The sequence below is a fragment of the Acinonyx jubatus genome, chromosome A1 (genome assembly GCF_027475565.1).
Source record: "Acinonyx jubatus isolate Ajub_Pintada_27869175 chromosome A1, VMU_Ajub_asm_v1.0, whole genome shotgun sequence".
In the NCBI taxonomy this organism is placed as follows: Eukaryota; Metazoa; Chordata; class Mammalia; order Carnivora; family Felidae; genus Acinonyx; species Acinonyx jubatus.
In genome coordinates, this window is record NC_069380.1 from 169968154 (window position 1) to 170029101 (window position 60948).

Genomic DNA, 60948 nt, shown 5'->3' on the forward strand with positions numbered 1-60948 from the left:
TTAAGAACTGTTATAGAGATTATATTTCTGATTTTTAAACATTAAGAAATTATTTACTTGAAAAAAAGAAATATCCTGAAACAATTTTCTTTTTCCTGATTTGTTCCTCATGCAAAAGAAGGTTATTTACCAGTGGATTAAGTTTTCTCATTTGGGTCTGAGAACTTCATTCCCTGTCCCTGCCCTTTCAGCTGCCTTCTTCCATTCTGGGCAAACCTGTCAAAGCATGGAGGTTAGACATGACAGAGGAGCAGGAAGGGGAGGGCGAAAGAAAAGGAAGAGGTTCTAAAGTTCTAGAGTGTAGAATTCTTTTATATATACATTTGCACGCAATATGTTTATACTTAACATACATAGTTACATATGACATGTATTTACATTATTTATATTTATTACATTATTATACATTGTATTATATACATTATATATGGTTATATACTATATTTTACATAGATAGGCAAATAGAGCAAGTAAGCTCTGTATTAATCAGGACTCTTTAATGAGAGTAACAAAAACCCATCTAAGCTAGAATGAGTTCATCTTTTCCAACAGCAGATTTACTTTGTTTAAAAAGAGATTCACACTCATAATAGGATTTTGCATCCCATCACTTCCTCCTCCTCGGTAACCTTGGCATATATGTGGTGATAACTTACTCGTTGGCCTAGACATCAGTTAGCAAATCTTTATAGAGTGCCCATCACACAAGGACACTCTAGGCACTGGGGATTCAATGCATAACTTAGAGAAAAGATCCCTGCTTTCTTGTAACTTACACTATAGTAAGGGAGAGGGAAAAAATGGATTGAGAAAATTTCAGATTGAGGAAGCTATTTAGATGAGTGGTCTGAGAAGAATTTCTGAAGAGGTGATGTTTAAGCTGTAGAGACAGCACAAAAAGGAGGGTATTGCAGAGGGGGTGGGCAGCATTCCAGGCAGAAGGAATGGTCTGTAGAAAGAGCTTGGAGTATGTAATGGATTGCAGGGAGACTACTGTGGCTCAAATGTAGTGAGAGATGAAGATGGGATGTGAAAGGAAGGTAGAGTGAGTGACGGGCAGGTGCCCCATCATGTAAAGTCTCTCAAGCCATGGCACACAAATTGGATTCTACACTGAGGGTCATGAAGATTTTCAAGTTAATGTTTTGAGATGATCACTCTTGCTGCTTGGTGGAGGATGGATTGCCACAGGGACAGGAGACATTTAGGAGCCTGTGGAAGTAGTCCAGCTGAGCTTGAGATGGCTTGGATTAAGGTGGGGAAAGCTGAGATGGAGAAGAGGGAATGGGTCTTGGAGGTAGACTGGCCAGGACTCATCAGTGGTTTGCATGTGTGCCTGTGTGAGAAAGATAGGAATTAAAGTTCACTCTTAGATTTCTGGTTGGAGCCACTGGATGCCTAGTGGAACATGTCAATTGAAATGATTTGGGCCAGGGGCACCTGGGTGGCTCAGTCGGTTAAGCATCTACTCTTGATTTCAGCTCAGGTCATAATTTCATGAACCATGGGATGGAGCCCTGCATTAGGCTTTGCACTGACAGTGTGGAGCCTCCTTGGGATTCTGTCTCTCAAAATAAATAAACAGTAGGGCACCTAGGTGGCTCAGTCTGTTAAGTGTCCAACTTTGGCTCAGGTCATGATCTCTCGGTTCATGAGTTTGAGCCCTACATCAGGCTCTCTGCTGACAGCACAGATCCTCTGTCTCCCTCTCTGTCTGCCCCTCCCTCTCTCTCCCTCTCAAAAATAAACACTTAAAAATAAATAAATGAATGAATGAATAAATAAATAAATAAATACAAATTGTTTTTTAAAAAAAGGAAAGACATGATTTGGACCAAAGTAAAAGAAAGCTTTGGCTGAAACAAAAAGACTCATAAGGGTTCATGTAAGTTCAGAGGTTGGACAGGCTTCAGGGTTCATTGTCTGGCTCCCGGTTAGAGATCTAGGTGTGACTTTTCAGGCCTAACTGTAGGCAAACACAAAAGCTCTACTTGACAAGTCTCCCAGGGAATGGCTGCCCTCCCCACGCAGACTTGGTGGGCAGCCAGTGCACTGCAGTCTCTAGGGGGCGCTGCAGTCAGGGACTCGGGCCCCTCTGACTCCCGTGCCATGAACATCTGCATTCCTAGCCCTGGGGCCTCCACTCCTATCTCTTTAGCTGAGGCCTTGGCGGAGGTCTTCTTTGGTCTCCTCTGCTGACGCCACCTTCTGGGGGAAGGAGGAGTACTTTCCCACTCCTAGCCCTTCCCCTCCCTCTCTGCCCAGGGTCCACAAAACTGCCAGAGCCTTTTGTTCAGTGAGACCACCCCCCTGAGCCTTGACCTCCACCTGACCCTTGACTCTGTTCCATGGGAGAGTGAAGCCGAAGGAGTCACTGCTTTCTCTGGTTTTAGCCATCCAGGTAAGTGATTAAAGGCTTCACTCTTTCATTTTTGGCTTGTTGATTTAATTGGCTACTCTGACACCTGACAACTCTGGCCCCCACCTGGAGCCAGGTGCTTGAACAAGCGCTCTCTCTCTCTCTTTCTCTCACTCTCTCTCTCACTCTCTCTTTCTCTCTCTCTGTCTCTCTCATTCCTCCCCCACACCTACCCCCAGGCCAGGTCAACTGAGCTCTTGACCGCTCTGCCTCCTTTTCTCTTCAGGTCTTTCAGCTTTGCCCTCCTCCTTGTGTCAGCTTTATCCTCAGGATGACGGTCACCAGCTAGACCCAACACCCGACCTGTACCGCTCACCCGCTTGTACCCACCAACCTTCGTTCCACATTTTTCCTTAAGTTCTTCTTTCCAGCTTATCTCGTAACACAGGCAAAAGACCTGAGGGCATAGCATCCCTGAAAGAAACTAAAGCCACTCTTCAAACAATGACTGCCTGCAAGAAGAGTGCCGCTGGCCCAGCATTATTATACTAAAATCTCCACCCAAGGAGAAGCACAAGCCTCATTGTCATAACCTGCAATGTATGTATAGATAGGCATGTTTCCTTAGGGTGTGTGTAGGACGCCCACCTCTACATATGGTGACAAGGCTCCCCTTCCTGACTATTCATCCTAACCCTAAATAAAAGGAGCCCATTCAGACTTGCTCCAGGAGTCATGGCTTTGGAAGTTATTCCCATGATCTCCTTACTTGCTGCAAATATAGTTTACTCTGTGTGACAACTCCACCTGCTGTAGTTTCTATGACTCACCAAGGAGTGAACTCACATGAGTTTGGGTACAGTTCCACATATCATATCCTGACTCGATGACGTTTCATTAAAAAAGAGAGACTTTTGGGGCGCCTGGGTGGCGCAGTAGGTTAAGTGTCCGACTTCAGCCAGGTCACGATCTTGCGGTCCGTGAGTTCGAGCCCCGCGTCAGGCTCTGGGCTGATGGCTCAGAGCCTGGAGCCTGTCTCCCTCCAATTCTGTGTCTCCCTCTCTCTCTGCCCCTCCCCCGTTCATGCTCTGTCTCTCTCTGTCCCAAAAATAAATAAACGTTGAAAAAAAATTTAAAAAAAAAAAGAGAGACTTTTACATCTTAAGGATGTAAGCAGGAGTCCTAAGATTCACAGAATGGTTGCTAACAAGGGATGTAATCTGATGATTCACTGAGACCAACCAGAGCCAAATCCTGGAGCCAAGAGTGCGCTGGTTTTCTGCACAGCCACACATGCTCCATGTGAAACTGAGGACTGCATGTCTGAATCATGATTCTGTTCAGAAAGATTAAGAGGTGAATTCAAACACAGACTGATACATAATTTGCCATGTGCCCCTCATGAAAATATGGACTTCCTTATTCAAAAGGCAGGAAAAAAAGTGTCACTGAAAGTACTAAATTATAAAACCTTTTCCTTTTCTCTATGGTCTTTCAATTTGCCATGGTGTTTTTATTTGATATTCATTGTCATCCTAAGTAAAGGACAACTAAAATTGTAAATTGTTACAATATCACCATTCATCTTTATATTGTGCGTTGCCAACTTTAAATGCAGATATAAGAACATTTAACTCACATAGAATCACCAAAATTATACAACTCACATTTCATAGCTGGTACATGCATGATGTATTTTATTCTTACAAAAACGGTGGAAACATTGCACAAAATTAACCCGTCTGTGTTCCTGTCACTTCTTGATGTACACACATTCTACCATACTCTCTACATTTGGCTTATGATGAATGAGGTGAAAGGAACTAGGGAAGAGTGTCTTTCACTTTCCTTCAGTGTCACCATTTTTAGCATAAGTGGTTGGTTAATATAGGGAATTAATAGGAAAGTAACATGACAGGGTTCCTTGGTTCTTTGTGTTTCTGAGACTGCCACTGTCTTCTTTTTGCATCTGAAACAAGTTCTGATTTATAGGAAGATCTCAGGGCTCACAGTGATCCCACTTACTCAGTTTAACATGGTTACCTTGTCTCACTTTCAATCTTGTTGAACTTCCATGAATCATGGGCTCACGGAAATTCTGTTCTCATGGGATATTTAAAATGCTATATGCAAAGGGGGCAGCAAAGAGTGAGTACACACACATTATTACATGTATCTCCTCTGCTTAAGTGCACACTCCTTTGTCTTACCAATTTCATTCACAGAACACAACTTCAAAAATGAGATCAGTGAGAATTTTAAGACGGTGGGCACCTGGGAGGCTCAGTCGGTTGAGTGTCTGACTTCGGCTCAGGTCATGATCTCCCAGTTCATGAGTTCCAGCCCTGCATGGAGCTTGCTGCTGTCAGTGCAGAGCCCACTTCGGATCCTCTGTCCCCTTCTCCCTGCCCCTCCCCCCACTCACTCTCTTTCTCAAAAATAAACAAACATTAAAAAAATTAAAGATGGTGACGGGAGAACATTAAACCAAGCATGGGGCTTTTCTGAGTACAGGGCCTTGTGTGTCACACATGCACAGGCCACACACGCACCAAGAAGCAGGCCTTGGTGAATGAGTGCTGGGTAAACAAGCAAGAATGTCCACTACAAGACACATTTACTGAAACGAGAAAGATTGACTATGGAGAATAGTTTGTGTGTAAAAAATCAAGATCCTTTATATACATAGCAAACGTTTATTTCTTGCTCAGGCAGAACCTGAAGCAGATATTCTGCTGTAGCTCCTCTCCAGGTCAAAAATTTAGAAACCTGTACTCCTCCCACAGTTTCAAGCGTCTTGTGCTTCCAGGTGGGAAGAGAAGGAAAGAAAGAATATAAAAATTACATGGGACATTGCAGGAATTGTGCTTAGAAGTTGGATGTATCACTTTTATCTTCATTTCATTGGCTAGAACTCAGTTATCTGCTTCCACCTAAATGCGAGGGGGCCTGTGAATCCCAGAAGAGGAAATGGGATTGCTCAGCATCTAGTAAGACTCCGATAGAGATCAATGAAGGTTTTGTTTTTTTGTTAGATGTGACTAAAGCATTTTATATGCTATGGGAAATGATCCAGCGTTAGTGGGGCTGACAGAAAGGGCAAATATGTGTTGTTCTGTAAATGCTGACTTGAATCATTAGATATTTGTTGGTCGAAGGGTACACACTTTGTTATAAGACGCATAAATTCTAGAGACCTACTGTACAGCATGCTGACTAGAGCTAATAATGTTGTAATGTGTACTTGAAATTTGCTCAGAGTACATCCTAAGTGTTCTTACCACACACACAGAAAAGGTAAGTATGTGAGAGGATGGATGTTCATTAGGTTGAGTGTGGTAATCATTACATAATATCAAAACATCATGTTATATCTGCTATGGTCTGAATGTTTGTGTCCCCACCCCCCCCCACCCCCCGACCCATAAGTTCAACTCCTAGTGCCTAGTGTGATAGTATTAGGAGGTGAGGGCTTTGTGAAATGCTTAAGTCATGAATGTAGAGCCCTCATGAATGGAATTAGTGCCCTTATTAAAGAGAGCCCGGAAGGCTAGCTTGCCCCTTCCCACCATGCAAGGTTACAACCAGAAAGCACAGTCTATAAACTAGGAAATAGGTTCTCACCAGACACCAAATCTGCTAGTGCCATGATCTCAAACTTCCCAGCCTCCAGAATTATGAGAAATAAATGTGTGTTGTTTATCATCCACGCAATTGATGGCATTTTTGTCATAGTAGCCTGAATGGACGAGGACAACACTTAAATATGTACAATTTTTATTTGTCAATCACACCTCAATATAGCTGGAAAATAAATTAAAAAAAAAACTTTGAAGGGATGTGAAAAGGCTTTGACAGACTTAATTTAATCTCATTTAATTAATTAATTTTTAATTTAATTTTTTATTTTTAAAATTTACATCCAAATTAGTTAGCATATAGTGCAACAATGATTTCAGGAGTAGATTCCTTAGTGCCCCTTACCCATTTAGCCCATCTCCCCTTCCACAACCCCTCCAGTAACCCTCAGTTTGTTCTCCATGAGTCTCTGCTGTTTTGTCCCCCTCCCTGTTTTTATATTATTTTTGTTTCCCTTCCCTTATGTTCATCTGTTTTGTCTCTTAAAGTCCTCATATGAGTGACATCATATGATTTTTGTCTTTCTCTGACTAATTTCACTTAGCATAATACTCTCCAGTTCCATCCACGTAGTTGCAAATGGCAAGATTTCATTCTTTTTGATTGCTGAGTAGTACTCCATTGTATGTATGTATATATATATATATATATATATATATATATATATATATATACAACTTCTTTATCCATTCAATGTATCCATACATACATTGTATGTATATCCATTCAATGTATCCATACATACATTGTATGTATATAATATATATATACATACAACTTCTTTATCCATTCATCCATTGATGGACATTTGGGCTCTTTCCATACTTTGGCTATTGTTGATAGTGCTGTTATAAATATGGGAGTGCATATGTCCCTTCAAAACAGCACACCTGTATCCCATGGATAAATGCCTAGTAGTGTAATTAGGGTAGTTTTATTTTTAGTTTTTTGAGGAACCTCCATACTGTTTTCCAGAGTGGCTGCACCAGCGTGCATTCCCAACTTAATCTCATTTAATTTAAAAGAAGGTCAGTAAGCATATTACATATTTTTTAAAAGAATTTGATGACAACTTGTTTTGTTGTAAGGATTATTGCATTTAAAAAAATATTATACTATAACATGCTGCAGAGACATTAATAGTAATTATTATTGTGTCATTCTCCCTAAAGCAGAATTCCTGAGTTCAGAAGAACTGAATTCTAGTCCTGGCTCCATTTCATACTGTCATTTAATCATTTAATCTCTATAAGCCTCATTAATCTCTTTGCCTATCCCATGTAGTTAGACTAAATGAGATAGCATATTTTAAAACCGTAAAGGTTTTGATTGGCTCAATTATTTTAAAATTGTATCAGTATTATAACATAAGAACCCCAGCATCTCCCTTTGTCTTAATTCCAAACTCCACTTTATCTGCCTTTCTCAAGCGACGGGCTGCTGGGCCTGTGGATGGTTGGGTTTGAATGAGGCCTTGAATTCTTCGGAAGTCACGGCTCAGGGGACTGCCATAAGGGCTGCTCTGCTGTGCACCCGTCCGGCTCCTAGATGTGTGTGTGGGTGAGGAAGCAGGGGTGGGATGGTGAATGGACAGGAAAGTAGCTTGGAAGATGCCCCCAGACATCTGTGGAATTCTCGGTGGGGAGATTGGCTTAGCACTATTTGGAAGTTTGGGGACTTGCAAGCCCCTCAGAGCTTAAAAAAAAATAGAGTTGCATATCTGCCCCTGAGCTGAGACTTCAAAGAAATAAGGGAGCAGGAAGGCTTCCTCCAGGTCCTTTAGCAAGTGCCCAGTAGCCTGCTTCTTTGGATCTTTAACATTGACCCCTGGGGAAAAAACATCACTTGGTCTTCCACTATTGCTTCACTGCCATCATTTAGTGTAGTCTAAAAACCAGACTTGAGCTTCAAATGACACCTAAGAAAAACAGCCACTAAGATACCCCCTACATAGAAAAGAAGTTCAGTTAGGACATACAGAATGCATATCCAGCAAAATAGAACTATTGAAAAAGCTCCCCCTTCCCCTTAGCAATCCATTACACCATGCTGCCTGGACTTCCATCAGCTATCATCTGCATTTCTTTTGCCGGAGGGCTTTTTCTGGCCACCAGAGGCTGCCTTGCTGTGCATGTGGCAGGCTGGCGTACAGGCTCCAGGAGCATGCCTTAACCAAGGACTGACGAAAGTTAGTATATAAATATCCCATCTTCCTCATCCCTTGGGTAGGATAACTCCGCAGCATGTGTTTTACCCTGGCCTCCAGAATTCTCCAGCAGGATCAGATCCAGTTACACACAGGGCTAACTTCCTTGATAATCCATTTTTTTGGCTTTCTTTGCCTCCTGACTCACTTTCCTACTCTACTACCATTCTTTCCTGGATCATCTCCCACATAAACTACTTGCACTCAAATCCTTGTCCCGGGGTCTGCTTCTTAGGAAACCCAAACTAAGATGTGTAGTGTGCCAAGGGGATTGAATAAAGCAAATAGAATACTTCTGTCTGTGCTCCCCTATTTGACTCCCAGAACACTTTCAGCTTGGTCTGGAAGGATTTTCTCTTTAGAGAATTTGATCAGCTGGAAAGAATGACCTACAGATGCTGATGCCATGTGCTCCCAGCTAACAGCCCAGCCAGATCACCCCACGGTGAAGCTCTCAGGAAACAAGTTCCATCTACATTATAGCACTTAACTCTGGTTTTTTAGACTTAACTCTGGTATGCTTAAGTATGAGTGAATAGTTGAGGACCACCAGGAAACTTCCAATATGATAGATGGAGACCAAATTAATAGCAAAAAGCAGCTGAGAGGAATAAGAGGCTATTCAGGAAGAAGAAAACTTTAAAAATGTACTGTTAGGGGCACTTGGGTGGCTCAGTTGGTTAAGCGTCTGATTTTGGCTCAGGTCATGATCTCATGGTTCCTGGGTCTGAGCCCTGCGTCCGCCTCTGTTCTGCCAGCTCAGAGCCTGGGGCCTGATTTGGATTCTGTGTCTCCCTCTCTCTCTGTCCCTCCCCCACTCGCACTCTGTCTCAAAAATAATCATTAAAAAAAATTTAAAAATGTATTGTTAGTATCCTCATAGGGATAAGAAATCGATAAATCAGGCTATGACACCATAATGAAGAGACAGTTGAAGAACAAAAGAGAACTATAGAAAAGTGAAAATGGTATAGGCCACTGGAAGATAAATTTGAGTTCTCCAATAAGGAGCAAAAAGACAGATGGAAAACAGCAGAGTAAAATAGGTGGTAACAGGGCTCTTAAGTCAAGTTTGGCCTTGGGTATATATCAGAAGCTGAGTAGGAGAGCTATTAGAAGATAATAGTGTTGGAACAAAAGAAAATTAAACGTGGGCAGTTGTGCAGGCCAAGAATGGAGGCAGACGTACTGGTTAGGTAGTTCTTGCACTAGTGAGGAGAAATAATGGGCACCTGATATAAAGAGTGGGCATTTGGACAGAAATTAAGAAAAAGATAAGAGATTAAATGGTAGAACTGATGGGGTTTTGGGGTGACGGTGTGGTTCAGAGCTGATGGCCAGGAAAGAATTCTTGAAGATGTCCTTGGTGCAAAAAGGTGATTTCATTAAAGCATGGGGACAGGACCCATGGACAGAAAGAGCTGCACTGGGGTTGTGAAGAGTGACTGGTAATATATCTTCAGGTTAGGAGGGGGTTAGGGACAGCATAAGTTTCTAAGGAATTTTGGAAGTAAGGTTTGTTTCCAGGACTTTGAGGAGCTAGCTCTTGTTAGAAAAACATCATTTATTACTGTTTAGTAAAACATCAGTCATGAAACCCTTCAGATGTATATCAGGGGGCCATAAGCCTGGAGCATGATTGCCAGCATATATCTTGCGGGGGGGGGGGGGGGGGGGAGGGGGGAATGGGGGTAAAGATAAAGGAAGTTTCCAAAGGAATTTTTACGTGTTTAAGGAGACTCACAGGATCCTCAAGGGGTTAGGACAATGTTAAGCCAAGATTCCCTTTCGGCCCTAGCAAAGTGTCATCATCGAAGCAGCTGAGCTCCTCGAGGAAGGTCACTCTGCCTGTTTCAAGGATTTGTCATCGGGCTGTAGGCAGTAAGGGAATTTAATTTTTCATTTGCCCTTGTTTCCCACATCGCCATGGTAAGCACTTAAACCCCCCTACATCTTTTCTTAAATTATTTATTTATTTATTTTGAGAGAGCACCACGGGGAGGGGCAGAGAGAGAGGGAGACAAGGAATCTGAAGCAGGCTCCAGGCTCTGAGCTGTCAGCACAGGGCCCAACACAGGGCTTGAACTTACAAACCCAGAGATCATGACCTGAGCCGAAGTCGGATGCTTGAGTGACTGAACTGCCCAGGCATCCCAAAGCCCCTTACATCTTGATGAGGGTGATATTAGGGCTCCAGGAAACAGAATCTATAGGTTTCTGGAGATTAGGCTATGAATAAGATTGCCTTTTTCTTGGAGTTTACTAAGTTATCTGTAAACTTAAGGAGACTCCTGTCCTGCATGACTGTGATCTCTACCAGTCAGCCATTTGCTTTCTTTCCTTTTCCCTGTTCTTGGGCAGGCAGGAGTGTCTGAGAATATCACGCATATCCCACCTCCAGGGTTGGGGGGTGCTCTGCTGTTAGCCTGACTTGGCCCTCAGCTTGCCCCATGCTCCCTCATCAGAATGAATTAAAGTTGTGACTGAGGGGTGCGTTTGTGTGGCTGTGAGTCTGATGTAAAAGGAGGAAGTTAAAGAATGATGAATCTAGATTTTTTTCTGCAAGATCCTAAATGGATTGGGCTCTATTAAGTAAGATGAGGAATCAGTGAGGGCTAGGAGATGGGAGTATGTGTAGGAGGTAGAATGAAGATTCCCAAGTTCAGGTTCAATCAATATTTTCTCAGATCTCACTAGGTGTCAGATAGTAGGATAAAGTTCTGTCTGGGTCCTTTGAGGAAAGGCAGAGGTAAGCCACCACACACACAAAAGACAACCGGTGTTTGTAGTTAAGAGGCACAGCCCTTGGCCTGGAGGCGATGGGACGACAATGAGTGTGCAGGATACTTGGTGACAGGAATTCCAAGTGCACACTTGCGCAGGATGCGCCGTCGGCGTCTGCCCTGAAGAGGTACGAGCGCCTGCTTGGTCACCAAGAGGACATTTACACCACGCCAAACCCTAGGATGTAGTCTCCGAGTCTACCAGCAAGACCTGAATACTCTGGCCTTTCTATAGTGCAAAGGAGGCATGGTGCGCATGCGCGTAGCCACCCCAGTGCTCAATCACAGGCGGCGGGAAGTTGGTTTTCTGAGTAGCAACTGAGCAGCTTGAAGACGGATTGGAGACGACAGACCAATAAACAAACATTTCATTGGCTTAGCTTGCTCAGCCTCCCAATTCTACAGCTTCCCATTGGACATTTCAAGCAGAGCAGGGGCGTGACTCCCGGGGCTCCGCCCCGCGCTCTGGCCCAGGCTCGGGGTTCTGGGCTGAGGGAGCGGGACGGAAGTGAGCGGGTCCCGCCCCTTCCCCCTCTCTTTGCTGGAGCCGCTGCCGCCGCCGCTGCCCGCTTTCCGGCGAGCCGGAGTCTCCGTGCCGTACCCTTGGTCCCCGGCCGCGCGGAGCCGGGATGCACTGCTCCTGCTGTGGGTTCTCATCATGGAGACCAAACGGGTGGAGATTCCCGGCAGCGTCCTGGACGATCTCTGCAGGTACCACGTCGCCCCTTGCTGCCACGGCCCCCAGAGTCCCCTCCTCGTTTTCTGTCACGTTGGTCGACCCCGGAGGCCTCCGCGCCCCCTCCCCCCCGGCCGCATCCTTGTTCTCGCTTTCCGGTCCCGCCGCTGCTCGCTTTCCCGGGTCGACCCTTCTCTCCCACGACACCACCCGGTCTTTCACCCGCAGCCTCCCGGTTTCTCACGGCCCCTCCGTCCTTCTTGCGGAGCACCGGAATTTCCTCATTTTCTTAGTTCCTAACTCTTTTGCTTTCCTGAAAGTGAAGCCGCTGCGCCAAAGTCTGGGTCTTGAGCGTTTTTCGGCTGCCTCTTCCCCCTCCCATTGTTTTTTTCTGCCTCTGACTTTTATAGAACCGCTCCCCCCGACCCCCTCTGTCTTATTCCTGAATTCTGTGGAAAGACCCCAAAGTTTTGAATCTTCGTCCCACGCCCCCGGACCTACGCAGGGAGCAGTTTCAAACTTACCCTTTCGCTCGTGTGTTCTTCCACGTCCCTGGCATTTTCTAAATTGCTCTAAAGAATTACTCCCTTGTTTATCCCCAAACTTACCGTTAGAAGGGGGAAAAAGTCTAGAGTTGCTTTTCTTTTCATTCTTCAATTTTCCTTGAAGGAGATTCTCAGCTGCAGGATTTTAACTCGTATACTTTTACAAGAGAAATTTTTTTGCATTCTTCCTGTTGTTAGCTATAATTTCAGATAGCGAAAATTGTAAAATGGACTTAAAATATTTTCTTTTCCCGAAGTAAAATTTTTCGTACAGTAACACCCTGGGTTGTCGCCGGCTAAGTGGATTGTGAGATAACTTAAATTACAAGTGAGTAAAAGGCTCTGATAAAAAACAAAACATCTTTTCAAGTGTGTTTACTGTATTTATGTCTAGAATTTAAAAAAAAATTTTTCTTTTCAACGTTTATTTATTTTTGGGACAGAGAGAGAGACAGAGCATGAACGGGGGAGGGGCAGAGAGAGAGGGAGACACAGAATCTGAAACAGGCTCCAGGCTCTGAGCCATCAGCCCAGAGCCTGACGCGGGGCTCGAACTCCCGGACCGCGAGATCGTGACCTGGCTGAAGTCGGACGCTTAACCGACTGCGCCACCCAGGCGCCCCTAGAATTCTGACTTTTAATAGCTGTGTCACATTCACGCTTTTTTTCCTTCTTCTTTTTGTTTTTGTTTTTTTTTTTTAAATGGGAAAGAAAGAACACACTTGTGGAGGTACTGTTGTGTGCCAGGCACTGGGTGCTCCTTTCTCATCTATCATTTTATTTAATCCTGGAAACAACTCTGGTAGGTGCAGTTCTTTACATTTTCATCTGACAAACAGACTCGGTTTGTAATCTACACAAGGTCACGTTTCTTGTAATTCAGAAAATCAGGATTTGAAACCTAGATCTTTTTCTCTACAATCAATGCCTGTACTGTTTCTCCTATGCCAGGTAGGCCTTACAGAAAATCAAGTCTAACATTTTAAACCTCACAAAAGTACGCGTAGATAAGTAAATAGACTAATTTTGCAACTAATAAGAATGTCACTGTACTTCTTTGGTGATGGTATGATTATAATTTTTGGAATATGATCGCTTCAAATGAACCACTTAAAATGTGCTTATTTTCTGTGATCCCAAATTTCATAAGAAAAAAAGAGATTTGAGGGGCGCCTGGGTGGCTCAGGTCATGATCTCTTGGTTCATGGATTCGAGCCCCATGTCAGGCTCTGTGCTGACAGCTCAGAGCCTGGAGCCTGCTTCGGATTCTCTGTTTCCCTCTCTCCCTTTTTCCCCCACTCATGGTCTCTCTCTCAAAAATAAATAGACATTAAAAAAATTAAAAATATTTGATGTATATGTGTGTGGATAAATGGATGAACATGTACAAGAAGTGAGAGTATGATTTTTCTTGTTGTTTCCAAGATTTTTTAAAAGGATGTGTGTTTTCTAGTTAGAAAAAAAAGTAAAATGAGTACGTATTTGAAAAGATGAGCAAGAATTATGTAGGGTTAATAGGGATACACATTAAAGAAAAAGATGGGTAATCTTATACATTTTAATAAAGTAATCTTTCTACTAGTATGGGTTTATTTTGGATACTACGGAGGATTAAATATAATAACAAATAATTGTTGTGTCTTGTAAACAATACGTTAAACATCTGATGAATGTTAAAGATTCTTACTAGGTTTTCCAGTGAGTGTATTTAAGCAATTTTATACAGATTTTTTTTGGAATAGAGTAACTTTTTTTTTCTTCAAGAAATGAGAGTAACTTTTTTGCAATTACTGTGTTTTGGTTATATAAATGAGGATTGTATGTTTAAAAACTAGGGCTAACTACGTGACAAACTAATAAACCAAATAACCATTTCTTAAAACTCTGAGTTTTAAAATAATGACATTTTAATGTTAATATTTTAATGTTTTTGTTGATTAAAGATGTTTAATGTTAACAATTCAGGTTTTTTTGATTTGGGGCTTTTTTAGAGACAAATTTATACTTAGAATTTATGTTTAATTTCTTTAAACATAAAGCTTAAGTGGAAAAAGGTTAATTTTTCTGACTCCTTTGCTGTTTTAAGTACATCTTGATTTATGAGTTTGGTCTTGACCCTTTTTGTTTTTACTCCCTTTTATGTTTTCCCCATTTATAGTGTTTAGTATTGTATTTAAGAGGTTTTGTTTGTTTTGTGTTGTCAATTTTTGATAAGTTACATATTCTTGCAAATCTTGCCTACTTCAGTCATTGACCATATATTAGTAACTTTTGGAGAAATGTATAGATTGATTTTGATGTGAAAAATTAGAGCAGGAGACTTACATTTTCAAGATACGACTTTGTAACCATTAGGCTGCTTATAACCTAGGACATGGAATGTTATTTTTGCAATGATTTCATATGCAACATTTCATTTACTGGGATACTGTGCAGCCATTAGAAATTCCTAAGGTAAACAGTAAGCTGAGGGAAAATATTTGTATCTTGAAATGATGTATGCAGTATACTATTGAGCATAACACTTAGTCATTTGATATCCTTTTTTAAAAGAAATGTTTTAATGTCTTATGTATATTTGTGTGTGTGTGTGCGCGTGCGCACACACACAAGAAGTCTGGGAAAATCAATCAAACTGATAACACTGGTTATTTCTAGGTAGAATGAAATTAGAAGAGAGGAAGGAAAGACTTGTCTAAGTGTTCTAGTGAACATTCTAGTAAACGTGTATGTAAAAAGTAGATCTGCCCCATTTTGTGGTGACATTTGCCTCTTGCACCATTAAAAGTGCATTTGACATTAAAAGTCAAAGAATTTTTCAATACCATTTAAATTAGCTACTAAAGGCTTGAAGAGCATGTTTTTCAAGTAAAAACTGAAATCTACAGCTTAAGTTGTTTCTGTTTTAAAGAAATGCTTGGAGTTTTTTTTAGAGCCCCTTTAAGAATTAAATGGTGAGGCCACTCCAGTGTTAAAAGGAGAAAGGTATTTTCTGGCAACTAATGTTGCTGCTATTTTGGTGATTGTGTAAGCTAATCAAATACTTCATGCTCATCTTCAGCTTGCCATTTTAGTGTTCAATTCTACTGCAACAGTTTTGTACTAATTGTAGTCCTGCTGATGTTCCATTTGTAGGAAAATTGAAAAGATGACATTTTGTGAGGTCCCATAATTACTGTGGAAAGCATTTTATTTCAGCTTTTACTATATATTGTAGTATACTGTATACTAGGTATATATAACATATTTTTATTTTATTTTTATTTTACTTTATTATTTTTTTAGTAATCTCTACATCCACATGTAGAACTCATGACCCCAAGATCAAGAGTCACATGCTCCTCCCACTGACCCAGCCAGGTGCCCCTGCACACACTTTTAAATCTTTAAAACAGGAAAACCATGTACAGGATGAAATTATGAAAGTGTAATTTTCATGTATTAAAGTTTCCTTTGTCTTACAAAGTTTCTTTTTAAGAAAAAAAAATTTATTTTGAGAGAGAGAACCAGTTGGGGAGAGAGGCAGAGAGAGGGAGAGAGAGAATCCCAAGCAGGCATTGTACTGTCAGCATGCGACCGATGTGGGACTCAAGCCTACAAACCATGAGATCGTGACCTGAGCAGGATTGAGAGTTGGACGCTTAACCCACTGAGCCACCCAGGTGCCCCTAAAGTTTCTTAAAGAAGTTAGCTTTTAGCTATTAAAAAGATGTGCTCATGAGTAAGGTTAAAAAAAAAAAAATTGAAGAGTACAGGTGAAGTTATGAAAGAAATGCAACAGCCTCCTTCCCGGCCCCTTTTTATCTCACTCCTGCTCCCTGGGTTTTTACCTGTTTTGTGGTAAATTCTTCTGATAGATACTTCAGTATTTTAAAATATACTTGCACCAGTTTGTTTTATCAACATCGTATGTTAAATTGAGGATTTAGTGCACCTTGGTAGATATTAGGTGATAAGGGTTGAGAGCATCACACAATATTTACATTCCATTTTGTAACCTTGCGAGGGCTGTTACACGTTTTACTGTTGGTTGATTGCAAAAGCTGAACAAGAATAATAGCATTTGTTATATGGAATTGCTATGTACGTATTTTTCACAGTAGAGGCAGGTTTACAATGGCTAGGATTTTGTTTTTTTCCCTCTAGCCATAGTCAGGATCCTTTTGTAAGGGTGTTGAAAGGGAATGCCAGAATGAATTCTCCTTTCTTACATCCTACTAATTGGTCAAAATGCTGCCTTTTACAGTTTTGTCTTTTGGAGAAAGAAGCATGTGCTTTCTTCATAATTCTCTCATTTCTGGCTATTCCTTATTTATTTGTTTATTTAAGATTTTATTTTTGAGTAATCTCTACACCCAACTTATAAATGGGTCTTGAATTTATAATCCCTAGATCAGGAGTCACATGCTGCACTGACTGAACCAGGCAGGTGCCCTTCTGGCATTTCTTGAAGTCCTTCTTTTTTCTTTTTGATTGTCTTTTTATTCTACTTTCGGCTTTTTGCTTCATACTTGGATTATGATTCTCTTGTACATTTTCCTTTCTTCCCCAGCACAACCAGAATAGCTTCCTCCTCTCCATTCTTGTCTGCTCCTTTATTACAGCCTTGGTCTTTCCCTCAGTCATACTGTCTATTCTACAAAATTCTTTTTTCCTGGAGAGTGCCCTCTTGGAGACCTCCACCCTTCTAGCCCAATCTAAACTGGTTGTTCCCTAGATTTGCCAAACTACTGGCCTACTAGAATTCCTTTCAAAGCTCTCCCAGGTTGCATTTATTATCTCTTAAATTGCATGTTTTATGCTTTCTTGGTTTTCATTATTTTGCTGGTGCACGTTGAAAAGTAATTTCCTTTGAGAGGATCATTAGGAAGTAAACTTCTGAGTCCTTATAGGACTAAAATGCCTGTTTCTCTTCTCACACGTATGCTCCCAGGTGGTCCGGGGTCCACACTTTGAGTACCTAGGTTGTAGGAGATAACTTCAACTTCTGGGCCTTTTTTTTTGTTTTAAAGTAGGCTTCACACCCAGGGTGGAGCCCAATGCGTGGCCTGAACTCATGACCTTGAGATTGAGACCTGAGCTAAGGTCAAGAGTCTGACCCTTAACTGACTGAGCCACTTAGGTGCCTCCAGGGCCAGTTTTTTAATACATGTTTTTCTTTGTCATGCGCCAGATTTTCCTTAGATGTTGGCTGATTTTTGTTGCTGTTTCATATTTAAGATGAGGGTATATAGGAGCTTATTTATTGACAGGCTTCTCTTTTATGTGAGTAGATAGGGTGCTAGCTCTTACATTGGGCATCGTTAAACCAGTGTGTGGGAGTTTTGCTTTGGGGTGCCATCACCCAAACCTATCTGCTGAAGTTAGGAAAGAGCCTTGGGTATTCTTCCCCCTTCCCCCACTCTTTTGTAGGAGAAACTCCCGACTCCTTTAAAGGAGTGAAAGAAGAGTAGACATTCTTCTATTACGTAAGTAGACCTTGCTGTTCCCTTCTCCCTTTTTAAAAATTGAAGTATATGACATAAGGTTACATTAATTTCAAATGTACAACGTAAGTGATTTGGCAGCTCTGTTATGCTATGCTCCCAAGTCTAGCCACCATCTGTCACCATACAATGCTATTAAAATACCATTGACCATATTTCCTATGCCATACCTTTTGTCTCTGTGATTGACTCTTTCTAAATTGGAGGCGTGTATCTCCCTCTCCTTTCACCCATTTTGCCCATCCCTGTAATCCCCTCTTCTCTGACAAGCATCAGTTTATTCTCTGTATTTATGGGTCTGTTTCTGTTTTGTTGGCTCATTTGTTTTGTTTGTTTTTAGATACCAGACATGAGTGAAATCATTCGGTATGTGTCTTTCTCTCACTTCACTTGGTGTAATACTCTCTAGGTGCATCCATGTTTTCTCAAATGGCAAGTTCTCATTCTTTTTTATGACTCAGTGATACTCCACTGTGTATATATGCATATATATGTATCTATATCTATCTATCTATCTATCTATGTATCTTTATCCATTCATTTATTGATGGACACTTAGGTTTCTTCTGTATCTTGGCTATTGTAAATAATGCTGCAATAAACATAGGGGTGCGTATATCTTCTTGAATTAGTGTTTTTGTTTTCTTTCGGTTAATACCCAGTAGTGGAATTAACAGATCATATCGTATTTCTGTTTTTTAATTTTTTGAGAACTCTTAATATTGTTTTCCACAGTGGCTGCACCAATGTAAATTCTCACCAACAATCACGTGGGTTTCTTTTTCTTCTTGCCAACAGTTGTTATTTCTTATCCTTTGGGTATGGCCATTGTGAGATCTCATACTATCTCAGGTATGAGATGATATCTCATGGTTTTGATTTGCATTTCCCTGGTAATTTAGTGATGTTGAGCATCTTTTCATGTGTCTCTTTGCCATCTGTATGTCTATGGAAAAATACCTATTCAAGTCCTCTGCTGTTTTTAATTGGATTATTTGTTTTTTGATGTTGTGTAAGTTCTTTATATATTTTGGCTATTAACCCTTTATTGGATATATCATTTGGGAATATCTTCTTCCATTTAATAGGTTGCATTGTTGTTTTGTTGATGGTTTCCTTTGCTGTGCTAAAGCTTTTTATTTTGGTGTAGTCCCAATGGTTTATTTTTTGCTTCTGTTTTCTTTCCTGAACAGACATACCCAGAAAAATGTTGCTAAGTTGGATGTCAAAGAAATTACTGCCTGTGTTTTCTTCCGGGAGTTTTATGGTTTCATGTTTTACATTTAGATCTTTAGTCCATTTTGAGTTTATTTATGTGTGTGGTGTTAGAAAGTGGTCCAGTTTCATTCTTTTGCAGTTGGATGTCCAGTTTTACCTGCACCATTTATTGAAGAGACGATCTTTTCCCTATATGTGTTCTTGGATCCTTTGTTGTAGACTAATTGGCCACAGAAATGTGGGTTTATTTCTGGGCTCTCTGTTCCATTGATCTGCATGTCTATTTTTGTGTAGTACCATAGTGCGAGTGGGGGAGAGGGACAGAGGACAGAGAGAATTCCACTCAGTGTGGAGCCCATAACCCTGGGATCATGACGTGAACTGAAATCACGAGTAAGATTCTCAACCAAATGAGCCACCCAGACACCCCAGTCCTGTACTATTTTGATTATAGCTTTGTGGTATATCTTGAAATCTGGGATTGTGATACCTCTGTCTGTATTCTTTATCAAGAAAGCTTTAGCTATTTGGGGTCTTTCGTAGTTCCATACAAATGTTAGAATTATTTGTTCTACTTCTGTGAAAAATGCTATTGGTATTTTGGTAGGAGTTGCGTTAAATCTGTAGATTGCTTTGGGTAGTATGGACATTTTAACAATATTCTTGTAATCCATGAGCATGGAATGTCTTTCCATTTGTGTTGTCTTCAATTTTTTTCATCAGTGTTTTATAGTTTTCAGATTATAGGTCTTTTACCTCCTTGGTTAAGTTTATTCCTAGATAATTTATTCTTTTTTGGTGCAGTTGTAAATGAGCTTGTTTTGTTATTCTACTTCATTATTGGTGTATAGAAATGCAATAGATTACTGTATATTAATTTTGTATCCTGTAACTTTGCTGAATTCATTCATTATTTCTAATAGTCTTTTTTTGTGTGGAATTTTTAGTTTTTTGTGTATAGTATCGTATCTGCACACAGTGACAGTTTTACTTCTTTCTTAGCAATTTTGATGCCTTTTTATTTCTTTTTCTTATCTGCTGCAGCTAAGCCTTTCAGTACTATGTTGAGTAAGTGGCAAGAATGGACATATCCTTGTCTTGTGTGCCTGATACTAGAAGAAAAGCTGTCAGTTTTTCACCATTGAGTATGATGTTAGCTGTGGGTTTGTTACATGTGGTCTTTATTATGTTGAGGTATGCTTTTTCTAAACCCACTATTTTGAGATTTTTTTTTTTAATTTTTAATGTTTATTTTTGAGAGAGAGAGAGAGACAGAGTGTGAGCAGGGGAGGAGCAGAGAGAGAGGGAGACACAGAATCTGAAGCAGCCTCCAGGCTCTGAGCTGTCAGCACAGAGCCCAACATGGGGCTCGAATTCACGAACCACGAGATTATAACCTGAGCCGAAGTTGGTCGCTTAACCAACTCAGCCACCCAGGTGCCCCTGTTTTGAGAGTTTTTATCATGATCGGATGTTGAATTTTGCCAATTTTTTTTTTTTTGTATCTGTTGAGATGCTCATATGATTTTTATTCTTCATTATATTAATGCAGTGTATCTTGATTGATTTGTGTATATTGACCCATCTTAGCATCCCAGGAATAAATCTCAATTGATAGTAGTGACTGATCCTTTTAATATATTGTCGCATGCAGTTTGCTCATGTTTTGTTGAGGTTTTTTACATCAGTGTTTATCAGGGATATTGGCCTGTAGTTTTCTTCTTTTGTAGTGTCTTTGTCTAGTTTTGGTATCAGTGTAATGCTGGCCTTGGAGAATGTACTTGGAAGTTTTGTTTCCTGTTGCACTTTTTGGAATGGTTTGAGGCGAATAGGTATTAACTCTTTAAATGTTTGGTGGCATTCACTTGTGAATCCATCTGGTCCTGGACTTTTGTTTGTTGGGAGTTTTTTTGATTACCGATTCAGTTTTGTTACTAGGAATCAAGTCTATTCAGATTTTCTGTTTCTTCCTGATTCACTTTTAGAAAATTGTATGTTTCTAGGAATTTATCCATTTCTTCTAGGTTGTCCAATTTGTTGGCATATAATTTTTTATAGTAGTCTCTTATAATCATTTGTATTTCTGTGGTGTCCATTCTTCTCTTTCATTTCTGATTTATTTTACTTGGGTCTTTTTTCTTTTTCTCTTGACGAGTCTAGCTAAAGGTTTATCATTGTTTATCTTTTCAAAGAACCAGCTCTTGGTTTCATTGATCTTTTCTGTGTTTTTTTTTTTTTTTGTTTTGTTTTTTTTTAGGTTCTATATCATTTATTACTGCTCTGATCTTTATTATTTCCTTTTTCTACTAACTCTGGCCTGTTCTTTTTTTAGTTTCTTTAGGTGTAAGATTGTTTGAGATTTTTCTTGTTTCTTAAGGCAGACCTGTATTGCTATAAATTTCCTTCTTACAGCTGTTTTTGCTGCATCTCAAAGATTTTGGACTGTTGTGTTTTCACTGTCATTGGCCTCCATGTATTTTTTTTATTTTCTCTTTAATTTCATTTGCCCATTGGTTGTTTAGTAGCATGTTGTTTAGTTCCCATGTGTTTTTCTTTTTTTTTTTTTTTCTTGTAATTGAGTTCTAGTTTTATACTGTTGTGGTTGGAAAAGATGCATGATATGATGTCAGTCTTCTTCTTAAATTTACTGACACTTGTTTTGTAGCCTAATGTGTGATTCATCCCAGGGAATGTTTCATGTGTACTTGAAAAGAATGTGTATTCTGTTGTTTTAGTATAGAATATTCTGTATATATCTGTTGAGTCCATTTGGTGTAACGTGTCAGAGACATGTTTCCTTATTGATTTTCTTTGTCTGGATGATCTATCAGTTGATGTTAAAGTGGGGTGTTCAGGTCCCCTGCTGCTATTGTATTACTGTCAGTTTCTTTCTCTATGTCTGTTAATAATTGTTTTATGTATTTAGGTGCTTCAGGGTTGGGTACATAGGTATTTACAATTGCATATCCTCTTTTTTGTATTGATCGTTTTATCATTAAGTAATTCCCTTTGTCTCTTGTTACAGTATTTGTTTTGAGATCTGTTTTGTTTAATATAAGTATTGCTGCTCTGGTGGTGTTTTGTTGTTCTTGTTTCTGTTTGTTTCTTTTTTTCTTTCTTTTTTTTTTTTTTGCTGCTTCCATCTGCATGGAATATCTTTTTCCATCTCGTCACTCAGTCTGTATGTGTCTTTAAGGTCTGAGGCGAATCTTTTCTAAACGGCCTATTGCTGGGTCTTGTTTTTTGTCCATTCTGTCACCCTGTGTCTTTTGTTTGAAGCATTTAGACCATTTACATTTAAAGTAATTGTCAACAGGTGTATACTTATGCCATGATGTTACTTGTTTTCTGATTATGTAGTTCTTGTCTGTTCCTTTCTTCTTTTGCTCTTGTATTGATGAGTTTCTTTGCTGCTATACTTGGTTTGCTTTTTTATTTTTTGTGTATCTATTATAGGTTTTTGGTGTGAAGTTACCGTGAGATTAGTATATAACATCTTAAATATGTACCAGTCTATATTAAGTTGATGGTCACTTAAACTTGAACACATTCTAAAAGAATTTCATTTTTAACAACCCTCCATGTTTTATGTATATGTTGTCATATTTTACATCTTTTTGTGAGTCACCTTAACTAATTGTTTAGAAATAACTGATTTGACTGTTTCTTTCATTTAACCTTCATATTAGCTTTATAATTGCTTACTACCCTTATTGTATATTAGCTTTTATTCAAGAATTTTTTTACATTCATAATTTTCTTTTAATTACAGCTTTTTCTTTCCCACTTAATGAAGTCCCTTTAATGTTCCTTAAGGCTGGTTTAGTGGTGATGAACTCCTTTCACTTTTGTGTGGGTAACTGTTTATCTCCTCTTCAATTCTGAATAGTAATCTTGCTGGGTAGATCATTCTTCTTTGCAGTTCTTTCCTTTCAGCATTTTGAATATATCATGCCACTCCTTTCTGGCCTGCAAAATTTTTGCTGGAAAATTAGCTGATAGATTTGTGGGATATTCCTTGTACATGACTCTTTCTTTCTGCTTTTAAAACTTTTAAAATGTTTAGTCTTTGACATTTTAATTATTATGTGTCATGGTATAGAACTCTTTGGGTTCATCTTTCTCTCCTTTTGGGACTCCTTCTAATACAAATGTTTGTTCGCTTGATGTTATCCAAGAGATCTCATAACCTATCCTGTATTTTTTCTTTTTTTACTGTCCAGCTTGGGTACTTTCCATTATCCTATTTTTCAGATTGCTGCTCCTACATCTTCTAATTTTTTTAAGCTTATTTATTTATTTTGAGAGAGAATGTGCATGTGGAAGCAAGCAGGGAAGGGGCAGAGAGAGAGTGAGAGAAAATCCCAAGTAGGCTCTGTACCTGTGGGATTCTTTACTTGAGGCTTTAACCCATGAACCGTGGGGTCATGACCTCAGCTGAAATCAAGAGTTGGATGTTTAACCCTCTGAGCCACCCAGGTGCCCCTTCTAATGATTTTTGTTTTTTTAAACACTCAGGCCTTCCCCCCCCCCCCCCCCCCCCCCAGAGAGAGAGAGAGGGAGGGGAGGGAAGGAGAGGGGCAGAGGGAGAGAGAAAGAGAATCTTAAGCAGGCTTCACACTCTGTGGGATGTCCTGGTGTGTTTCTCCTTTTCTTAACTCCCTTTTCCAGTTGACCTTTCTTCACTTGGGGCTTTTCTGGGTTGGGATGGGAATTAAATTGGATTTCTTTGTGCTATGCACTTTTTGCCACATTTTAGATTGTGGTTAGTGTCTAGAAACTTTACTAGAAATGAAAATTTCTATTTAAAGATAGTAGGTTGTACATAGACATCTACTCCACTAAAAGAGTAAAGTTTAAAAATTCTTAAGTACATAAAACCACAAGAAAAGGAAGAATGGGTGAAAGGATGAGCGACAAAATTTCGGAACTATAAAGCAAAAAGGAATACTGTATATGACTTAGTAGATCTAACAGACCTGAATGAGAGTGGTGTAATAGTGTCAATCTATTCTAAAATAAGAATATTGAAAAATGGAAGAAGTGAATTTATATATCCTGTGTACATATATATACACATATATATCCTGAAAGCCCTCAGCCTTCTTCTGTTCTGCTCCTAGAATGTGGCAGCTTGTCCTTTACTCTCCCAAATCTGACACTGGAAGATTCTTTAGGTGATTTGACTAGCTCGTGAGGAAAGACTTAGTGACACTGACATTGGTTCCCCAATTAAATGGCTCAGCCTGATCACTTACCTTAAATGATGCCTTATAGTTTGATAAGCCTTCTAAATAGCTTTGTGGCCTTTCACTTAAATATGGATATCTGAAATAGGCTTCTTAACATTAAAAGGTAGAGTTTAAAGCTCAAGAAAAGAACAGCAACTGGGAGCAAGCAAACTATGCAGATAGAAGAAAATTTAAACTATATTGATCTCCTTAGAGAGGTAGATTTTTACAATCATGGAATAACAGGATAATCTATAAGAGCATAATTTAAACAAAGATAGCATTTGGAAATTAAAAATATGAGAGCAGAAACAATCTTAATAGATGGTTTGCAAGATACAGTTAATAATGTTCCTCAGAAGGTTGGGGTGGGGAGCAGAGGAAGAATCAGAGGTAGGAAATATCAGAGGAGAGTAAAGAATCATGAGGATCAGTCCATGAGGTCCTTCAGCACTGAGGGATGTGAATTTCCAAAGAAGCAAGGTCCATTCATTGGCCAGTGCAGTAGATGAAAAATAGGCAGCTGGGAAATTTCATAATACTGGGGACAGAAGGAAGAACCTAGAAGCTTCCAGACTGAAAAAAAATACATCAGACAAATCTGAAATGCTTTGTCTTCTCACCATCAAAATTGGAGGCAGGTGGGAGACAGCACTGTCTTCAAAATGATTTCCAGCCTAGAATTCTTTATCCAGCCTGTCAGCTCTGAGGATATCGATATTTTCAGATGTACAGTATCTCAGTACTTATCCCCCTTGCATCCTTCCTTCAGAAGGTTTGGGAGGGTATACTTCATGAAAAGAATAAAGAAAATTAAGGAGGAAGACAGGATATAGGAATCCTGGACTCTGTAGGATAGAGGCATGGGGAACCATAGGATGCTAGTAAGAGGACAGTGTAGTATGATAGATGTGTATCAGCTGTAGATGATAAGCAGCCGATTGGAACACATGAGAGGGCTCAGCGATAGTCTTGGAGATGAAACTGATGTGTCTGAATTAACATTTGAGAAAAAAATTTAGGAAACTAGTGGAAGGTTGAATTAGTGATAGGGATGATGTAGAGAAAATGAAGCAAATGCAATGATAAGACATTAATTATGGGAAGAACAAAGGATTGTGCAGGAAAGAAAAAGTAATCCTAGCTTACCATATGGCTTAATTGTGAATTGCATTTACAGAATCATAATAATGTAAAGACTGAGTGCTCATCTAACTCTGGTTATCACTGGGAATGATTTCCCCCCCTTTAGGGGATATTTGCATTACCTGGAGATCTTTTTAGTTGTTATATCTTGGTGGGGAGTGCTAATGAGTAGAGGCTAGGGATGCGCTGAACATCATGCAGTGTACAGGAAAGCTCTTCAAAATGTCAGTAGTGCTGAAGTTGACATCCTAACCAAAATTGTGATACAGTTTTGTTGGGTGGATGGAGAGATGAGAAGGGTGTGTAGAATGGGAGTGGGAATGGAGTTAATTCCATAATGGAAGTCAGTAGAAAATGCCCCAAACTGAGCAAATAATAAATGTCTAGAGTGTTTTAGGGATGTGTTAAGTTAAATAAAATCAGATACAAAATTAGTTTTTTGCCATGCTGTTTATCCTGTTTTACCACCCAGTGGTCATTCTTAGATGTGGGCAGTGGTCTGATATAGTTCAGTTCACAAAGTTGGTGGTTTGCTATTCGTAGTCTAATCCAAGCTTGTGCAGTTTGGGATTGAGTCTCAGTTTGTAAACAATTTCCTGGGGCCATTTTCCTGAGCTGCTTCTCTTTAGCTATTTCCCTGATACTTATTGGCTCTTTAGGTCTACCCTTTTGGTCCTTGAGTCAGAAGCCACTCTGGCACACACTTCATGTGTCTCTGCTCACGTCTGAGACCAAGTGGCTGAAGGTTAGAAGAAAAAAAACCAGTGAACATTAGCCCTACTCTCCTGGGAGCACATAGCTCTTGCGATTCAAGAGAAAGTTTCCTGTCCCTTAGAGTTTTAGCCTCTGTGGGTCTCTGTTACACACACTATTGCTGCCACCTCTAACCATGATGGCATTGCTTGTGGACTGGGGCATGGGAGAATGGAGAAAAGAAAAGGAAAACCCTACTCTCTGCAAGAGTTAGACTCCTCTCTTGACCCTTGAGGCTTGACCCTAGAGGGCTTCTGGGGCTCTCTCTTTCCCAGCTGGTGCTCACTTCTAACTCCCAGTCCGGTCAGGCAACACTAGAGGATAGAAAAATGGTAAATTCACTTCAGATACTGTCCTCCTGCGACTGTTTACTTTTTACAGTCTTCAAGTAGCTGCTGTATGCTTTTTTTGTCCAGGTTTGATAGTGACATTTTATGGGAGGGACAGAGTGTGCTTGTTCCATCCAACCAGAATAGGACCTACGTAAGCATTTAAAAGATAAATTGTAACTATCAGTATGTCATTCTCAATGTATATGTCAAACAATTTGCTAGACTATAGGAATAAAAACAAGGAAAGATAGGGTACATTATCTCAGTGAACTACTTTAGAGGAGTTTGTGGACAGTAATAGTAAACGCCAGATAATTGTAAAGGAGTTGGGAGTCTCAGAGATTATATAAATCTGTTCAGAGGAGTCTGATGTATCTACATAAGAGGGGTAATGTTTGTAAGTCATGAAGGATGAATTAGGAGTTTGCTAGGTGGACAAGGGAAAGGAAGTAGATATAGTATATAGATGACAATTTAAGACATTTCTAAGAATTTGGTATCCCTGGGTATAAAGAGCCCCTTAAAGTAATCCAAGAGGTTATGCAGGTGAGTAGGAACCAGATCTTGAATGCCATCTAGAAGAGTTTGGATTTTTTTATTTTAGATAATGCCACCGGGATTGCATGTTACACATTTTGTTCCTGGTATATGTGCAGTTTAAGCTCCTTTTCCCCATAGTTTTTCTGTATTGAAATATAGGTTAATTGTACCTACATTCGTCTTACCATTTACTTATTTATTCCCTTATTGGAATGTTACATTATTTTTATAATTTAAAAGCATGTTTTTTGAACATGAACAAAAAAGGTTGATTTGAACCTTGGAAACAAGCAAAAATATTTGCTAGTGAATAGTGTGAGTGATCAAACTGTCAATAACTAATTCTTAATTTTTAAAAATAACTTAAAAACCTTTGGATTTTGGGGTGCCTGGGTGGCTCAGTTGGTTAAGTGTCTCACTTTCGCTCAGGTCATGATCTCATGGTCCATGGGTTCAAGCCCCACATCAGGCTCTGTGCTGACAGCTTGGACCTGGAGCCTGCCTCAGATTCTGTGTCTGCATCTCTCTCTCCCCACTCACGTTCTGTCTGTCTCTCTCAAAAATAAATAAATATTAAAAAATTTAGGGGCGCCTGGGTGGCTTGGTCAGTTAAGCGTCCAACTTCGGCTTGGGTCATGATCTCACGGTCCGTGAGTTCGAGCCCCGCGTCGGGCTCTGTGCTGGCAGCTCAGAGCCTGGAGCCTGTTTCAGATTCTGTGTCTCCCTCTCTCTCTGCCCCTCCTCTGTTCATGCTCTGTCTCTCTCTGTCTCAAAAATAAATAAACGTTAAAAAAAATAAAATAATAAATTTAAAACAACCAATGGATTTCTTTTGTGTAGTTCAGTCTATCTCTCCAAGGCATTTCCAAAAAATTCTATGCAGTGGAAGAAGTAATAGGTGGTTGCTTAAGGAGTGCTGTGAATCCCATTCACTTAGATTTTTAAATTCTGACTTCTTAACAGAAAGAGGGGTTTATTGTCTCAGTCACATGTATATGTAATATAGTATATATTTATGCTGTATATATAAAATATGTCCCCACCTTTCTTCAAATGTACTTGGAAAAGATAATTTAGGATTTTAAAAAGTGAGTATACTTTAAAAAGTTATTTTAAACGTACGTTTTAAGAGGTATTTTGAGCTCCAGTTCTGCAGATGGGGGTCTTTGAGAAGTGTAGTCTGTTAATTAAACAAGAGTTGATTTCTTGTCGCTTTGTAATACTTCAAACAAGAAGATTAAGCAGCTAACATCTTACCTATTTGAATGAATTAATGTATTTGTACATTATATGCTGTGGCACCTGGGTGGCTCAGTCGGTTAGGCGTCCGACTCTTGATTTCAGGATTGTGGTTATGATCGCAGGATTGTAGGATCAAGGCCTATGTCAGGCTCTGTGCTGTCAGTGTGGAGCCTGCTTGGGACTCTCTCTCTCCCTCTCCTTTGTCCCTCCCCTGCTTGCATGCATGCTTGGGGGCTCTCTCTCTCCCTCTCTCTCTCTCTCTCTCTCTCTCTCAGCAAAAAAAAAAAAAACAATGCTTTTTTTTTTTTTTAAATGTTACCAGTCATGGGAGGAAATCCTAGTGAACGTTGTTTCCTTGCTCCCTTTATTTTGTTAACAAAGGGTAAATGGCCTCTTAAAAAAAACTCTATTATGAATGAGATAACTGTGGAAAACTATTTTTTCAGGCTTCTCTTCCTTGTGCAGCATTTGTGGTAGAGTGGTGAGCATAGCTGCCTTCCATCCAGACTCCTCTTCCCTACAGTAATGCTTCCAAATTTTCCTTCCTTGATCAGCACTTGGTCCCTTTTTTATGTTGGTGGTTAAAGCAGTTCAGTAGGTTAAATTCTTTACGGTTTGTAAATGTAATTTTAATGTTTTTTGTTTTTGACAGCCGATTTATTTTGCATATTCCCAGCGAGGAAAGAGACAATGCTATCCGAGTCTGTTTTCAGATTGAACTTGCCCATTGGTTTTACTTGGATTTCTACATGCAGAACACACCAGGATTACCTCAGTGTGGGATAAGAGACTTTGCTAAAGCTGATATCCTTTTTTTTTATTATAATGACTGTCTTTCATTATTGCTAATAAAATATTTTAGTACAGATTTCCTTTTGCTTGTCTTTGAGATTTAAAACTTACTAGATAACTATACTTGGTTTCTAAAAATTGTCAATATAAATAGTAGACACAATTTAATAGTATATTTATTTTTATCTAGAGGACGCTTTGAAATAATGCAGTGATTGTTAGAATTAAATTTGATTTTCTCTTTCAGAAATAACTACCCAGTTTCTAGAACTGACCTCTTTTTTTACTTTGTTCTTGCTGTTCCATTTAACTAGATGATCTTTAATCAAATCACTACCTTTTGGGGATAGAAATTGTTAAATAATTATTGAATATTTAATATGTTAAAAGCAATGATTTTAGTTTTGTGGCAAATACAAAGAAGTCCTTGCTTTCAAAGTTTTTTTTTTCCCATTTACAAATAAGATAGAAGCTTGTCAGTTTATTAGTTATAAAAGATACATATGAAAATTTAAGATTATAAAAGAAGCTGTTAGACGGCAAAAAAATTGGTGAATTGCTAATGGTCCCAATATTAAATGTGTTTAGAATTCAGAGATTTTTTAGGCAAAGCTATATTTGTAAGGGAATGTAGGATTTTATAAAGAGATAGGAGTGGGTAGTATGTTCCAGGTAAAGAAAAGGATTGAGCAAAATTGGAGAGTTGGAAAGAATAAGGGATACCATAGGAAGTAAATTAGTATATATTGAACAGACAATTCTTATGGGAAGATAGTAGGGAATAGGGATGGGAGGTATGTAGGGGGGATTTGTGGGTTCTTAGATCTTGAGCCAAAGTGGTTTTTATTCTGTAGGTCATTGTTTTTAACTGTAAATCATGTATTCGAATGGAATTGTAACCACAAGTTCACTGTACTGTACTAGAGTTGGAGGAAGAATGGAAATAACTCTTGTCCTCAGCTCCTAGCTATAATTCTCCTTGAGCTCCATGAAATATGGGTCAGCCCTGCCCCAGGTCTCTGCAGAAAATGGATGAAACACTTTGTTCTAGATCATTGGTAACCATAAAATTTTTTTAAATTTTTGATCAAGGCTAAGGAATGTTATGCAAATCTTTTGAAATGGTATTCAAGAAGACTTAGTTGGCAGGAGAGGTTAAACCATAGGGTGGGCTGTCACATTACTTGAGATACGGAGCATTAAGGTCTTAAACCATAGTAGAGGGACTACAAAGAAAAGACTGAAGAGACATTTCAGTGGCAGAAATGATCATGCTGTTTGACTGATTAAATAATGGAGAAGTAAATGAAGAATCAAAGGGGGATAGAACTGCTATTGAACACTATCTTTGTTAAAGACTTGGTCATAGCTTTTGTGGAGAAATTATGGAGGACTTCGCTTTTAAGAAGCTGTAATCTAGTTATAGAAACATGATCAAAACAGGCAAATCTGCTTCTGTGATCTATTTTGCATAGACTTAGGGTTCTACCAGAACAACTTTACATACTTTGGGGTTCTGGGCAAGATTTTGTGTGTGTATGCATATGAGTTTTAAACTTCCCTTGCTAATAATTAAAAAAAAAGCCCAAAACTTTGTTTTGTTATGTTTATTCAGTTGTATGGAGAAAAGCCTTTCTTGCTAATGTGATAGATTTCATTAAATAAGTGAGTGTTTACTCCATGCCAGGCATTATGTAGTGAACAAAGTGGTCTCAGTCCCTGTCTTCAAGATGAAAGGAAGTTATTAGTGCAGTATGGTAAGTTACGATAGGGTACTACTGAAGAGCATAGAGTAAAAGTTGATAGCATAAGTTCTGGAGCCAGTTTACTTGGGTTAGGGTCCCATCTTTGCCGTTTACTTGCCATGCAACCTTGGGCAAATTGTGGAGCTTTTCTGTACCTTTGTTTTCTTTTTTATAAATTGTGTATAGCCTTGGGATTTTTTTTCAGTAAGTGCTCAGCAAGGTCAGTATAGAATGGGCATCCTGGATTTTCTCCTGGGTTAAAGTTTTGCTTAGGGATCTATGTTCAGAGAACAGTGGGGCAAAGCAATTTTGGAAATTGCTAAGAGATTGATTAAAGTGATAAGCCATATTGTTTAGGGAAGAAAATAAAAGCAGGAGGAGGGTGCTAATGCAGACAAATGAATATAGTCAAGATCACTGTACAATAATGATATAATTAGAAGAATGCTGTAGAAAGTTATGGTCATGTAGAATGTTAATTAGAAGAATGCTGTAGAAAGTTATGGTCATGATGTTTTATTTCAGGCAAATTGCGGGAATAGTTTTAGTGATAGCAAGGTCCAGAATGTTGCTATGGGAATTGGTCTGAGAAGTGGGAATGGATAGGACAAGGAATACAAGGAACTGAGGCTAGAGCTTGAGAGGAGTTGTCCATGAGGAAATTTGTATCATCCAAGATAATGGCGGGATTTTGGAGGACAATTACTGTCTAAATGATGGTTATACCTAGAACAGATTTTTCATGTATTTGCGAAAATGTTAGTATAAAAAGAGTACTTAAGAAAAATTCACTAGATTATTAAAAAAAAAGATTATATGTATTCTATATTCTCTATTCTTGTAAGAATATATTACAAGTGGACATGTGCTTCAAATTTTTACTTTAATCAGTATAACCTCTTAACTACCGTTGACCCATGAACAATGTGGAGATTAGGAGTCCTGACCTCTGTGTAGTATGAAGTCTGTGTATAACTTTGACTCCCCAAAATTAACTGCTAATAGCCTACTGTTGACCAGAAGCCTTACCAGTAAAATAGCCAATAAATACGTGTTTTGCATGTGACATGTATTATATACTATATTCTCACAATAAAGTAACTAGAGGAAAGAAAACACTAGAAAGATTCTTTTCAGTGTTCTAAGTATATCTTGAGCTGGAGTTGGTTCAGTCAACTCATTTTGTGGTAGTTTTGGGGTAGAAAAAAATGAGTAAATGGAAAATGTAAATAGTAGTCAGTTGATTTATAATTTCTCTTGTTAAATCTTTATTTTTTGTTTTTTTTTTAAAAGTTGTTTAATGGGTAGAAAAGTAAGATAACACTAATTTATGGACATGGTGATGCACCTTGCAGTTATTAGGAACACTGTAGGAAGAGGAAAGAGGAAGAACTGCGTAAGTATCTTCCTCTCGGAACTATTAGGAGTTCTTTCTGCTTCGTGCATACTTTTGTTTTTCTATGGTAAAAATTTTATTGGAAGAAATAAACATTTATTTAAGATGTATACTTAAGATTCAAAAAAAAAAAACCTGTGATGACTTTAATCTTTATTTGTTTTTGACAGACAGGAGAGACAGAGCATGAGCAGGGGAGGGGCAGAGAGACAGAGACACAGAATCCGAAGCAGGCTCCTGGCTCTGAGCTGTCAGCACAGAGCCCCACGCAGGGCTTGAACTCACGAGCCATGAGATCATGACCTAAGCCGAAGTCGGATGCCCAACCGACTGAGCCACCCAGGCACCCCAAACCTGTGATGACTTTAAAACACATAAGAGGTTTTACTAAACATATAAAGCCAGACTATTATTGGGAAGTACCTTTCCAGAATGTTAGCAGGCTTGTATAGAATGAAAGGGTTAATGTTATATCCAAGCTTTGTCCTTTTTTCTCCCTTCCCCAATTAAAGGCATTTATGCTGAGATTCTATTAATAGTGAGATTATATTGTCGATTATATATTGAGGTTAACCTAGTGTCTGTCTTTTGATTACAGTGTTGTCCTAGATGGTTGACTTCTTTGGGCTCTTTGAGGGCCTCTGTAGTTTTTACTACAACTCTAAAAACCAAAACAGACTGATTGATCTATTTATTTATTTATTTATTTACTTACTTACTTACTTATTTAAATATTTGTTTACTTTTGAGAGAGAGAGAGAGAGAGACAGAGTGTGAGTGGGGGAGGGGCAGAGAGAGAGGGAGACACAGAATCCAAAGCACGTTCCATGCTCTGAGCTGTCAGCACAGAGCCTGATGCGGGGCTTGAACCCATGAACCGTGAGATCATGACCTGAGCCAAAGTCGGATACTTAACCAACTGAGCCACTCAGGTGCCCGAAAACAGATTTTTTAAATAAAAAGCTATAGAACTTATAAGATTGTTTTCATAAAATGAATTTAATACGATTTTTTTTTTAAATCAACTGTCAGTCACAGTGTGAATATAGTGCTTCTTTAGGGTATTTTGATGTGCCTGTACTAACCAGTTTTTCCACCACCTTCCTTTGCTGTATCTGTTAATGAAACCTTCCTTTCTATATTATGCTAGCTATATTCCTTTCTATATTATGCATCATTTGACCTTAATACATCATTTGTATATTAGTTTCCTCCATTTTTAGTAGACCACAGCAGTAAGTAGTACTAGTACCAATATGGTCTCTGAAATCACGTAGTACTTGATATATGTGGTCATCCAAATGATTGAAAGTATGCTCATATTACCTGTTTTTAGGTTAACATCAAAATAAAAACAATAAATGTGTTCATAAAGGACTTGAGGACCCTTAAGAATACATCCTTGGTTTGAGAAACACTGTCATAACAAATATCTTTTCCCACACTTTCCATAATTAACAGTGTTGTAGTGATGAGGCATTTGATAGAGTATTGGAAGCCTGAGCATCTACTTTACAGGTTTAGGTTTTATCTACTTAAAAAATAAAAAATATTTTACTCTGCCCAGTATGGGGGGCAGGGCATGCCCAGTTTCTTTTGAAATAGGCTATACTTAATGCCCAGATTTACTTTTCTCTATAATTCTTAGTAATTCCTCATCTTAAAAATGTTTTTAATTATAAAACTAGTCAATACATGTGCATGGTGAAGACATTCAACAGTAGAGAATAGTGGTATACATCATCCCTAGTTCTCCTTCCCAGAGGTAACCACTTTTACTTGTTTTGGTGGTTTCTACCTTTCACCAATGTATGTATACTGTACTTCTGTTTCTTGTGATCAGTTTTAGTATTTGTTGACTCCTGATGTGGTGAATTTGACTCACTTAATGAGAAGTATTTGAGATGTTCACATGGCCCTGAATTTGTGTTAGCATAGAGCTCTAAGACTGACTATGCAAATCTTACTTGATTTGTGTCCAGCTGAATGCAGAAGCTAGCAATGACTTGTTCAGGAGAAAACAAAGAGGGGAGGGGTAGTGACCAAGAAGGAGGAACAAAACTTAGGTGAAGATTTGAGTAATTTCATATAAAATTCATAGTTGATTTAAATAGGTTTCTTTTTATATATAAGTACTCAAGCTATATTTAGAGAGAAAGTAGCTTCCTTAACACTATGTATACTCTTCAGTCACTGTCCATTTTTGCTGCCTCAAGGTGAAGATGTGGAAAAAATTTTGGATGAATGGAAGGAATATAAAATGGGAGTACCAACATATGGTGCAATTATTCTTGATGAGACACTTGAAAATGTGAGTGTAATAAAAGATTTTTAGTGCAATCATCACCTGTTTTCATCATAAATAAAATGTATGTGCTATTTATATAATGTTCTGAACTGAGGTTTGAAAATAGACTTTTAGTGCTGAAAGGCCAAAGTTTGTATATTTTTTCTGCATTCTGAGTCCCAATATTTTATACTTGTAGTATGACTTATTGCAAAGAAATGTCACTTTATTGAAGAAATACTTTAAAATGGGCAGAATGCCCATCTTCATACTGGTATAGTGAGACTTTTGGAAGATATTAAAACCAAGTACTGTATAAAAATATTGGTGATAACAGTTACTTGAAGGAAGGTTACTTCAAACACCTTTGACCTAGAAAGGAGTGTGGGAAAGGAAGGCAAGTTTTATTTTTACCTCTGCTCATTTTTATAGGTACTACTGGTTCAGGGGTACCTAGCAAAATCAGGCTGGGGATTTCCAAAAGGAAAAGTAAATAAAGAAGAAGCTCCTCATGATTGTGCTGCTAGAGAGGTGAGTTACTGCAGTTTGAAACACGGTAGCATTCGGTGGTTATGCTTTGAGTAAAGTACTTTTTAGTCATGGAAATTTACTGTTTGGACCATCTAATCCTCTTTCTAGAACTTGACTGCAAGAAGTAACTTATCTTTTGTAAGGTGACTGTTGATTCTTTTGTCCACATGTATCATTTATTCTTCCCTTATTTGTTTCCGTTTTCTTTTATTGTCCATTTTTAATTCTGTTATCTCTAACTCCTTCTCTACCTTGTTTTAAAATTGGATTTGCAGTTGGTAAAACACTTTGGCGTTTACAACCCCTGTTTTATGTTTATTGTCTTGGCTACCAGACAAGTGCACAATTTGTGCTTCCTTAAGAAATTTACATTTGTTGCTCAAACCCACTCTACCTTCCCACTGCCTGTAAGATGAAGTTTAATTCTTTAAATTATTGAAACTCCATCCCTTATTCCTGACACAAAATTTAGCCATTTCTAAATTTACCTTTATTCTCAGTCAAAAGAATTTATTCTCTGTTACTTGAACTTAACTGATTTGTTAGAACTTTGCTTATATTATCTCCTTACTCAGAAAGTTGTCTTTTCTTCCTAACTATTTAAATCCTATCTAGACCGAGCTCAAATTATGACTTTTCTTATTTGTAAAGTGAGGTTTAGCGTGAATAACTTCTTTTTTTCTTTTTTTGAATGTTTATTCATTTTTTGAAAGAGGGAGAGAGAGAGCACAAGCAGAGGAGGGGCAGAGAGAGAGGAGACAAAATTCAAAGCAGGCTCCAAGCTCTGAGCTGTCAGCACAAAGCCTGATGGAAGACTCAAACTCATGAACCATGAGATCATGACCTGAACGGTTGGACGCTTAACCTGACTGAGCCACCCAGACGCCCCCCCCCCCTTTTTTGTTTTAATTGAGGTGTAGTTTATACACAGTGTTAGTTTCAGGTGTAGACTAGAGTGGTTCAGAAAATCTGTATACATCAATGCTATGCTTACCACAAGTGTAGCTATCATTTGTCACCATACAACGCTATTACAATACCATTGGCTGTGTTCCCAATACTGAATCTTTTGTCCCTGTGTTTTATTTATTTCATAACTGGAAGCCTGTACTTCCACTACCCTTCATCATTTTGTTCCTCCCCTAAACCACCTCCCCTGTGGCAGCCATCAGTTTGTTTTCTGTACTTGTGGATCTTTTTCTGCTTTTTGTTTTTGTTTAAAAAAAAATTTTTTTTAATGTGTATTTATTTTTGAGAGAGACAGAGACAGAATGTGAGTGGGTTAGAGGCAGAGAGAGAGGGAGACACAGAATCTGAAGCAGGCTCCAGGCTCTGAGCTGTTAGCACAGAGCCTGATGCGGGGCCCGAACCCACAAGCTGTGAAATCGTGACCCAAGCTGAAGTCGGACGCTTAACCAACTGAGCCACCCAGGCGCCCCTGTTTTTGTTTTTTTAGATTCCAAATATAAGTGAAATAATATAGTAATGTCTTTCTCTGACTTATTTCACCTAACATCATACCCTCTAGACTATCCACATTGTTGCAAATGGCAAGATCTCATTCTTTTTTTTATGGCCGAGTAGTATTCGTGTGTGTGTGTATGTGTGCGCGCGCGCACGCACGTACGTACGTGTATGTACGTACGTGTGTACGTACCCCACATCTTCTTTATCCATTCATCTATCGATGGGCACTTGGGTTGCTTCCATGTTTTGGTTATTGTAAATAATGCTGCAATAAACATAGGGGTGCTTATGCCCTATATTAGGGTATATGTAAAAACACTGCTTCAAATTAGTGTTTTTGTATTCTTTGTGTAAATACTAGTGGAATTATTGGATCATATAGTATTTCTATTTTTAATTTTTGAGGAACCTCTATGCTCTTTGCACAGTGGCTACACCAGTTTGCATCTCCACCAGCAGTGCACGAGGGTTTCTTTTTCTCCACATCCTCACCAGTACTTGTTATTTCTTATCTTTTTGATTGTGGCCATTCTGTAGAGTGAATAATTTCTAAAGTTCATTCATTTTTTCTTTTTAATTTTAGAGAGCACATGGGAACGGGGGAGAGGGGCAGAGGGAGGGAGAGAATCTTAAGCAGGCTAAGTGTGGAGCCCAATGTGGGACTCGATTCCCCATCTCTGGGATCATGACGTGACCCAAAATCAAGAGTCAGACACTCAACCAACTGAGCAAACCAGGCATCCCTAAGGTTCTTTCTTAATTAAAATTCTGTTTATTTTAAAATTTAACCAGTGAGCTCTATCCTATAGTAGTCTCTGAACTTTAATAACAGTTGTTGTCTAGACATTTGCTTGGCATTAATTATGTAGTACCTGTTATACGTTGTGGACTGTATTGTTGTTTATGAATTCCTTATCATTTATCACATTAAATCTTCTTGAAATTTGAGAAGTTGAGCTATAAAGAAGCACAATATAATGGAGAGAGAACTGCTCTAGGAGTTGAAGATTTGTTCCAGTACGTTTCTAGTAAATACTAGTCAATATCCTAGAGACTTTGGGTGAGCCACTTAATCTTTGTAAGATACACGTACTATTAAGAGTTATTTAAGGGCTTCATAACTAGAAGTAAATATCTTTAAAATCTAAGGTGGTGGTGATTAACTTTGAGATATTTTTGAGACGGCAGTATGGATTTTATGGCATATTTCATTTGGATCTGTTGCCTTACTTTGTCTTGACTCAGTATTTCCCTGTAGCAACGTTCAGCTGGTTTAAGTTTGGATGTAATTATTGGTGAGTGATAGTAATTAAAATTCTTACAAACCACTAACATATTTATTTAACATAGAAAAACCATTAGTGGTTATTTACTTTGGAGTAGGATTTAAAAAATGATTGAAAATGCTACATTTCTAATTCAGTATGGAACGCTTTCTAAGTAAGTATTTGCAATAGCTTATAGACCAATAATACAAGTAAATGAAGGTTTACCCACACCCCTTAAAATTGAAAGGTAACAGGTGAGAAATTGACACATCCTCTAAGACCTTTCCCTTTCTGTGGATAGTAGGAGACTGAATGGAGCGGTTGTAAAGTCTTCCCTTTTATGTCTTTAAATTTTGTGGTCCTCATGCTCATAAGGAAGACAAAATAGAAAGCTTAGCATCCTACTTAGAGGAATTGATCGGTAATCCTGTACGTAGAGTTAGATTGGTCCTATAGCAGTATGATAATTATCTGGGTCCAGAAAAGAGACTACATTAACTGGAAAACGGGCTAAATTTGGTGAGATCAGCTGTCTCTGTAATTGGATCTTTTTGAGGAAACTTAGAGAACATCAAATATTTAAATTTGCAAAGCTGAAGTAGTACCCCAGACCCAAGGGATCATCTATATCTACCACTAGAACCTTCCTTCTGACAAATTTTATACACTATATTGTAAGAGGCTGGGTGATGCAGAAATCTAGGATATGGGGGTGGGCAGAGGCAATTAACCTGTGAACGGAGGCACTCAGTTTTCACTTCAGTTTATCTTGTTTGTTTTCTACTCTGAAATACTAAGATAAAAGATTGTCCTATTCATGTGGTGCTAATTTCAGTAATAATTCTAGATCGCCATAATTTGTAAGAAAGAAAAAGTTTATTAGGGCATGGGGAATGAGAGAATGGAGTGTAAATGATAGGATGCTACAGAGAATCTTGTGGGGAGGGATACAGCCATTATGGAAGAGGATCAGCTCCATTTTATAGGAGAGGAACTGAAACAGATCAGTTTAGTAACATGCCCAAGGCCTCACAGTGAGCAGCAGAACAGGGATGCAGAACCTTGGTTGGGCTCTGGAGTCCATGTTTCTGACTACTACAATATAGGCAGTCAAGGAATATTTGTAAATGGGTATTTCTAAACACAGAGAGATGGAAACAGAAGGAATTTGTGATTTTTAAGTACTGTGTATCTATTTTCTAATAACGTTTACCTTTCTCAGGTGAATATGTATAAGTTGTTTTTTTTTTTTTCTGTTTTAGAGCTTTTGCCTTGCTCTGAGGAAAGCATAGGTATTCTTAGAAACCATAGACCCTTAATTTCAAGCAAAGACTTTTTCCTTTTGATAGTAAGAATTAATCCTTTTAAACTTTCAGATCTAAGTAACATCCTCTTTTAGCTGATAAAGGAACATGTCAGAAAAAAACTTGTCTTTAATTTTTCTACATTTTTGGATTAGAATTTGATTTTTATTTTTGGTTTTTAAATGGTTGCCTTTGTTATAAAGAGAGAAAAATTTGGGGGTTAAGGTTGAGCAATTCCTATATTAGTCCAGTCAGGCTGCCATAACAAAATACCACAGATGGAGTAGCTTAAACTCAACAGAAATTTAAGTTTTAGAGGCTGAGAAGGCCAAGATCAAGGTTCCTGGTGAGGGTTCTCATGCTGGCTTGCAGGTGGCTGCTTTCTTGCTTTGTGCTCATGTGGTCTTTTTCCTGGGTGCCTGTGTGAGTGCAGAGAACTCGCCCTTTGTTGTTGTCATCTTATAAGAACACGCCCAACCTTAATGTCCTTATTAGGCCCCCAACCTTATGTCCTCATTTTACCTTTATCGCCTCCTCACAGGCCCTATTTCTAAATACAGTTAGTCGCATTAAGGGTTGGGCCTTCAACCTAGGAATTTTGGTAGGACAAAGTTCAGTGCAAAGCAGCTGCCATTTTCGAGTTTGAAAGTGTTCAACTAGCAGTCCTAGACTTGTAGTGTATGTTTCTGCCACTTGGTGGTGCTGCAGTATAACAGAAGCAGTGCTGTGTGGCCCTGGTGGGGGGAGTATCACCAGTCTTAGCTTAAAACCAGATTGTTATTTTTTGTAAGAGTTCATGTTAATATTACAGTTTTCCTTTTAATTTTCACTTGTATTAACCTGTCAGGAAGTGTTCTATCTGAAATTTTTTAGCTGCCATTAGACTTAGGCTAATGCTTTAAACTTTTTTTTTTTTTTTTATTTTTTTTTCTTTTAAGTTACGTGTTTCTGTCATGAGTGTTTAAGCTTGTTTTAAGTTGCTAAATAACATTTTAATTTGGTTTATTATAGTTAAGTTAATGTTGTTATTTCATTATATGTGGTTGTCCAGAGGTGTTTTGTTAAAGCAGAATCTGATCCATCTTATAAGAACTGTTTATGTGATCTGAGCTGAAAGAAACACTGAAAGCAGGTTCCTCAGGGACAAGGTATGAATAATTAATAGAAAGCTTAGTGCCATCTTTTTTTTTTTTTTTTTTTAGTTTATTTATTTATTTATTTATTTATTTACTTACTTACTTACTTACTTATATAATCTCTACAGCCAACATGAGGTTTGAACTCATGACCCTGAAATCAAGAGTCGCAGGCTCCTCTGACTGAGCCAGCCAGGTGCCCCAACCTTAGTGCCATCTTGATTAGAAATTTCCTGTCTTTAACCTTTTGGTTCACCTTTGTTAATTGGGTTCTGTTACCTTTTTTTTTTTTAATTTTTTTAATTTATTTTTTTTGAGAGAGAGAGAGACAGACAGGGTGTGAGCGGGGCCTGGCAGAGAGAGAGACACAGAATCTGAAGCAGGTTCTAGGCTCTGGGGTGTCAGCACAGAGCCTGACATGGAGCTCGAATCCAAGAACCGTGAGATCATGACCCCGAGCCGAAGTTGGATGCTTAACCTGCTGAGCCACCCAGGCGCCCCAAGTTCTGATTACTTTTATTCAGTGAAGTAGATTTAGGACAAGGATGGGAAAATGTTTTCTAGAGATTGTTGAAAGGATGTGTTAGGATAACTTCAGTATATTTTCATTGTTAATTGTGGTGAAATACCAGTTGTTGAATAAGCAAGTGATTCCTGTGTTTTCAGGATTTCATTTTGTTGCTTACTATTTAGCAAAACAGTCTATTTTATTGTAATGAAGCTGACTTTAATATGCATTTACATAACTTAATCTTGATAGAATTTGTACAGAGGAACAATTGGTTGGTTTATTCTACTTCTTCCTATAGGTTTATAAAAGATATTAGATAATAGGGAGAGGATTTCATTGTGCTGGTGCTCTTTGGGCAGCACATTTTTTAATCTTACTTAGGGATTTTTATCTGATATCATTTGAGAAGTTAATGCTATTCTCTGTGCCAGGAAAATTAACTATGTACTATAATACAGGAATGGATTCGATCCATAGAAGATGTGGTATCAAAATTTTTGTCTTTGATGTCTGTGTATGTGAGTGAGCTATTAAAAGCTTTTCCTGGTAAATATGATGAGAATGGATACCTAACTTTATTTTTTATTTTGAGAGAGAGTGTGTGTGTGTGTGTGTGTGAGTGGGGAGGGGCAGAGAGAGGTAGAGAGAGAGTATCTATCCCACCTGGGGCTCCAACTCCTGAACCGTGAGATCATGACTTGAGCCGAAATCAAGAGTTTGGTATTTATTTGACTGAGCCACCCAGGCGCCGCTGGATACCTAACTTTAGAGGCAAATCAATCTTCATCACTTCTAGAATTGGGAGTTTATATCTGTTACTTTATTATATTTGTTCTAAGTTTGGTTGTACAGGGTTTGAACCTATGTTTAGCGCTGTTGGCTCTTTTCATTTTACCTCATATTGTACCACTTCCTCCCATATGATTCTTTAGCTATAGTCTTTCCCAGCTCTAAGCGGAATGCCATTTTCCTATCTGGCAAACTCCTATTCATCTTCCAAGTCCAGCTCAAGTGTATCCAGCGGACTAGAGTGCTGTCCATGACACCTTCTTGAGATAACCACCCTATTTCACAACTCACACCTTACCTTAACCCATGACTGAGTTATGTATTCCTACAGTATCCACCTACCTCTTGGCATGTATATTGTATTACAGTTATTTTCTTTTTTAGGCTGAGTTCCTTAAAGAGCAGTGCTTGCTTTATTAATTTCTGAAGTCCGTGTGTAGGATGGTACCTGTTACTTATTAATAAGCACACAGTACGTATTTGAATGCACTAAATGCATTACTGTGGAGATAATTACAAGTAGTATAGAGCAAAATAAAGAACAGTAACACAAAGAATATATTTGCCTATTAATATTTTGCCATATTTGATTTATTACATTTGATACGTGTGTGTATGGTTTTTATTATTATTGCTGAATAACTTGGGAATAAAATGCAGACATAATGCCCCTTAATCCCTAAATACTTATGCATGTAAATTTTTTTTGAAGATAAGTGTACTCTTTTGGCGGTGGGGGGAGAGAGAGCATGTGTGCACGTGTATGCAAACCAGTGAGGGGCAGAGAGAGGGAGAGACAATCCCAAGTGACAGCCTGATGGCAAGGCTTGATCTCACAAACCATGAGATCATGACCTGAGTTGAGATCAAGACGCTTAATCAACTGAGCCACCCAGGTGCCCCTCTTTCTTTTTTTTTTTTTCCTTAAAAAAATTTTATGTTTTTAAAAATTTTTAATATTTTTTGAGAGAGAGAGAGAGAACACAAGTAGGGGAGGAGCAGAGAGACAGAATCTGAAGCAGGCTCCAAGGCTCTGGGCTGTCAGCACAAAGCCCAACACGGGGCTCAAACTCACGAACCATTAGATCATGAACCTGAGCTAAAGTAGGGTGCTTAACTGAGCCACCCAGGTGCCACTCTTTCTTTTTTTTAAATACCAAGTATATACATGCACACCCAGTCTGACATTTCCAGAAGTAGGAAATACAAGTAATGTTTCTCCTTTTTCTGTATACCACAGAACATTTTTCAAGTGAGTATATTCACCTTGCTTTTAAGATAAGGAACAAAAGGTTTAGGATACTTAGGAATTTATAGAAGTGAGGTATCATGGAGGAGCCTAAGTTGGGAGTCATGGACTATACATGCCTGAGAGAAGGAGAGATGTGCCTTTTTTGAGGAATGTAGAAAGATGTACATCGAACTGACAAGAGAAGGCAGAAAGATGAAAGAAATGAGTAGGAATAGCCCCTCTACACCTGGATCTTGCAAGAGATTCAGCCCTGGCCATGTGTTTTAATATCTTCTGCCCCACTGGTTGGTTAGGAGATGCTGAAACCAGAGGGAAGGACTTACTACAGTGTAAAAGATCCTCAGTGGATTTTAGACACTGAGAATCCAAAGCCTTTTTGATTGGGGGGTGAAGTGGAGAAGGACTTCATCAGAGTAACACATGTTATTTGAAGAAGAACTTTAAGGCTAGAAGAGATGAGTAGTTTTTTTATTTTACACAGAAGCCCAATTTGTTAATCAGAGTAAGTATGGTTTCTTTGGTTGAAGGAAGAGGTAAAGGTTGGATGTAACACCAATTCCTGAGATGTATGTTCTCCCAGTTCCTCCTCCTCCAGCCCCTGAGGGAAGGCAGTTTTAGAACCATGCGTCTGTCTTTTCACTAGTTTTCAGTTCTTTTGCATTTGCCCTCCACTCACACACAAATGAGGTTGTAGCTCTACTTTTGAAATCTGTCCGTAAAAAAAAAAAAAAGTTAGCATTAATCACAATTCAGTTTTCATGTTTGAAAAATAGTTTTATTTGTGTAAGAGTTTTTAGTCTGTAACTTGGTGTATGTAGATTCATATGTGCTGTTAATAAAATCATATGTGGTTCCAGCTTAAGAGTTCTATACCCAATTACAATGAGTGTGTGTGGTGGTGGAGGTGGGGATGGCTGTGTTCTCACACCAACAAGCAATTGACAGACACTGGCTGCGTGTCCTATAATTCAGCTCAATTCTGAGTTTGTCTACCTGGATAGAATCAAATCCCACAGGTTAAGGGACTCCTACAAGACTGCCCTTCACTTCAGATGATAGTCATAAGTCCAGGTTTCTGGACTGTCATCTGAATTTCTGTATTTCTGACCTAGATTGGAGGTTCCAGTGGCCCCCCTCCTTGGGTTCAGTTAATTTGCTAGAATGGCTCTTAGAACTGAGAAAAACTGTTTTATTTAAAAGGATATATAACTCAAGAACAGCTAGATGGAAGAGATGTAGAGGGCAAAGTATGGAAAAAGGGTGCTCTCTCCTACTGTACCACTCTTCCCAAATCTCCATGTTCATTAACCCAGAAGTCACCGTCCAGTTCCCCACCCCTCGGCCTCTTGGGTTTGTATAGAGGTGTCTTTGTGTAGGCAGTCTTGATTAAATCACTGGCTGTTGGCTTTTTGAGCTCAATCTCTAGGCTTTCTCTCCTTCCTGGTGATGGGAGGAGAGTGGGGGTTGAGGGTGGGACTGAAAGTTCCAGTCCTCTGAACTTGGTTGGTTCTCCTGGCAGTCAGCCCCCATCTTTAGGTAGGGGCCAGAAGTTACCTCATTAACATAACAGAAGACATCCTTGTGGCTTTCATGCTTAGGAAATTCTGAGGGTTTTAGGAGGTTTGTACCAGAAAGGTGATGAAAACCAAATAATATATTTTTCTTATTGTAAACCGCAGTATCACACATCTTCCTTCATTGAATAGGTGAAGAACTTAGGCTCAGATATATTAAAGGGGTTTATCCATAGTTGAACAGTTCAATAGAGGCAGAACTAGAACCCTAGAGCATTCTGACTTCTTGCCTAGTGTTTTCATGCCTTTACTTGCCTGGATATTTCTGAGTTTTTGCCTTTGAAGTAAATTTTAACAAACTGGAGGTCTAACAGCAGCAATTGAAAATCATCATCCAAATTTATTTCCAGGTCTTTGAAGAAACTGGTTTTGATATCAAAGATTATATTTGTAAGGATGATTACATTGAACTTCGAATCAATGACCAGCTTGCTCGTTTGTACATCATTCCAGGAATTCCAAAAGACACAAAATTTAACCCAAAAACCAGAAGAGAAATTCGGGTATGTAACTGAAAGAATTTTCAAATTGCTAGACAGTATTCAAGTTGCAATTCAATGAAGTAGGAAATTGCTTTTAGAAACTCCTTGATGATAATTCAGTGAATTCTTTTCTTCTGTCTCAGAACATTGAGTGGTTCTCCATTGAGAAATTGCCCTGTCATAGAAATGATATGACTCCAAAATCCAAACTTGGTTTGGCACCTAACAAATTCTTTATGGCCATTCCCTTTATCAGGTATGTCCTTGTTTATCAAAATACTAAAGTAATCTTCATAATTCTGATAGTTTCTTTACGTAGCCCAGTTTTAAAAGTGAATTCTTAATGTTTCCATAGGCCATTAAGGGACTGGCTTTCTCGGAGATTTGGAGATTCCTCAGACAGTGACAATGGATTTTCCTCTGTTGGTAGCACACCAGCTAAACCCACTGTGGAAAAATTGAGGTAAAGAAATACATTCATAGGATTCCTACCTCCTGATAGTTTTTTTTTTTCTTAATTTTTATTTATTTTTTGAGAGGGAGAGAGAGAGAAACAGAGCACGAGTGGGGGAGGGGTAGAGAGAGAGAGAGGAAGACACAGAATCTGAAACAGGCTCCAGGCTCCAAGCTGTCAGCACAGAGCCTGACATGGGGCTCAAACTCACGGACTGCAAGATCATGACCTGAGCCAAAGTCAGACACTTAACCAACTGAGCCACCAAGGTGCCCCTACCTTCTGATAGTGTTTAACACTAATGTATTACTTCCAAAATTTCCAGAGGTGTTGAATTCTTTTCTGTAGGTGCTATTTTGTTACTAGTCTCATAGATAATAGAAATTTTTTTATAAAGGGTTTTTAATGAGGTGAAAAAGGTTAATTGGAGTTGGAAAGGAGCTTCAGGCTCATTTTAAAATAGTATACACAAGAGGGTACCACCTTTTTAGATGAATAGAACATGAGGAAAAAAAAATCTGTGTGTTTATAGTTACTTCTCTATTCTTATATCCTACTTTAAGAGGAAGTTGAATCTGAAGGTGGTTGAATGGAAGATATGTTGAGGTTTGTTTTTGTGTAGGGAGATGAGTGCAGATGAGTAATTTGTTCAGAAAGATAGAACTGTGAAGACGTGGGGTGGCTTCTCTTCTTTCCAACATAGACTGTTGTACTGCAAAAAGTGACTGTTATGTGGACGGGAACCACAAAGAACATTTTCTTGGTTGGAACTTAATTGTATCCAAATCAAAATTACAGAGTAGGCTGAGTAAGGAATTTTGTTAAATAAGCATGTATGTTTGTAATAAGCTTGCTAGAACTTTGTTAGGTTCAGAGAGAGTTGCATTTTACATTTTCTTTAATTTAATTTAATGTTCTGTTTTCATCCCAGGGCTTCAAAAATTAAACAGGAGTAACCACATTTATAGTCAATATTTTTAAATACATAGGGAATATTCCATTTTAGCTGGGTTTTATGAGGACAGGAGTTTGGACTAAATGCCCTGAGAATCATTTCTGCCTTTCAGAACCTATGGTTATAATCACCACATTATATACGACTAAAGTAAAACACTGTAGAAAAAGTAGACAGGAGTGTAGGCAAAATTAAAAAGAGACAAACATGCAACTAAAAAGTTATGAAATAGTGACACTTTGGAAAAAAAATTGTATGCTTATTCATGTTTGGGTCCACCATAATGTGTGATAGGCCTCCCCTATCTTCTAGTCCTAAGCTTTGTGGTCCTGGAAGGTGGAATAAGGACATAATAAAGCAGCTTTAACCAAATTTCAAGTTTCTTAGGCGGGGATAGTGTGTTTTTAGCATATAGACTAATGTCTTTGGTGATGTGTTAGAGGAAATACCTGAATTTTGTCTCAAGAAAGTAGGGATGCTGCAATTTTATTATAATTAAAAAAAATTTTTTTTAATGTTTATTTATTTTTGAGAGAGAGAGAGAGAGAGAGAGAGACAGAGTGTGAGCCGGGGAGGGGCAGAGAGAGAGGGAGACATAGAATCTTAGGCACGTTCCAGGCTCTGAGCTGTCAGCACAGAGTCCCAACGCAGGGCTCGAACCCACAAACTGTGAGCTTATGACCTGAGCCGAAGTCACACACTTAACCGACTGAGCCACCCAGGCGCGCCTATTATAATTTTTTAATGGGAAAGGAGAAGAACTCTCAAGTATTCAGAAGCAATCACTGTAATGCAGTTCTTTGGATCAGTGACTCTGGACTGTATTATACATGTAAATGGTACTGTAGAATATTGGTTTTTTTGGTTTTTATTACGGACCAGTGCATGAGTACAACCTTTTACAATCAAATTCTTTCATATAAGAATTTGAGACCAGACCTTTATTTAATTTGCTCATCTATTGTCTTCAGCTCCTTAATTTTTTTTGCCCTAGAATATAGCTTAAATTTTCAGTTCCTCTTCTACTTCAAATTCTATACTTTAAACATCCTGGTGAGAATGTGAGTTATCTGTCCTATTAAGAAGGAATATCCACTTACATTTGTTAGTTTCAACTAAATTTGGAATTATTTTCTTGAGATTTTTAAAGGTATGATCAGTTATAGGGGGAGGTAATGTGGTTAATTTAGAAAAGTTTGGGATTAAAAATAATACTTAGTTCATTCAAAAAGTAGTGAACACCAGGCCTTCACTGACTGTGTCCTTATGCAAGGTACATCCCAGTGCAGGGAGATGATAAATAAGAAGGTAAAGTTTGTAATCTGGTGTTAGAAGAACTTTAAGTGAAAATTTTCTGATCTGAATTTTATTTTTTAAATCTTGGTATAGTCGAACCAAATTCCGCCACAGTCAGCAGTTATTTCCTGAAGGTTCTCCTGGTGACCAGTGGGTGAAACACAGGCAACCACTGCAGCAAAAGCCATATAATAATCATTCTGAAATGTCTGACCTTTTAAAAGCAAAGGTGAGTGATAATACATTTAAAGATTTTTCTAACTTTAGATTTGATTTTGAAATGTATCTGAATCGAAGAACTGCAGATTAACAGTTAAAGAGCTCTGAATTGTTGATCAACGATTGCTGCATTCCTGACTTGTGATTTGAAGCACAGCTGAGTCTTCTTAACCTTTACAGTTTTGCTGTAAATCCAGTGTAGTAAGTAATCAGAATTAACGTCTGACTTTGGTATATATGCAACCAGTGAAAGGTTTATTGTTGTATTGAATTTAGTGCATGATTATACCACACTTTATCCATTCTACTCTTAATAGACATTTTGGATGTTACCTGTTTCAGGCTTTTATAGACAATACTACTATGAATATTTCTGTACATATCTTTGGATGAGCATACACCGTTCTTTTGTGTATAGGTAACAAACAGAATTTTTGGATCCCTGGATATTCCTGTGTTCTTCAGTATATGCTGCAAACAATATTCTCAAGTAATTTTATATCCCCAACAAAATATATGAGAGCTTGAGTTGTTCCACATTCTTACTAATTCTTGGTATTATCTGCCTTTATCATTTGAGCTACTCTTGTTTATTTTCATTCTTTTAAAAAATATTCTGGGTTCATCAAAATTACAAACTCTTTGCATTGAAAAGTACAATTAAAAGCGGTTATAGTGTTAAACTTTTTGTATATAGTATCACACTAAAAAAACAGATACCCAGAAGAGCAGGATAAAATTGAATTAAAAGTGTGTGGTAATACGAGTTTCTGAAAGCCTATTTCCTTACCATCCTTTTTTTTTTTAATTTTAGTTTTTATTTTTATTGGGAGTATAGTTGACAATGTTACACTAGTTTCAGGTGTACAACATAGTGATTCAACATCTCTATCTGTTATGCTGTGCTTACCACAAGTATAGCTACCATTTGTCACCATACAGCCACCATACAGCTCCATTACAATGTGATTGGTTATATTCCCTGTGCTTTGCCTTTTATTCTTGTGACTTACTCCATAACTGGAAGCCTGTATCTCCCACTCCCCTTCACCCATTTTGCCCAGCCCCCTACCTCTCTTCCCTCTGGCAACCATCAGTTTGTTCTCTGTCCCTTATCATTAAGTTAGCTTACTGTTTTCAAGCTATTTTAGGAACTGCTTAATTTTTTCTGTAGGTATTAGATAGGATATAAATAAGTGTATTTTGGTATATTTTAAAATATAAAATATTTTATTCACACTGTTTTAGTCAGTTCTCTTAACTGTCCTTTCAAAACCTCTAAGGGCAAATTAATGTTTAAAAACTATTTTGGGGGGCACCTGAGTGGCTCATTCTGTTAAGCATCCAACTTCAGCTCATGATCTCAAGGTTCGTGGGTTCGAGCCCTGCGTCGGGCTCTGTGCTGACAGCTAGCTTTGGGTTTCGTGTCTCCATCTCTCTCTGCCCTTCTCTTGCTCATGTGTGCTCTTTCTCAAAAATAAACATTTAAAAAATTTTAAAAACTTTTTTAAGTTAAACTTAGATATTTTTTTGGTAAGAAAATTAACTCATGTTAAAGCACTACAATTGCAAGATGTCATCTACTGAATGTTTAGGCTTTAGGTCTAAATTTAGGGATAATGGCCTAAACGTTAAGAATACCAGTCTTGGGGCACCTGGGTGGCTCAGTCGCGTCTGACTCTTAGTTTCGGCTTAGGTCATGATTTCATGGTTTGTGGGTTAGAGCCCTGTGTCAGGCTCCATGTGGAAGTGCGAAGCCTGCTTGAGATTCTCTCTTTCCCTCTCTCTGCCCCATGGGTGTGTGTGTTCTCTCTCTAAATAAATAAATGAATGAATTTTTAAAAATTCTCTCTTTCTTTCCCTCTCTCTTCTTCTGCTTCTGCCTTACTTCCATGGACTCTCTCTCTCTCAAAAAGAAAAAAAATACCCCGCTCCCATTTTTTTTTTGACTCAGGCATTGTAAACAAAATCTGTAGATAGAAATGGGATAAGGCAAGATTGCTAGGGACCTTGTATTTGCCATTTCATACCTTTAGAGGAATCTTGGCTTTGTGAAGCACTGTCTTCTATAAGAAAATATTGATATGGTATGGTTCCCCAGTGTTTTAGGAAAATTTTGGGAGAGGACTTTGATAAATTCCTAATCAACCAGCTAAAAAAAAATCTTTATTTTGAGCTTTTTTTTTTTTTTTTTAGCGCAGGGCTCAATCTCACAATTGTGAGATCATGACCTGAGCTGAAATCAGGAGTCTGATGCTTAACCAACTGAGCTACCCAGGCACGCCACCAATCTTTATTTTGTATAAAAGAGATTATTAATTTAAAAATGCTTTTTTGTTTATTAATAATTTAAAGCAGATTTTAGGTAATAGTTGATCACATCTGCTACATATTTCTTGTCCTGAGAACTGTGGCCAGTGTACCTTAGCATTCCCCTCACAGAGAGGTGTTTTTTGTTTTTTGGTTTTTTTTAAGGCAAAGATTGTCAGATTGGATTTAAATGTTTATTTCTGAGAGCGAGCCTGTGCGGGGGAGGGGCAGAGAAAGAGAGGGACAGAGGATCTAAAGCAGGCTCTGTGCCAACAGCAGTGATCCCGATGCAGAACTCAAACTCATGAACTGTGAGATCATGACCTGAGCTGAAGTCTGACACTCAACCAAGCCACCCAGGCATTCCTAGAGAGGCTTCTTTGACCGTTGCTTAAGCTTTTCAAACTTGTTCCTCTCCCCGCCCCCATTCTTTTTTTAACTCATGCATTGTAAACAAAATCTGTAGATAGAAATGGGATATGGCAAGAGTGTTAGGGACCTTGTATTTGCCATTTCATACCTTTAGAGGAATCTTGGCTTTGTGAAGCACTGTCTTCTATAAGAAAATATTGATATGGTATGGTTCCCCAGTGTTTTAGGAAAATTTTGGGGGAGGACTTTGCTAAACTCTTAATCAACCAGCTAATTATATATATATATTTTTTTTTTTCCCCGCATATTCTTGGCGTTATATTCTTTTGTCTTATTACATTATACTGTAGATTTATATTTTATTTCTTCTTATTGGAAAAACAGAATCAAAGTATCAGGGGAAATGGCAGAAAACAGTATCAGGACTCACCTAATCAAAAGAAAAGAACAAACGGGGTCCACAGCCAGCCAGCCAAGCAGCAGAATCCCTTGATGGTAAGACTTACAGTTCTAATGCTAAGAAGGCAGTTCACCCTTTTTAGGAGAGGAGCAAGGGCATTGTCAAGGCACGTTGAATTAATATATTGACAGATCTTTGTGGGGTGAAATTGTGCATTATTTGCTCACTTAAAGTATCTGGCTACTCTCCGTTACAGGTTTCTAACATTCAGTTGCACGTCTAATTTTTTATGTAGTTATTTAAATATTATTAGTACTATGAAAACAATGCATAGTCAACCCTGCTTTCTAGAAAGAGCGAGTCCTCATCTGTTTTTCTGTCTGTATTTTTCTAAATAGAGTCTGTATTTTAATGAAGTTAATAGTTAAGAAGAATATCACTGTTTTTTTTTTAAGTTGATAGAATTTAGAAAATTAAAATGTAGCTGGTGCCATAGCCTTTAGACTAGGGCTAAAGACAAATAACTGACCATTTTGCTCCAGAAAGTAATTCATAATTAATGGGTCTCCTTGCTTATCCTTTCTGCAAGTCCTGGTATTTGTCTGTTGAATTTTCTTATAGTTTCATCTACTTTTCTTTTTTTAATAAGTGGGTGAAAATAGTAGTTTTAAGGTTTTAGCAAAAAGTTTTTTACCTGAGTTCCTAGGTGCTGTTTACCTAACTTGTGTTTTGATTTCACAGGCAAAGACATGTTAAAGATCAGTTTACTTTTAGACTACTTGCCTCTTACTGTTATACTTTTTTCCTGTCTGATTGACACAGATGAAAAGAGAGCCATTTGTATATTGTTGAGTGTGCTGACAACACTTAAAAATAACCAGTTGGTATAACCTTCTAGAGAGTAGTCTGATTGTATGGCAAGGCGGAAGAGGTTCTTAAAGTGTTTCCCTAGAAGAAAATTTTAAAGAATGTTTATCCCATTTCTCTTTTTAATAATAAAAACTTGGAAATAGTCTATCCAAGAATATAATAATAAATGTAAATCCTAGAACTCTGTAGTTGTTAAAGATAATGGTGTGGATTTCTATTTATTCAAAAAAGAATACATTCAGAGTATATTACATTTTAAAAGTAGGTTATAGAGTAGTCTTATGTACTGAATAATTCCACTTAATTCGTAGTAATTATACATGGATTCACAGTATCTTCATAGAGAAAAAGCTAGAAAAATACACTGAAATGTTAAGAGTAATTCTCAGGGTTCAGAAAATTAATGAATAATTTTCTTTTTCCTGGTGTTTTTAAATTTTACATGTTATCAACTAAAAAAAGTTTTAGGCTTAAAATAAATAAAAATACAAGTACGGACTAGGGATGGTGATTATATTCCTGGTTTAATTTTCTTCCTGATAAATTTGATAATACACCTCCTCATTTATATTAAGTGAAATGACTACGGAGGGTATGTTGTGTTTGTGTTTTTCTTAATAGAAATGTGAAAAAAAACTTCATCCACGAAAACTTCAGGATAATTTCGAAACAGGCAAGTCATTTTCTTTTTAAAATCTCTCGTGGGATTTGGTTTGGTTTTGACCTAACCTTGATTTTAGTCAAGAGTGTAACGGACTATGATAGATGAATAGGAAGAATTGCACATGATCTGTAGAGAGTTCAGGTATGTGGTCACGTTCTCTAAATAGGAAACTGACTAAACTGAACTTATTTAAATGATCAAGATGAAACGATTTTCCCTTTCAGTGTGCTATTTTTGTGTGTGAATGTCAAACTGTGCTATCCATGAATATTGTAAGTAAATACTAGTTAGAGGGGGATAGAACCTAGTATTGTAGAAGTGAGGAGACTTCATTCTCATATATGTTAAGAGGAGCACTTATTTCGGAAGGAGAATATTTCCCACTTTTAGGAGGTAATGAGCAACTTTAAGGTGGTACCTATGGATAGCATTTATTAAAGTAACATTTGCAACATCTCGATTCTCAGTTGTAAAGAGTATGTGTGTGATCTGATTTGGAAAGTAATGTTGATGAATGTAGAAAGCTCTTTGGTAATACCGATTTAATAGATTTGAAAGTGCAGTAGACTGTTTTTTGTTTTTGTTTTTGAGAGAGAGCATGCACATGTGAGTGGGCGGGGGATAGATAGAGGGAGAGAGAGAATCCCAAGCAGGCTCTGCGCTCAGTGCAGAGAGAGCCTGACACGGGGCTCGATATCCCAACCTCGAGATTATGACCTGAGCTGAAATCAAGAGTTGGATGTTTAACCAACTGAGCCACCCAGGCAAGCTCCTCTACACTGTTTTTTCATATATGCTGTTTTGAATTATTTGAAATCTCTGTGCAATAGATGTGCATTTATTTATTATTTTTGAGAGAGAGAGAGCACACAAGCAGGGAGGGGCAGGGAGAGAGAGGGAGACACAGAATCGGAAGCAGGCTCCAGGTTCTGGGCGGTCAGCGCAGAACCCGATGAGGGGCTTGAACCCACAAACTGTGAGATCATGACCTCAGCCAAAACCAAGAGTCGGGACGCTCAACCGAGCTACCCAGGGGCCCCTATTCACCATTTCAATTTAAGGCTTTCATATAGAAAAGTCTAAGAAATAAGAACCATTATAGTCATATTTTTTTGTAATACTGTTTATGATTTGAGCAGGATAAACACTATTTTAAAAGGGATGCTTTAATCCTATTTTGGAAAGTTAAGGTTAACTGTGAAGTAATAGGAATTATCAGTAGTTTGGTATATATAAGTTGTGAGGGTAAAAGTACCCTTAGTAGGATTTTTCTGGCCATGTTGGGTGGTTGGGGACATGATAGACTGATAGTTTAATTAAGGTAAGTTCAGGAGTCAGTTACTTCACAAAATATTTAAAAAGCCTTATGTTCGGGAAGAAGGCATTAAAAGAAGGTATACTCTCATTTCATATACCCAGCTTAATTGGGTATGGTATTGATATATAAAATTTGAGTTGTTTTGAAAATGAAGTATAAACGGATTTTTGTCTTGGGAAACCTCATTTGAGATTTTCTTAATCTTTCATGGTCAAGTCTCTATTCTACCTTAAAAAAACAAAAAGTGAAACCCTGATAAGTTGGGAGTTTTCTTGTACCATGATTTTGAAAATTTGGATTTTTCTTTAGGTTAATGTGTTCCCTAAAGATTTGGTAAGCTCTGCTCTGCCTTTAGTTTTCTTGAATTGGCCTCTATAAATCTTATATTAACATTTGTAATCTTTACAGTGCTTACATTTTGATCTATGTCAACAGGATCCTTTTATGTTGGCACAAAAAACAAATATGGGAGGTAGATAAAAGTATGCCCATTATTGAAAGCATGTGAACATTAAGGGTCTTAAAAGCTGAGGGGCACCTGGGTGGCTCAGTCATTTAAGTGTCTGACTTTGGCTCAGGTCATGATCCTTGTGGTTTGTAGGTGTGAGACCCGTGTCAGGTTCTGTGCTGACAGCTCAGAGCCTGGAGCCTGCTTGGGATTCTGTGTCTCCCTATCTGCTCCTCCTCTGCTCATGCTGTCTCTCTTTTTCTCAAATATAAACAATAACAACAACAAAAAATGAATGCTTTAAAAATAAATAAAAGCTGAGATTCAGATTTTGAATGAATGTGTGAAAATAAACAATAATAGATTAGAAAATCAGCTGAGCCCCAGTTCAGGGAAAGGAAAGTATTTTGATGGTTCTGCTTATGTTAGATTTTGAGTGTGGGGACAAAAATATATACTGTACATGAATTCCTTTATAACAAAAGAAAGGAAGGACAGTATTTGAGTTCTTACTAAGTTATCGAGTGTATTTATTTTTTTAAACAGATGCTGTATGTGATTTGCCTTGCTCCGGTGAAGACCAGTTGCTAGAACATGCTGAGGGACAGTCTGTGGCATGTAATGGTCATTGCAAGTTCCCCTTTTCATCCAGAGCCTTTTTGAGTTTTAAATTTGACCATAATGCTATAATGAAAATCTTGGACCTCTGATAGCAGCAGATGTGTTGTGGAAGTCCCAAGATCAGAGACCTGTTGCATTTGAGTGGGTGTCTCTTTGAGCCTTACCTTTCTCAGGTGTTTTAAAGAAATGCAGGGAGGCAATGATGTTTCTGAAGATATTGTTCTCTGTGCAGAAGAGAGAGTAGAAAGAAACATGAGTTTGCACTGTAAATGCAGTTAAAACCTTTTATACAGATGTACCTTTTCAGTGTTTGGCCAACGAATTTAAGTTGCTTTTTATCAGAGCATTTTTTCTGTGTGATTGTGGTTTTTATTTCATGTTCTGGTCAAGAAAATAGTATTTGAATCATCATCATCAGGTAGCCAATATAATGGGAATGCTCCATCTATCCATGACAGTGATTGCAATAAGAGTTTCCTTATATTGACATTTTTAAAAGAAACTTAAAATTCACAAATACTAAATGAATGCAAGAACTGAAAATGTCACTGAAGTCAAGATTGCAGGTCATCTGCTTTGGTGGCATTTTGCGCATTTCTCTGCTTCTAACCACTTAGGTTCTCTAATCCTCCTCTGCTTGGAGATTTGTTGAAAGGTTATTTTTAGAGCCAGCATCTACTATGTAATGTTCATGTTAAAAACGAACTCTTAGCACTTCATTAAGGGACAAAGTCCTCAGCCTGGAGAGGGACTGAGTTGGTTGGGTGGGGAGTGGACACTCTACTCTGACTTGGCATTGAGAGCCTTGTGCAGTCAGTGATCAGTGAACCTGCTGGGGAGCAGCGAATCCAGGGCCTGGCAACTGCTTTGGTCTTGTCTTCACTGTCCTGCCATCAGTCCTTTAGTATTGTACAATGGTTTTGTTCCTGTGAAAATTTATTTTCTGTTGTGGCTGTGTAAATATGAATGGAATACTGACATTATTAAGTTTTACATCACATCTTGGTATTGATCTCTGGAAACTGATGTATTAGGTTCCAATTTTCAGTAGTAGCAGAAACATGCTTTTATGGGCATGCTGAAGCCTCTGGATGAAGGGAAGGGGCATATGGTTCAGGCAAGTACAAGTAAAGCATTTCAATAGGGGAGGATCAGAACGTGAAGGTAGCATATACAGAACTCATTCCTGGCACTAGATTTTGCTCCTTCAGGATTCTTAAATCTAAATAAGGGTGGCAGTGCCCATTTTAAGAAGGATTTCAGCTCTAATTGAGGACAATCACCAGGGCTTTAAAGGGGTTTAGTGTTTGGGCTGCCTCTGACCTCACTGAAGGTATTTCTTTTGAGGGGTGGTGTGTGAGCATATGTGTGCGTGTGCATCTGTCATGTGGGTTTTAAAAATCTTTTTTTACATGTGGTATCCACAAAATATATCTCTGCTTGTAAATTTTATTATAGAAATCTTTATTCTGTATAGATAGCCTATTTAATAGGGATTCTATATAACCCAGTGGGACTTTCAGAAGAAGTACTATTGTAAGGAATTCACTTGGTATTTCTTTGCTTTAGCTTTTAAATGGCTTGATTTTAAAGGAGAAATTCTATTTATTAATAAAAGTGTCACCCTCTTGGTGCTAAGCAGGAGAATTCACAATTATAGCAGTGTGTTTAAAATGAGGTTTTTCATAATCCTGCATCTTTTAATGTGATGAACTTGTGAATCCTTCTGTGACCTTTTTTAAAATGCATTATATGACTGCTTTTGGAAGCTCTTACTGTTCTTTCCAGAAATACAGCTGCTTTGCTTGGGTCTCCTTGAGCCATATTTATAGTTGGTCCCAGCATTCCAGATTTCTGTTAAATTGTTAGGCGAGTAAAAACTTAGTTTGCCTCGCAGGTAAATCATTTTCACTCACTTACTGTCATCTGGAAACCATACAATTTCAGTGATTGTGTGTGTGTGTGTTGTTGTTGTTTAATTTTTTTCTATTTTAGTCAGTTTTTCTGGTGCCTAGAGTTGGGTTTTTCAGCTCTAAATATGAAAGCAAAAGAGATTAGAGTTAGTTACCAGAAGTATGTCCTCTAAAGGTGTGGTGAGCCTTTTTAAGAACCAACAGATTCTCTCTTGTCAATTACAGCAGTTTAACAATAGTTAAATGTTATTGCTGTTGTGCTGCTTCATTTAATGCACTGTGGAACAGAATAAGGGTATTGTTGGGATGGGATTTTGGTAACTTGAGGCTTTTAGCTGTGTTGACAGTTTGAGATAAAAAGATGTGAGTTAAAGTTTATGTGTGTGATATGACTTAACTATGCAGAAAATATATAAGTTGGGTGTACCTGTTTTATGTACATCTGCTATACTTACTCCCTTGAACCTGTGTATTTCTCAGTGTTCAGGTTACCTTGAGAAAGGCCATGCTTAGCACAGAACTGGATTTCTCCTCTGAGAAATTATAGCATGGTTTGAAGGAATCAAGTGATAAAGCAGTGTGCTGAATATGCAATAATTTACTTCTGTGTGCTGCATTTTAAGAAGCTAGATGAGAAGAGTAGTTGTGTTGGCTTCATTATGTTTTATGTCTTTGAGAGAAAAATAGGTCCTTGAGTCCACTTTTTAAATGTTCTTATGTTCCAACCTTACATGTTCCAAGGTTCAGTGCACTGTGAATCTTTTTTTTTAATTTTGTAGGTGCTTTTATGTATAACTGTAATGATTTGTAGGATGTTAAGTGAAGTTTTTTGTACTTAACCATTGTTATCCAAAAGGTAGGGATATAATTTACATGCTTTCACAAGCTTTTTGTTAAGAAAGAGCAAATGAATGCTTTTAGGATTTCAACCAGTGACACTCTCCTGAGACAGAAATTGAATGAAACCCTTAGCATGGGTAAAATTTGAAGAGGTTTGAAACTTAAGTTGGATTTTCATGTTAATATATAAAAACAAGTCTCCTGTGCTGTCAAAGGATTTGTGGTCACTGCTTGCTGCTTTGAGCTTTGGATATCCTTATTTTTCTATTAAATATCAATTAGTAAGTGCAGATAATGAAGATGTATAGCAAAATACAGCAAAAGTAATTATATGCTGTAAGATTGGGTATTTTGTCTTTTAAGGCTTTAGTAGTTTTGTGTAATGTCAAATAAAAAATTTCAAATCTAAGTGAATGGCATCCTTCCATAGGAATTAAATTTAAATTTTATTATAAAACTCAACATATTATGGTGGTCATTAGAAAAATTCAGGTCTAAGTGCATGTATGCATTAAAAACATTTTGTTACCTAATTCCCTTCCCCCCTCCTTTGGTTTCCAACAGGAGTTAACTTGAACAGTAAGGAGCAAAGTCGATATAAAAATTAGACTGCCAAATTACTTTTCTTACTGTGATAATATATTGTGGCTTTTTATCTTTATTTTTGTACCAGTACTTCTCTCTGCCTGTTCAGAGATTGTGTTTTGATTGACATCTATTGTGTCTCTGTATTCTCTGAGGCAGTGTTTTCTTTGCATATTAATCATAGTTACAAGGTCAAATTCATTAACATGTTTCTGATTGAAGAAAGGTGTTACTTAGTGATTTTGACTCGGATTATATTCTGGCCTGGGGAAGGGGCTCATATGTATTGTTTTAACTTCAGATTAGTGATAAGCAAGACTTATTTTGTCTGAAGGTGTCAATATCCTTTTCCTTTAAGTACCTATCTCTGGGTAAACAAGTGTTAGTAAAAGTACAGTTTTGTTAAACCTTGTTTTTGATAGTTGGATAAAGCCTGGCTAGTTCCTCATTTTATGTTCTGTCCTAAGCCTTTAAAGTGCATTTGTATAGTTGCCGAAAACTCTAAAAATGAGATTATGATGGGCTTTCTCAGCAGCTTTTTCTACCTAGAATTGAGTTGCTCTTGAAGTTTATACTCCTGTGTCATAAAGATGGCAGATTGCAAATAGGCAGTAAAGGCTCTTTCCCGTGCTTGCAAAATAGAGTTCTGGATTGCAGTTTCAAGATCCAGTATAGAGAATTATTACAGAACAAAAGTGCTCTGAGGGGAAGATAGCTGTAGTTGTTGGGCAAAGAGTGGAAGGAAGAAATTTTAGAAGATAAATCAATTCTTGAGTGCTGTCTGTTGTATTAGGCTAGAAACATGATCATTGCCTAGGCCAAGCAGTGTCTAATATATATGGCCATTACCAGGTGTTTCCTAGCTCTGGGTAAAGTTATTTTTTTACCGTTGCCAAGCAATCCAGTAAATCTTAAGTAATTTTTCTCACTTCAGAGACCAGTATTTGAGAGTGCAGTCCTTCCTGTGCTGATAATTTACAACTCCAGCTGCACTGAAGTGCTCTACTTTCTTACAGGAATGTGACTCAGAGCACCGACAGCCACGGTCAGGCATGTGTCATAGTCACTTCATATGGTAGCTATACATTTGTCCTGAATGGTGATCCATTCCTTTCCATCTAGTTTTCTTGTGACAAACCACATTACTATTGAAACAGTAGTCTAAAGCTAAGGAAAAGAATGAAGCTACCTCTCATACATGGGAGTGGACTTGGAAGGCTGGCTGCCACCAGCTTAGTTGCTCAGACTTTAAAGTACAAAGAAATGTAAATAAAAAGCTATGGTAAAATATGGAAGTTTTATTTTGAGAGATGTTTATAATTGAATCTTTACTCTGGGTCTCCAGATTAATGAAATCACAAGTAATGAGATTCCATTTGTCTTGTGTCTTCTGTGGTTAGCAGAGGGGATGGTCTAGCTCTAGTAGCAGCTTGAAAGCACAATCTGAAAATAACCGTGACAAGAGTGCTTGCATTAGCTGTGTCATATTGGCCAAGGGTGCTTGGGAGAAAGGGATTGGATGCAGAAATCAGTTGAAGTCAGTTGCCTTGGTTTGTGACTTCGTCCCATATCAGCCCTCCTCTTAGTAGACTTCTTTTATCCAATGGAAGAATAAGGCCCTGAACATATATATGTGCTGCTTTTTTTTGGTGGGAGGGCTCTTGCAGGGGTTTGGGTGTTGTTTTGGTTCTTGGCTTCTATCTGTTGAATGCCATTTGAAGACTGGTTGTTTCTTAATTCTGTTTCTTGGTGTGACTGGCCGGGAAGAGGCCATAAGAGTCTCCACCCCACCCCACCTCTCCTTTTTTATCTCATCCCTTCTATAGAAAAATAGTTTGTGCTACATCCATATGGTGGTAAATCTGCCATAGTGGGAATTTACATGCAGTGATCATAATCTTGCTTGCCTTCTACAGATGATCTCACTTGAGCCTTGGGCTGTAAGCAGACAGGCAGGTTATGGACGCCTGTGCTGTTTTGGGTCTCTCAATGCATTTAGCTTGTCTATTGGATTTGGGAACAAAGAAAACTTCTGTGTGGTTCTAGGGTAAAATGGGCAGTGTTCTGCTAGTCTTTAGTCCTTGAGTGGTCTTTAGTTAACAGGTTGTGGACTTGCGGAGGTAGAATGTAATATTTTAATTTAAGCTGCTTTTAATTCTTTGACTGAGGTTCTAAAACAGTCTATAGCTACTACACTTGAAACATTTTGGGCACAAATCTACCATTGTTAGTCATTTCTCAAGCTTTAAGAAGTTAGTTCTTTGTAAAATACCTTGGCTGAATATTCTTTTGTGATATTTTAAGATCAACTACGGATGACAACAAATGAAAGCAAAGGTTTTAAACAGAATGAAGTTTAGCAAGGTAGTAACTATTCCTCAGTCGTTTGGTTAGGTGTTAATACTTTTTGCAGTGAATGAGTAGCAGTGGACTTAACACTCTTCATGTCCTGTATATATCATGTGCACTGATAGAGAAGCACAAAAGGTGTATCTACGAGAGTTTCTCTGTGCGTTTCACTACTGTCCTAGGGCACTGCTGTCTCTGTTCAATTTAGGTTTGTGTTTGGATGTTGTACGAGTACCGTTTAATTTCAAATATAAGTGTCCAAAGAATGGAGTCTTTAATTTTGCTTATTTGCTCATATCTCACTTCAGTTAGGACAGGAGACAACTGATTTTCCATTTTCTTACAAACTTTTTTTCAGTAACAGGGAAGGAAAATAAAACCCTGAACTATATTGTATATATATATTTGTGTATATTAATACACACATAGTATATATATATATATATATATATATATATATACACACACACACATATTTTCTTATGATTGTGTTTGAAATGCATTAGCTTAATACCTTATAAAAAATCGTCTTTGGTAAGTATTGACACAATTCAGATTATAAGTTTTACCTGTTGGCTTTAATGAAAACTTAAAACAATCTTATTTCAGAATAAAATAATCAAATGGAATTGTAGTTCATGGAT

The 60948-nt window shown here is 38.1% G+C and overlaps 1 protein-coding gene across 1 annotated transcript; it reads left to right on the top strand.

The window, feature by feature from the left end:
- Positions 1–11453: 11453 nt before the first annotated feature.
- On the top strand, positions 11454–59772 carry DCP2 (decapping mRNA 2). Its single transcript, XM_015070217.3, has 11 exons — positions 11454–11698; positions 28809–28960; positions 34273–34400; positions 34809–34907; positions 44559–44711; positions 44834–44946; positions 45046–45153; positions 47489–47624; positions 50681–50791; positions 52188–52239; positions 54543–59772. Exons 1-11 carry the CDS (start codon positions 11646–11648, stop codon positions 54704–54706), a joined length of 1269 nt encoding a protein of 422 aa, XP_014925703.1. The 5' UTR covers positions 11454–11645; the 3' UTR covers positions 54707–59772.
- Positions 59773–60948: the final 1176 nt, after the last annotated feature.

What these genes read in the sequence shown, in the direction of transcription:
- DCP2 (XM_015070217.3), top strand. Translation starts at nt 11,646, where the DNA reads ATGGAGACCAAACGGGTGGAGATTCCCGGCAGCGTCCTGGACGATCTC. An exon ending in ATGATTGTGCTGCTAGAGAG is followed by an intron (nt 34,908 to 44,558) that starts GTGAGTTACTGC and finishes ATTTATTTCCAG; the next exon opens with GTCTTTGAAGAAACTGGTTT. An exon ending in CTGACCTTTTAAAAGCAAAG is followed by an intron (nt 47,625 to 50,680) that starts GTGAGTGATAAT and finishes TTGGAAAAACAG; the next exon opens with AATCAAAGTATCAGGGGAAA.